Source organism: Gigantopelta aegis, chromosome 7 (assembly GCF_016097555.1).
Source record: "Gigantopelta aegis isolate Gae_Host chromosome 7, Gae_host_genome, whole genome shotgun sequence".
Lineage (NCBI taxonomy): Eukaryota > Metazoa > Mollusca > Gastropoda > Neomphalida > Peltospiridae > Gigantopelta > Gigantopelta aegis.
Window position 1 is genome coordinate 44,080,880 of NC_054705.1, and position 72,089 is coordinate 44,152,968.

At 39.1% G+C, this 72,089-nt stretch overlaps 2 protein-coding genes and 1 long non-coding RNA gene across 4 annotated transcripts in view; all 3 read right to left on the reverse strand.

The window, feature by feature from the left end:
• Window positions 1-3,853: 3,853 nt before the first annotated feature.
• On the reverse strand, window positions 3,854-47,931 carry LOC121377326 (G-protein coupled receptor 84-like). 2 transcript variants are annotated; one of them, XM_041505266.1, is made up of 2 exons: window positions 47,763-47,931; window positions 3,854-5,286 (listed from the first exon to the last, which is right to left on the reverse strand). In XM_041505266.1, the coding sequence occupies exon 2, from the start codon at window positions 5,141-5,143 to the stop codon at window positions 3,905-3,907; it is 1,239 nt and encodes a 412-aa protein (XP_041361200.1). In that variant the 5' UTR covers window positions 5,144-5,286; window positions 47,763-47,931; the 3' UTR covers window positions 3,854-3,904. The 2 variants fall into 2 exon arrangements, with proteins under 2 accessions (XP_041361200.1, XP_041361202.1); XM_041505268.1 differs by lacking the exon at window positions 47,763-47,931 and adding an exon at window positions 25,734-25,877.
• A 15,038-nt stretch (window positions 47,932-62,969) lies between these two features.
• On the reverse strand, window positions 62,970-66,178 carry LOC121378107 (C-type lectin domain family 3 member A homolog). Its single transcript, XM_041506208.1, has 3 exons — window positions 66,145-66,178; window positions 65,123-65,296; window positions 62,970-63,181 (listed from the first exon to the last, which is right to left on the reverse strand). The coding sequence occupies exons 1-3, from the start codon at window positions 66,176-66,178 to the stop codon at window positions 62,970-62,972; spliced, it is 420 nt and encodes a 139-aa protein (XP_041362142.1).
• A 929-nt stretch (window positions 66,179-67,107) lies between these two features.
• Window positions 67,108-72,089, reverse strand: part of LOC121377329 — a 10,531-nt gene continuing 5,549 nt past the window's right edge. Inside the window, exon 3 of the long non-coding RNA XR_005958603.1 lies at window positions 67,108-67,943. This is a non-coding gene — a long non-coding RNA (uncharacterized LOC121377329). The remainder of the gene's footprint in view (window positions 67,944-72,089) is intronic.

Below are 72,089 nucleotides of genomic sequence, written 5' to 3' on the forward strand. Positions count from 1 at the left end.
CCCTCGCCAAAGGCTCGGGTTTACAACATTCATTCACTCGGGACAGATAATTCATAATTCCTCGTAGCTCGTTAGTTATTCTCTAAATATATATATATATATATATATATATATATATATATATATATATATATATATATATATATATATATATAATCATACCTGTGGAATGCAGAATAATTTATATTAATAATTGTGTGAATAATAAAGAAAAGTGTGTAAACAATGTGTATAATAAAGCACGTGGAGTGTAGATTATATGTATTATAATGAATGTGAAGTGTATGACAATGCAACTGACATGTAGATTGTATGCATTATATGGATAGGGTGTACACATTGTATGTACACGTATACTAATGAATGAGGAATGCATATTATAATAATGAATAGTAATGAATGTAGAATGTAGATTATATGCATAACACGCATTCTGAGAGTACTGTTAAAGCAATACATGGCCACAGACCACAATTAATTTTGCTATATATTTATATATAGCCTTAGTGGCTATAACATTTTTATTAATATCAGCAAGCCCGTGGACTTTTGTATGTACCTTTGCCTGCCTGAGGGACACATACCCTGAAAAGGACAACCCCTGTTGTCCAGCTCTTTCTCCCAGGATATTGGTTTAGACAAACACACCCTCTAAAACTGGCCGGAGTACACCCATTTTACACACAAAAAAACACTACTTTGACATGGGCCGGAATTACCACAAACAAGTCTTCAGTGTCAACAAGTTACACATGTTTACAAACTAAATGCTCTCCCCTGTCAACTTCGGTAAAATAGTTGCCACTTCATAGCTGTCTGCCATGAAATAATCACAGTCACACAGCAGACTATTTGCGCGGAGAAATTTCCGGATTTTGGACAACAAAATGTCAAGATAACTGTAATCTGAGGCCACATATCTCCTACGGAGCCCAACACATTTGTGTGTCTCCTAAGATCAAGGACCATAACTCTGTTAAAATGGAAAAATTGCTATGAAAGTTAAACTTGATCTGTAACAGCACATGACAAAGCTATATGCAAAATTTCATCTCAATATCTTCGGAATCGAAAAAATAAGTGAGGCAGTGGGGAAAAAAGTCCGAAAAACCAATTTCCTTATCCCCTAAATTCAAGGGCCATAATTCGGTTAAAATCGGTAAAGCGTCATACAAGTCAAAGCTGATATGTAATTGTATAAAATAAAATTATATACCAAATTTTAACTCTATATTTTGAGGCATTGTGAAAAAAAAAAAAACATCCGGAAAACTATAGGTAGGACAGACGGGCGGACAAACAGACAGACAGATAGACAGAAGGAAAGAGATGAAACATATAGTCATATCTGATTATCACATTATACGTATAATAATGACTGGGGAGTGCAAATCAAATGTTACACAGGTTCTTGATAATTTAATTGGGTGATGTTGCTTTGATATCCCAGTTGTCATCGTGGAGGTGTTAATCTAATGCTAGGCTTAGACTATCAAATGTCACGACGAAGTTGGCCAATTCGACGGTTGCGTTGTAATTTCCCCAACTTAAACGGGTGCGCTCAGATTAACAACTCATGGGTTATACGACGAGAATCGAGTTGTAAAAGCGTTCAGAATAGCAACTAGACAGTCATAGAAGTCCTGACAGCAGAAAGTTGGCCAACTTTGTCGTGGCAGTTGGTAGTCTGGAACTAGCATAACGCTTTTAAATCGATATCGGCATGTGATATTAAATATCGTACATGTGTTTGTTCTTTTCTTTCTTATTTTTCAACGGCTGTATAAGATACGCTATTTCAATACACAACCGAATGAAGAAGTTTGTTTTGTTTAACGACACCACTAAAGCACATTGATAAATTAATCAACGGCTATTGGATGCCAAACATCTGGTAATTCTCGCTCGTAGTCATCAGGGGAAACCGAGGTGGCTCGATCCTGAGACGCAATCACTTCAAGCGAGCACTCAGTCGACTGAGCTAAATCCAGCCCTCTCACTCGGAGGATTCACATCTCAAGTGGAAGGCAAATTCTGAGCGTGTAGCAGTTGCGGCAGGACTCGATCTTAAAGATGGCCTGCAGTGTTTTTGTCTACCGAAATCCACTTCAGTCTATCAGCTTTCCAAGGTCCGCAGTCCGATGACATACTGAATTTTGGTCACAGTACTGTGCTCTGGATCAAAACAATATAATACAGTACAGTACAGTGCAGTGCAATGCAGTGCAGTACAAGACACAGTACAAGATACAGTACGGGACGGTACGATACGGCACGGCACGGTACGGTACGGTACAGTACTGTACAGTACAAAAAAATACAATTTTGTATTGCAAGCATTGTATGAGTTAAGGGGATAAACACACACACACACACACACACACACACACACACACACACACACAAAGAAAGAAAGAAGTGTTTTATTTAACGACGCACTCAACACATTTTATTTACGGTTATATGGCGTTAGATATATGGTTAAGGACCACACAGATTTTGAGAGGAAACCCGCTGTCGGCACTACATGGGCTACTCTTCCGATTAGCAGCAAGGGATCTTTTATTTGCGCTTCCCACAGGCAGGATAGCACAAACCATGGCCTTTGTTGAACCAGTTATGGATCACTGGTCGGTGCAAGTGGTTTACACCTACCCAATGAGCCTTGCGGAGCACTCACTCAGGGTTTGGAGTCGGTATCTGGATTAAAAATCCCATGCCTCGACTGGGATCCGAACCCAGTACCTACCAGCCTGTAGACCGATGGCGTACCCACGACGCCACCGAGGCCGGTGGGCCCTCGTTACTGTCACAGTGATGAGGAATCAACATACCTTATTATTTCTATGCTGTTTTTATCACACTCCAAAACACTGGGATCAAGGGTCCCATTAAAGGGACTTTCATATTGTTTAACGACACCACTAGAGCACATTGTTTTATTAATCATCGGCTACTGAATGTCAAACATTTGGTAATTGTGTCATAGTGAGGAAACCTGATACATTTGTTTCCGTTAGTAGCAAGGGTTCTTTTATATTCACCGTGCCATAGACACAATAACACATACCACCACTTTTGATATGCACTGGCTGGGAAGACAAATAGTCCAATGGGCCCACCAACGGGGATCGATCCGAGACCGACCGTCCATTAAGTGAGTGCTTTAAGACTGGGCTACGTCCCGCCTCTGACCGACACAGACGTGTTAATGACAGTAATTACCTATTAAATAGATATTTCTAACCACAATATTAGTGGATGTATATTAAATGTCTTTCTGATCATCCTGCTGTTTGCTCTAGGCCAAACGTCATTTGACTTCCTAACTTTGTCGTAGGTACGAAATTATTGGGATATCGCCAAATCCAATTTGGGCTACTTGTAAATATTAGAACGGAACGATCAGAAACACGTTGAATGTACAGACACTGATATTCTAAACAACAAAATGTATTTAAAATGCAAGTTTAATCGTAGAAATATTTTACTGATATCTAATACGAGTCGTTAGAATATTAGTTCATCAAAGTGGTGATAGGACCTTTAAATACCTTATGTCAAACATCAACTAACCTTTGTTCAACATGCGATGTGTTTTTAAACAGTTATTGCAATCTCTTCTCGTTACGGGGAATAGGGTGGGGGAGAGATTTACTAATGAAGTTAACACCGTCTGACCAGTAAAATCGAATGAATGCACAAAAATATATATCGGCTATTGGGTGTCAGAAAGGTAAGTATATGAAAATATTATAACAGTAAAATCGAATTTAAAAAACAACAAAAGAATTTTAAAAAATAATTTAAAAAAATAAAAATAATAATTAATAAATAAAAATTTAAAAAATTAAAACATTAAGAAATAGATATAGATTACGTGAATAACCTAAGGTGATTTGTGTTACGGATTATCCTGTTTTCGACAACACACTCTTTTAAAGAGTTGCTTACACTCCTGTCTGAACTGAACGTTACAGAAACCGTAGACGATAGGGTTGGCGCAGTTGTTCACCAAGTACGACCTGAGGAAGATGTTGACGGCCACCTCTTCCCCCTTCGTCAGGGACGAATAAAACGACGCTCCCACGTGCGTCCGGATAATAGTCACGATCAGGAAGGGTAAAAACGTCAACACATACACCACGGTAATAGCGAACAGCATCACAGTTGATCTCCCTGGACGGAATCTTAAACTGTCCCACTTCGTCTTAGATGTGTTTCTACGGCTCCCATTGGAAAACTTCGACAGAGAGTAGTCTGCCGGCATTTGGTGTTCCGCGTCATCATTGGATGTGTACGAACGTATTTTCCAGGTCTCGGGCCCGTCTTTTGGGGTCGCTGTGCTGCCAGCGTCATTGTGGCTGCTGGTTTCGCTTCGAATCCTTTTCAAGGCATCTTCGGAGCGACCCGACAAGCGTAACTTGGACTTCTTCCTCGTGAGTATCGCCCTGTAGATGAGTATATACAGGACAGATATGACCACCCCTATCAGGCTGAAGGCCACCCACAGATAGATGAAGAACGCTAACAGGTACGGCTTGTAGTGCTCCTGAGGATGCACGCCGCAGACTGCACCGGTGACGTTGGTCCTGATGGGCACGTCGATCCTGTCGTACATCACTACGGCCGGCCAGGAAACAGACACACCGGCGAAGAGCGCCACACAACAGGCGACCTTTGAAGCTCTGACGCTCATCGGCTTGGTGTACGGTTTGCAGATCTTGATGTACCTGTCGACGGCTATGACGAGAAAGATGGCGGAGGAGGCGTTGTTCATGACGTAGGTCGTGAATCGCGACATCTTGCAGATCTTGGCGTTGGAGAAGTAGTAGAAGTTCCGCAGCATCGCGATCTCCGTCGGCATGGTGATGACGCAGTTGACGAGGTCGATGATCGCCAGCGACAGTAGGAAGTACTTGAGAGTCGTCTTCTCCCAGCGGAACCCGTAGATGTAGATCGCCAGCGGGTTGCCAATGACTCCGATAACCATCAGTATGACGGTGTAGGTGATGGCCGGTATCAGTAACACAGCCTTGTCGTTGTTCATTCTCCGGATTATTTCCATTTCATCGAATGCTCCGTTTTCGGTTTCTTCTTCAGTTTCGTTTAAGAGACCCGTGGAATCCGAAAGTGTTGTCATGCTGTGATTGAGTTCTCTCTCTCTCCCTCACCCTTTCTCTTCTTGACGTCACTACTGGGTGATGGTTACACCAGCTTGAAATGTATTGGTACTGACGTGTCCATTAAGTGTTTTGTTACAACAGTCGACGTAAATCGTCATTCCTGAAAAAGTCAAACAGATAGTGTGGATAACAACAGCAATACGGCGTAGTTTACTGACAGATGAATTACATGTGTAACTAACTGTAATAGAATTATCACTATGTGCATAGAACAAACACGTTTCACTCTGTCACCCCGCGTAGTTTCGAAAGAAATGTGTCTGTGTTTTAGACAAAGTAATAACAAAATGTTTGTTTTGTTTAGCAACATCACTAGAGAACACTGGTTTATTAATCATCGGGCTATTGGGTGTAAAACATTTGGTAATTTTGGCATAAAATCTTAGAGAGGAAACCCGCTACATTTTTCTATTAGTAGCAAGGGATCTTTTATATGCACCATCCCACCGACAGGATAGCACATACCACAACCCACCTACAAACGAAGATCGATCACACACACACACACACACACACACACACACACACACACACACACACACACACACACACACACACACACACAGACACACACACGATATCAACGACACATTTAAAACAAAACAAAAAAGACATTCACAGCACGAAAGTTACATCGGTCGATTCCTAGAATGATAATCGTTCTTCTTCGTATATCAGTGACATTCATTGAATACTTTTCATGTCACATTCACCACAAACTTGTGCAACTTCGTCTAAAAATAAAGATCCATCAAGTTCTGTTTATCTATATTTTGGAATGTCGGAGGTGGGGATGTGGGTGTGGGCACGAGAATTCACAATACTGTGTTTGCGCCTAACATTAACCATCTCTCACGTCGCTACTTAAGATAGTCTGGGTTTGAAAACAGTTTATCGTTAAAAATAATACAAAATTCTGAAAAGTTTTTTTGAAATTTTCATGATGAAAAGGATGTCGATTTGCATAGTATTTAGATAACCCATTTGTTTGAAGTGACGTGCTATTTCTAGTCCTAACTGATAGCAACGGTACAAGTAGTGTACTGCCACTTGTAGGACAGGAAGATGAGGCGGTGAGGTGACTAATTGAAACTGATGGCGGTCAACCTGTGTCGAGTTTTCACAAGGTAGTTATCAATGTTGAGTTCTCACTAAAACTAGCAGACACGTTGTGTTTTTCACAAGGTAGTTATCAATGTTGAGTTCTCACTAAAACTAGCAGACACGTTGTGTTTTTCACAAGGTAGTTATCAATGTTGAGTTCTCACTAAAACTAGCAGACACGTAGATTTCTTGATCGTTGTGTTTTTCACAAGGTAGTTATCAATGTTGAGTTCTCACTAAAACTAGCAGACACGTTGTGTTTTTCACAAGGTAGTTATCAATGTTGAGTTCTCATTAAACTAGCAGACACGTTGTGTTTTTCACAAGGTAGTTATCAATGTTGAGTTCTCACTAAAACTAGCAGACACGTAGATTTCTTGATCGTTGTGTTTTTCACAAGGTAGTTATCAATGTTGAGTTCTCACTAAAACTAGCAGACACGTTGTGTTTTTCACAAGGTAGTTATTAATGTTGAGTTCTCACTAAAACTAGCAGACACGTTGTGTTTTTCACAAGGTAGTTATCAATGTTGAGTTCTCACTAAAACTAGCAGACACGTTGTGTTTTTCACAGTATATATTCTGACATTGTATTTAAATTGCATGCAGTAATTAATGATGGTGTGTAACCTTAAACTATGAGGGGCAGGACGTAGCCTAGTGGTAAAGCGCTCGCTTGGTGTGCAGTCAGTTTGGGATTGATCCCCGTCGGTGGGCCCATTGGTATATTTCTCGTTCCAGCCATTGCTCCACGACTGGTATATCGAAGGCCGTGGTATATACTAACCTGTCTGAGGGATGGTGCATATAAAAGAACCATTGCTGCTAATCGAAAAAGAGTAGCCCATGAAGTGTGGTCTTTAACCATATGTCTGACGCCATATAACCGAGTGTTGAGTGCGTCGTTAAATAAAATATTTCTTTCGTTTTCTTTCCTTAAAATATGGCACACGTCAAATTTATCCGAGCGCTATAGCCGTCCTGAACGCGCCTCGTGTTTTCGCGAAAAAAAAGAAAAAAAGAATTGAGGTTTTCTGCCAACAAATGAGGACTAGAAAACATCTTCATAATTAAATGCAGTGTGTGGGACGTAGCCCAGTGGTACAGCATTCGCTAGATGCGCAGTCAGTATGGGATCGATCCCCGTTATGGGACTCATTGGGCTATGTCTCGTTCCAGTCAGTTCACCACGACTGGTATACCAAAGGCTGTGGTATGTGCTGCCCTCTCTGTGGGATGGTGCACATAAAATATTTCTTCCTACTAATGGGAAAATGTAGCGGGTTTCCTCTCTAAAACTATATTCCAGAAGTACCAAATCTTTGATACCCAACAGCCGATGATTAATATATCAAGTGGTGTCGTTAAACAAAACAAAGTTTTATTGTTTTACTTGTATATTATTTTCGTGCTTATATCCAATTAAGGTTCAAGCACACTATCATGGACACACACCTCAGCTATCTGGGCTGTCTGTCCAGGACATTGAGTTAGTTGTTAGTTGGTTAGTGGTTAGTGAGAGGAAAGAGGGTGTAGTGGCCTTGCACCTATCTATTGAGCCCTTAAGAACCCGCTCTGGGTTGGAATCGGTACCGGGCTGCGAACCCTGTACCTGCCATACCAGCCTTATGTCTGATGGCTTAAACTCGACACCAGCGAGGCCGGTGTATATTAAATACGAGGTAACACATGATTTACGGCTGAATTGTCTGTGTGCGTTGAAACCCTGAATACATCAGTTTTAGTAACAAATGTTAACATTACGGTCAATGCAAATCGATTTGGTCTGAACGAACCCCCCTGGTATTTCAAAAAGGAATTTGTAAATGCGATGTCAAATAGGTGAATACATTTTTCTTGACGTTCATCACATAACTCGATTTTTAACTCATAAAGTTGATCTTTTTGCCGCGTTGAAGAAACGTAAATGCGTCAAGGGACTCATGATTACGGCGCCTTTAAACCGTTTCGCATTTTGAAGCCACGGTTCCAGACAGTAAATGCATCAACGCAATGAATAGCACGCTTAGTCGCAACACTTGTAGGCAAATGATACAATCGAACGTTTCGCCGATATCATATACCGCAGAGACTCCGAGATATCATTTATGTATCAGCTATATTGGAACATCGCCCACCTGTCTATCGTTTTAAACTAATTAATAACTACATCATTGTAGTAAGAGAATACGCAGCTAAATTTTATCTCATTTCCCTACGCTTCAGTGCATTGTAAAATAGCAAACGTAGCAACAATAGAGTAGCTGTCTGTTATGTGTAAGGAGTTTGCGAAGCTCGTATGCGCATTTTATATTTTAAAACCCTGTACAGAACCATTTTTTTTAATTGGCTGCAAAATAAAGTTTGCGTAATTCTAGAAGTTAAAGATAAAGTGTATTTAGTTTAAAGACACCACGAGAGTACATTGATTTATTAATCGTCGGCTGTTGGATGTCAGATATTTGGTAATTTTGGATGACTCGATTGCTTAGAACATATCATGGTTAGTCCGCAATTTGCGGGCAAATCGGTGCCATAGGTTCGAGTCCCAACAATGGCATGAAACAATTTGTGAGGCCATAAATAATTTAATTATCCCCTGCGCCAGTGCGTTAATATCTATGTATGCAATAGTCAAACCCGACATACATACAATATATAGATATTCATACATCAATACATACATACAGACAGACAGACAGACAGACAGACGGACAGACAGACAGACATACCGACTTTAGTTTGTTCATATTCATACATCAATACATACTAGCTAGGCCATGTTTGCCCACTGTTTCATGTACGTAAGCGGGATCGACCGCGTAGTTTGTAGGCCCGATGCATATGGTTGAGTTACAGAGCATCCTTTATGTGGATGTCTCGATAGCTCAGAAAAGATCGTGGCAAGTATGCAATTTGCGGGAGATTCGGCGTCACAGGTTCGAGTCCTCGCAACGGCATGGGGTAATGTGTGAGGCCAGAAAGGAATTAATTATCACCTGCGCCAGTCCGTTAATATTTATGTATGTAACAGTCAACCTCGACGTACATACAATATATAGATATTCATACATCAATACATGCATACATACGTAACATACATACATACATACATACCTACATACATACATACATACATGCATGCATGCATAGCTACATACATACATACATACATACATACATGCATGCATGCATAGATACATACATATATGCAGACAGACAGACAGACTTACATATACACTATTGTTTGTTTTGTTTAACGACACCACCAGAGCAATTTGATTAATTAATCACCGGCTATTGGATGTCAGTACATACAAACATACATACAGGCAGACACACATATTGACATGCATACATACATGCATACATACAGACAGACGGACATATAATACAGACAGACATACAGACATATTGACATACAGACATGCAGGCAGACATATATACTTGTATATATCTACATTTATTCACCCGTCCGTTCATCTATTGATAGTACTGTATTACTTATTTACGTGTTTATCAGTCCCCTACCAATCCCACTGACGATAACTATATATTTAGTCTTCAACCGTATGTCTGTATGTCTGTCTGTCTGTCTCTCTATCTGGCTGGCTGTTCGTCTGTCTGGCTCAATATATCGTACAGCTAAGATCGCATTAAGTGCATAAGGTAGTAATGCAGTTAAGGTGATCTATCTTAACGTTAAAATCGCTTCGTAAAACGCGCCCTGAATTTTTTGTTTTTGTTTAGCTTTATCGTGTATTGTTACAGACCAACTTTGACTTTGATGACGATTTACCCATTTTGTGACAGAGTTATGATTCTTGAACTTACATCCGAACCACTACGATAAATCACTCTCCTTCCTTTAATTACCGTTACTTTTTGTCCGAAAATAAATTACATTGATATGGATTCTTCATATTAGACTGACACCATATCATCTATATCGACTTTGTTTAAATCAAAACTAGACCAAAACTCTCGCAATTTTTCAACGTCTGCAATTTTGCTTTTTTTTTATAGAATACTCTTCAAGAGGAGTGGAAGCTTCATAAGTATATGGCATAACGAATCTGACGTTTTGATTAGTGCGTTATACCTTAGCGCATGCCATGTCGTGTTAGATTATCTGATATCGATCCATCACTCTTGAAGAGTATTCCATAAACAAGCAAAATGGTAGTCGGCAGATAACTGCATGTATTTTGCCCTAGGTGATCTCGGCGAAGTCGATATCGGTGACATCATTATCATCTAGTATGTGAAACATTTGTGATCGTAATGCGTTTTTCAAGATTTCTGTCTGTACAAAATGTGGGGGAATTATATAAGGTAATTAAAGGCAGAAGAGTAATTTATCGTAGTTGTGAACAATTTGGTGCAGAGTCTAGTACGTAAAAATAAACTTGCACATGCAGACGCCACTTCGATATATATTTTGGGCATGATCGCCATAAATTAAGAAAACTACAAATGTTTTAATTGGCATATGGGTCGTGTGTTGGGGCCCATTTTGTAATAAACTACCCATTTTGTAATAACTACCCATTTTGTAATAAAAAAAGACCCATTTTGTAATAAGTACCCATTTTGTAATAATAAAAGGACCATTTTGTAATAAAACTATGTGACCATTTTGTAATAAAATTGGACCCATTTTAATTGAGACTTTGGAATGGCTTTTGTGTAGCATAACAATCTATATATTTTTCTACATCCCGTTTTGTCTTTAAGAAGTTGTTTTAGCTTGTGGGGGTAGACTGGTTTTTCGCTTGTAATTGACTCGTTTATTTCATCATTATGTTTTCCATATATTCTTATGAAACATTTCGCTGCATTAATTAAAGAAGCATACTCTAGAACGTTTGTTTTTATATTAAATTTTGCAATAAAATCGCAAAAATTTAGAAATCCTCCATCAGTATTAGCTAAATCACTAATGAAACAAACTCCCTTTTCTGCATATTTTTTTTTTTTATAAAAAATAGGCTTCTTATTTTTTAATATTTTACTGTTAAACCAAATGTTTATACCAGCTATATCGTTTTCATTTTCTATTGGTTGTTTACATTGCATGTTTCGCCAGCTATCTAGAATATCTTCCCAAAAAGGGTTAGTCATATTTTTAATTTTTAAATTAATAAAATGATCACCATATATAATTAGTTATTTGATCGATATACCTGTAACTGACGAGAAGAGACATGCCAGTTTTGTGTTGTTTAAAAGTAACCTTCTTATCCACGTTGACTTTAATTGTGTTATAAACGTAGATAATTTAACCATTTTTAACCCGCCGGTTTTATGGTCCTGAATTATAACATCTTTTTTAACTTTGTCAGGTTTATTTTGCCAAATGAATTTGAAAAATCGCTTATTTAACTTTTCAATTAACTGTTCTGACGGGGATGGTAGCGAAATTAACAAATGTGTTATTTTTGGTAATATTAGTGATTTTAACACTGTGAGTCTAATGGTGTAAGTTTACGGGCACTCCATGCATTTAATACAATTTCCAATTCTTCTATTTTTGGCTCAAAATTATCTTTAATAATATCTTGTAAATTTAAAGAGAAATTAATACCTAATAAAGTAAATAGAATTGAACCCCATGCTAACTTCCATCTAGAATGATGAAACACTTCTTTTGAATATTTGTTCCTACCTATCCATATTATCTTTGACTTTGAATAATTTAGCTTCAGACCAGATATTTTTGCAAAGAAATCCAGTGTAGTAAGTGTATTGTACAGGGAATTTGGGGATCCATCCAAGATAAAGGTAGTGTCGTCGGCATATTGAGAAATCAGGAATTCTTCTCCATCAATATTTACACCCTTATTGTCTTTATTATTACGTATTAAAATTGCAAGTATTTCCGCACATATTACAAATATGTAAGGAGATAATGGGTCACCTTGCCTACAACCTCTATTTAATTTAAAACCTTCTGATAAGTGTCCATTTTGTATTACTGCTGAGACAGAATTGTTATAAAATGTTTTTATCCAGTTTTTAATAGAAGTCTTAAAATTAGAAATATCTAAAACTTCTTGAATGAAAGACCATGATGGAGAATCAAAAGCTTTTGCAAAGTCTACTAATAGTAGCTGACCTGGTATATTTTGTGTTTCGGTATATTGCATAATGTCATATATTAAACGTATATTTTCGCCCTTTTATAAATCCAGTTTGATCTTTCTCAATAATTTTATCTAAAATGTTTTTTATCCTGTTTGCAATACAGCCTGATGCTATTTTATAGGTGCAGTTTAAAAGTGTTAACGGTTTCCAATTTTTAAGAAATTGCTTAGATTTATTTGGTTTTGGAATACATGTTATAATACCTAGACATTTCTTCGATACTGTATCTGAAATTAATAGATCTAACTATAAAATATCCTAAGTCTATCCAATTTTTTTTTTTTTAAACTCAGCTGAGAAACCATCTGAACCCGGACTTTTGTAATTTTTCATACTTTTTAGATAAAATAAAATTTCTGAATACGTTAATTCTCCTTCTAATTTATTTGCTTCGTCCTCTGATAATTTATCAAATTTGTATTCCTTAATTTTCTCTGGTATATTTTCATATTCCCCAACTTGTTTGGAATAAAGTTTTTCATAAAACACTTTGGTTTCTTTCAATAATTCTTTTTGCTTTGTAATAACTTTTCCATCTTCGTGTTCTATTTTTGAAATTAATTTATTATAAAAGTTCCTAGATTCCATGTTACAAAAATATTTTGTTGGCTTTTCTCCCTCTTCCACCCATTTAGCTCGAGATCTAATACAATGTCCCTTTAGTCTTTCTTTTCTAATGTCCATCAATTTTTGTTTCATTTCTTCTATTTCAGTGAAATTTAAAGCTAGATTTTCTTCTAATGTTTATATGTCTTTACAAAGTTTTGTTTCTATGTAAGTTGTTTCTCCTTTTCTTAGCTGCTGAATAAGATATAGTTTTTCCTCTAATTTCCATTAAAAGTGTTTTCAAGAACAATTGATCATTAATAGTAAATTGAATTGTATCATTAGGGATTGTGTTTATTTTCTCTGCATTGTATAAAGGGACGGCGTATTGGATTTTTATATTTTCTATAATTTGTTTTACGGTATTAACATAGTTTGTATCGTGTAGTAGAGAATTGTTAAATTTCCATAAACCTTTACCTTTTATAATATTATTTTGTTTTAGACTTAAAATTACTCCGGCATGGTCAGACCTATAATTATTCTCAATTGTTACTTTTTCTACCTGTACCATTAAATTATTGGAAATAAGATAAAAATCTAACCTAGCTTGTTTAAGCGGGTTTTTCTTTCTCCATGTGTATCTCCTTAAAGTTGGATAGAGTTCCCTAAATGGATCTACCAAATCGTATACCTCTAAATTTTCCAATATAAAGGATTTTTTTTTTTAATTTGGATGGTTTACATGCAAATAATTACTAGCATTGATTTAAAACTAGATTAAAGTCTCCACAAATTATGTATTGTTCAATATCAAAGTCATTGATGCATTTCAGTAAATCTGTAAAAAAAAGGGGGAGTTATCATCATTAGGTCCATATATATTTATAAGTGTTATTTTCTTACCCTCATATCTACAGCTATATAATTTCCCGAATCATCTGTTTTTGTTTTGTTTATAATAAATTCAAAATTGTTATTTATCATGATAGCTACACCTCTGGAGTTACTACAGTAAGAATTAAATAAGCATGTATAACCCCACTGTGCTTGTATATATGGTTCAAGTTCCTTAGTAAAATGTGTATCCTGCAAACAATCAATATTAAGATTTTTCTATTTCAAATAATTCAACATATCTTTTCTTTTTTCAGAACCTCCAAGTCCCTGGCAGTTTAGAGTCATAATGTGTAATGTAGTCACTGCAAATTACTTGTAATATTATAATATTTATGCACTAAGTGAATGTTCAAGTCTACATTTATACTCCAAATGTATATTTCCCTTGTGATTTCTTTGCTTATAAAAATGCCAAATGTTATGTTTTGTACCTTAACTGACTCCAGGTATACATAGTGTGTGGTTAGTATGAAAACAAATATTGAGATATAAGTTAACACTGTATACATTCTGAGTGCACGTTCTGTAACAGGGAGTTTGATAGAGAAAGAGACGAACAAATATATTGAAAACAGCAGAACGTGTTCATTAGAAAACATAACAAGATAAAAACAAACCTATTTGTGTGACGTACCTGCAGCCTTGTTTGTGACATCATGAGTACTGTACTTATATAGAATATTCTAAAGGCACCGACTCCAGCTATAGGCAGGATTAGATATTGTCTGTGGTTATGACGTTTTACCGTTCATTTCCAAATTGCTTCTTTTTAAATATACATATACATACATACATATACATATACATACATACATATACATATACATACATACATATACACACACACACATATACATATACATATATATGTTTTTAAAGGTATACCTTTGTAGGTTATATTTTCACCTCTTGTCAGCCTGAGTTAGGATGGGATATTTATGACAACAAAACGAAAAAACAAAAACCCAGTTACCTTTCTAAATTATTTGTTCTTCCATATTAAAGGTTTGGATATAATTAGCCTAACTGAAAGGATAAAGAAAGCATAATTTGTTTACGAAGTTTCCTTCAAAACAATGGTAAAGGGTTGATTCTGAACAGGCAGTTAGAAACCAGGAAACCTGGGTATGGGTGGGGTGGGGGGACAGGCTTCTTCTCTACTCCAGGAGCATATTATTTAGGTTACGTTCTCGTTGATAAGTAAAACGGGACCGCAAGTATTGTTCGGTACATGGAAGTACAAGACAAATCTAATTTTCTGACATTAATGGAGGAGTTAGTAATTGCTGTTGTCATGGGGATCCTATCCTCTGCAAGGATGGAACCAGGACCTGGTGGAAATAAAACTATAAAACAAAAGTAATCAGCACATTTTGGTTTAACCAACGGAGTAGTTGGTGGAGATATACAAATTGGATTCATTCATTCGTTTACCCCTTTCTTCTACCTTCCTAGAAATGCAATAATTGGAACAAAAATGTTGAACTCTGTCCATATACGGCTGCAACAATCATAACTACAAACAAATACACAACTTTCTTTTAATCTTGTAATTGCGAATTATTGCGAGTTGGTATTTTCGTGGTTTTAATGTAAGACGCATGTGCAAGTAGATGAAGGTATATCGTAATAATTACTCGTTAACTATTTAATTCAATTAAAATACGTATTCGTGATCTTTCGAGCTATTTCAGCCATTACTAAATGTTGTATGAAACAAAAGAAGGCTTTAAATCACAACCGATTTATTTATTAATTTAAACGCGAGAAACATGTTGTCAAACTGAAAGTTGTAGGCCGAACTGGCAACTTATCCAAATGCACAGGAAAGGCTCCTTATACCAGAAATTTAGACAATACATAGTAAAGAAAGAAAAGAAACCAATTCAAAGCCTTTCGGAAGAGCCATTGAAAAACGTTGCCATTGTAAAACTGATCAATGAATGTAAAAATAACGTGTATAAGGTTCGATCCTGCGAACGAAGGACATCAGGCGAGCTAAATATCGCCCCAGTATATCAAAAGGGGTATATCATGTCTGTCTATATGTCCACACATAATGGGTATCTATTTTTATTACAAAATGGGTCCCATTTTATTACAAAATGGGTATCTATATTTATTAAAAAATGGGTCCAATTTTATTACAAAATAGGTCTTTTTTATTATTACAAAATGTCGTGTCGTTTTAACCTAGTTTGGTCCCTGTGTAGAAAAAAAAAGGTAAAATGTTACAAAGAATTGGATATACTTAAAGTGTCTTAGCTACTTGACTGCCGACTCATTTTACTGTGATATTTGGAACGTAAACGGTAGGTGGCGTAGAAATCCTAAATGGTGCGACTTAATAAAGACCGCGACTCAATAGAGTACCAGTATAGAGATGCAGGTTCGGGTTTGGGGTTTTTCGGTTTGGTTTTCGGTATTTGGTCCACGGTTCGATTTATTCACGATACTTTCCACAAGTAGTACAAGTACGCCAATTATCATACATACATTATGAACTATTTTAAGACACTTTATTTTTAATGGTCATTTGTAAAAGAATTCTAAATATAAAATTATATCTTGACTAGAAAACAAAAATAGTATTTTTACCATGCCATGTTAGCGTGTTGTGTCTGGAACACTTGGGCAATGTGTCCCCCAGGGTTTGAGTTCAGAGGGTTGGCAAAATAATTTGGGGGCGGATAAACCGTTAAAAAAAAATTAATAATAATAATAATAATAATAATAACAATAATAATTTGGGGGGCGAGAATGCTAGGGGGTCCGGGGATAGTCTCTCCCGTATTTTTTTAAATTTTATTTTATTCAGTTGGGTGCTATGTACACATTATAGAACTATAAAACAAAGATATATGTCAAGACATATTTCTGTAATGTTTATTATTATTTTGATAATGTCAAATATTTGATTTTTTTAAAGTATGGAATAGCTCTAATAAGCACAAACACTCAGTATATAGGTTGATTATTTAACTAAACACAAGTTACAGAAAAGGTGTCACTGATTTAAAAAAGAAAAGAGAAAAAAAAAGATAAGCAAGCACAAGTACATCACATAATATATAATAGTGAATTATTTAACTAGTTATTACTTTTTCTTTTCTGTTTTTTTTCTGTTTTGCTCGTAGTGAAAGTGAAAAAATGTGCAAACAGTTTGCATACATTGTAGTTCTGGAACTGTGGACGATTTGTCCCGATAAAAACTAACGGAAATTAGCAATGTTGAATCGCTTTAATATGACAGAAATTGGGCACCATTTTATAGTTCTCTAAGTTAACAGTTTAACACGTGTTTACTTTTTAAAATTTTGACGACTGGGACGAAATATATTTTAAATATTTATTATCTAGGCGGATTAATCAATGAGGTCAGTCCCTATTTTGGGAGGTTAGAATCTTTACGGGCCCTGCAGGTTGCATAGTACCAAAGAAGAGAGTTCCGTGTCAAAGTTCGATGTGCACCGTCAAATATTTACGGATTAAAAGCAGCTGTGGGTGTGATTGGTAGTAATATGTGACATTGATTATTTGTGCAAATACTATTATCCATTGGCAATAAATAAATAGACTTTTATTTGTTATACAGTTGTTATGCAGTATACACCAGAGGTTGAAACTAATGCAGGGTACCCCCAAAAATGGAACTTCAATGTTCAGCAAAAATGACGTTTACTACTAGAAACATTATTGATTAATTAAATCTCTCAAATGGTATGTGACCACCCCCCCCCCCCCCCCCCCCCCCCCCCATCCCCTTTTCTTGCAGGTTAGTTGTGAGGTGTCACACGTTTTATTGCTCTACTTCCTGGGTGTGTTGATACGCTGCTTATATCAGTTTTATTACTAAACGTTAACATAGGAATTGATTATTAGAACCTGAAAGAAATTCGCGAGTTCTGTGCAGGATCCAACCGGCACCTATCGAGCGCTGTGATTACCATAAAGGTGCGGACACGTTTAAACATGTACCATTTAAAAAAACAAAATAATAATAATAATAACAATAATAATAATAATAATAACCGAAATGAACCGCGGTTCGCAAATTGGGAAACGGTGCACCGAACCCTAAGTCTGACACCGCGATTTTCGGAAACATCGAATAATCGTCCCATCCCTATACCATTATACTCTCAACGTGTGCTAATAACCGTCCCATCCCTATACCAGTATACTCTCAACGTGTGCTAATAACCGTCCCCTCCCTATTCCAGTATACGCTCAACGTGTGATAATAACCGTCCCATCCCTATACCAGTATACGCTCAACGTGTGCTAATAACCGTCCCATCCCTATACCAGTATACGCTCAACGTGTGCTAATAACCGTCCCATCCCTATACCAGTATACTCTCAACGTGTGCTAATAACCGTCCCATCCCTATACCAGTATACTCTCAACGTGTGCTAATAACCGTCCCATCCCTATACCAGTATACTCTCAACGTGTGATAATAACCGTCCCATCCCTATACCAGTATACTCTCAACGTGTGCTAATAACCGTCCCATCCCTATACCAGTATACTCTCAACGTGTGATAATAACCGTCCCATCCCTATACCAGTATACTCTCAACGTGTGCTAATAACCGTCCCATCCCTATACCAGTATACTCTCAACGTGTGATAATAACCGTCCCATGCCTATACCAGTATACTCTCAACGTGTGATAATAACCGTCCCATCCCTATACCAGTATACTCTCAACGTGTGCTAATTATTTATTTATTAGCTAGTAATTAATTAATCAATGTGCTCCAATGGTGTCGTTAAACAAAACTAACTTTAAACACACAGACACGGACACGTATACACAGAGAGAGAGAGAGAGAGAGAGAGAGAGAGAGAGAGAGAGAGAGAGAGAGAGAGAGAGAGAGAGAGAGAGAGACGCGCGCGCACGCACACACACACACACAGACACACACACACACACATACACACACAAACACACACACGCCTGCTCCACATGAGCACGCGCAAGCTGACCTCGTTTCCTGGATAGATGGAATATAGTCCCGTCAATTCAGATGAGGGTTGTGGTAGATTAGCGAAATAATGCGAACTATGTAACTCGGAGAGAGAAATATATCGGCTCTCTCCATTCCCATTGACGTCGCCCCAAATGTGAAAAGTGTTCCACGTATTCTTCGCGCGTTTCGAAAGGTGAACGCACATAACTTATCCACTTTGTGGCTCTGCTTTTCCTCCACAGGTGCAGCATGGGAAAAGAAAGGAAAGTGTGTGTCACGACACCCCAGCACATTGTTTTGTTAATGGCGGTTGGAGAGTCGAAGAAATACATTTGATAAAAATAAACTCATTCTTATTCCCTCTGCATATAATTTGAGAAATCTGATCGAAATTTGGGGAATTCAACAACAGCCTATTTATATATGCACACGCTACTTCTCGTACGTAAACGTAATCCCTATTAACGTGTCTCTATCCAATTAATTTCTCGTTCCAGCCAGTGCACCACGACTGGTACATCAACGGCCGTGGTATCTACTACCCTGTTTGTGGGGTGGTGTATATAAAAGATCCCTTTCTGCTAATGGAAAAGAGCAGCCCATGAAGTGGCGACAGCGCGTTTCCTTAGCCATACGTCTGACGCCATATAACCGTAAATAAACTGAGTTGAGTACGTCGTTAAATAAATCATTTCCTTCCTTCTATTCAATTACGGTTCAGGCACGTCTCTCCACACCCAATCTCCGGCAAGGCCAGTGGTCGAGTGTGGGACAGAAAAATTACTTATTAATGTGTCAATTTTGAATTATTTATAAAAAGGGGATTGGGGAAATTTTTGATGCGTCGTTCAAATAACCTATAGTATTTATATAGAAAATAGTTTTAATTAATTTAGTGTGGCGCTTATTTTTGACTGGGAATTTCCAAGGAAGGTAAATAAAACATTAAAATTACACAATGTATATGCCCTTATAAAACAATAAAAGAGGGCAATTCCAGGTGCCCCAAAAGCCTAATATTTGTTTTAGTACAACTTGTCGCTGTTTAGGTAGACGTATCCTCCAGTAACCGTGATTCAGGCTGTTAAAGGGAAATGATTTCTGCACACACGCATTGTAATGTACGATCGATTTGATAAAATAATGATTTACCTTCTTCAATTTATTGTCAAAATCAACACACAAATGTTGATATCGATGCCATTTTCTGTTGTGAAGAGATCAAATGCATGGCGTAGTCTAATGTTGACATTCTTCAACTACTCCCATAAACCGGGCTTTTGTTTTTTCAAGAAGGGCGCGTGTCACGTGACGTCACCAAAACTCTTATGCAATGAATCTGCGAAGCAGTTGAGACTTTGACAATGACGGCGGTGTAAAACTTTGGTTTATTTAGGTTTATATAATATTACACGCCGTTTAATAGTGTGCGCATGGTGCAAAATGGCGGTCGTGTATTCATTTCCCTATGTATAAAAATAATTTAAATGTCTACTTGGTTACTCCTCATTTGTACATTTTATCTTTTTAAGGTTTTCTGAATTCAACAAAAGTATTTTGATGCCAGGATTCAATCGTATGCAGATTCCGTACAAACAAGTCAAACGCAAATAGATCGGTTTGCTCGCACAGGTTTGTCTAGAACTTATCATCTTGTCATCGGAAGATAGCTGATAACGATTTTCATATTTTATTAACACTATTTTGTAAATATTATATTAGATGAGACGAAATGTCAGTGTACGTGACTGGTATTGGAACAGTGTCAGTTACAAATGTTCCTGATAGCATCACAGTTTTGGCTTCGTACACAATATTCTCTTTCCACGATTTGCACATCAAAGGCTGTGGTATGTGCTTTCCTGTCTGTCTCTCTCTCTCTTTCTCTCTCTCTCTGTCTCTCTCTCTCTCTCTCTCTCTCTCTCTCTCTCTCTCTCTCTCTCTCTCTCTCTCTCTCTCTCTCTCTCTGTATGTGTATGCGTGTGCGTATGCATATGCATATGCGCGTGTGTGTGTGTGTGTGTGTGTGTGTGTGTGTGTGTATATATATATATATATATAATTATATATCACTGCTCCCTTTCCTTTCTCTCCTTTTAAATCAATCTCATTTCTTTCTTATCCTGCAACTCTTCCTATCTTTCAACGGTTTTTGGCTGTCCACCTCCATATCTCAGTCTTTTTCTCTCCATCCGCGTTAGGTGCTTGTCTCTTGTTACTATCCATGCCACATACTTGCCATTTCCCCATCAGCTGTTAGCTGTGGACTTTGTCTAACCATTTCAGAGGAAGGAAGGAAATGCTTTATTTAACGACGCACTCAACACATTTTAATTACGGATATATAGAGAGGAAACCCACTGTCGCCACTTCGTGTGCTACTCTTTTCGATTAGCAGCAAGGGATCTTTTATATGCATTATCCCACAGATAGGATAACACATACCATGACCTTTGATATACAAGTCGTGGTGCACTGTCTGGAGCGAGAGATAGCCCAAAAGGCCCACTGTCGGGGATCGATCTCAAACCGACCGCGCATCAAACGAACGCTTTACCACTGGGCTACGTCTCGCCCCATATTTCAGAGAGTGAGAGTGTTCAGTCGTTATTTTTTCATTGTTAAGTGGCACTTGTAACCACCTACTATACTCCCCTACTACCGTTAGTTAGTGCCGTGGGTCAGACCAACTTTATTCGCGGCAGAGGATGAGGACAGCATGCGGGTGCAGGAAAGTGCACAGAGAGTAGACGTGGAGGACGTTGAGACAGGTAGCCGATGGTGTGGACAACTCAGAAGACAAGAGTCCGAGCAATCTGATTAAAATTAGCTCTACTGGTCTACCAGTAGATCTAACAGCATTGCGTGGACTCCCATGTCCAGGTGACATTTCATCTATAAATAACAATTTAAATATCGACCAATTACACTTCGCCTTTTATAGCATTATTCCAAAGCATACAAATTCTAAAATATCGGGCGAGACTATTTATGCAATAGGCGAACTTGTTGGTCTCTTTCAACATTAAAAAAACAGATGGAAAAGTGCAGTAATACACTCTGGATTGTATACTAATGTAAACAGAGTTTAATGCTATACCATCACGTTTTGGGGGTTTTCGTCTTGAAACGAATTTTATATACAATTTTACATTGAAATTATTTTCCGGCATACTTCGTAATTCGCCCGAACCATTTCGTATACCCTCGACATAATCCCGAATATTTTCAAATTCTTTTCAAATCACTGGCATGAATATGCAAGTAAGGTTTTCATTGGTCGAATGAAAGGTCAACTGGACATGAGCTCCAACGGGGTGCTGTTAGTTCCACATGTAATAGTAATTAACCAGTGCAGCTAATTTTAATTAGATTGAGAGTCCGAGATAACTGACAGCCATGTTCGAAGGAAATTTGACTGGGTTTGAACCACAGTCATCAGTTTTATTGTGCAGTAGTGTATCCACTGGAAGGCTAATTGAATATAATCAGGAAAATAAGTTTAAAATGAAATGGGATCGGACACGGCGAAGCAGGAGATGTGGGCTGGGGGTGGGGACTCTAGCTCTTCCCCACCCTCCCCCAAATATTTCTGAATCAAAAATATTATTAGTAATAAATCTTAAAGCAGAGATGAATTTTATTTGTAGAATGCAGGAAGTTGCATTTCAGGTCATCTAGTTTTCAAAATATTATGGGGGAACATACCCCAGAACCCCTTATAAATTTTGTTTCCGCCCTCGATCTCAGTCAGCCCCCGTCCCCGCCCCCATGTCTACTTGCTTCCGCCCTGCCTGAGAATGGTATAAAATGTCTTTATCACAATGGTAATATTTATATGCCTGTAAGCCACTTGCTTTGGTAAATAAAATGAATGGGAATTATTGAAACTTAATAAATGAATATAAAATCACTTGCTGCTAATCAGCGATACGACTGGGATTTCTTATTCACTTTCTGGGCCATGTTTCTATAATAATTTAATGCCGTATTGAGACATCGTATATATCCCGTCTATTCCCATTCTCATTTGGCTATATTCACATTATCCTCCAACAAACATTGGCTCCTTGTGAAGCCTTGCAAATCAGTTTTGATAACGAACTCAATAATATGACAATATCACCGAGAGGCGAAGACGACGAAAACATGCAGTCTGGAGCAATATTGACGAATCTAATTACACTAATGACGCCATGGCATGTCGACAAAGCAATGGTTTTCAAAATGCTCTGCCTTTCCGTGGCTAGTATATACAATTACCGATCACAGCAGTAACAAGACTTGCCCTTAGAGATGCCATCAAAATGACTGCCATCTATATTAGATTATTTTATTTATTTATAAATATGTTTGACCGGCCTCGGTGGTGTCGTGATTAAGCCATCGGACATAGGGCTGGTAGCTAGAGGGTTCACAGCCCGGTACCGGCCTCGGTGGTGTCGTGGTTAAGCCATCGGACATAAGGCTGGTAGGTACTGGGTTCACAGCCCGGTACCGGCTTCGGTGGCGTCGTGGTTAAGCCATTGGACATAGGGCTGGCAGCTAGAGGGTTCACAGCCCGGTACCGGCCTCGGTGGTGTCGTGGTTAAGCCATCGGACATAAGGCTGGTAGGTAGAGGGTTCACAGCCCGGTACCGGCCTCGGTGGTGTCGTGGTTAAGCCATCGTACATAAGGCTGGTAGGCAGAGGGTTCACAGCCCAGAGCGAGTTTTAACAAGTCAATGGGTAGGTGTTACACCACAACACCATCTTTTCTCTCACTAGCCATTAACTATTAACAGCTAACTCACTGCCCTGAACAGACAGCCCAGGACAGCGTGTTTCAACCTTAATTGGATATAAGCACGGAGATAAGTCAAATAAACATGTATGTTTGTCTAAAACTGTTTTGTGATTTTTTTTTATTATTCTTTTTTTTTTTTCCAGAATAAAACCATTTATGTGAATGTGTTGTGAACTCATAAAAACGTTAAAGTTTGGAACATTCTTGAATTTGCTGCCGTTTAACGACTAAAATTACGTATTAAAAAAAAAAGTGTTCTTATTTAGGATGTCAGTGTCTGTATAAACAAGATGTTTGATATCGATGTCGTTCTAATGTTTGTAGTAGTAGCCAAAACCGGATTTTACCTTCCAATAATTTGGTACGTTTTTGCACCAATATTCTAATTAAGAAAATATATTTAAAGGGACATACCCTAGTTTTTAAACACTAAGGCATATTTTTTACTATTAGAGCCGTTTTTGATATCTGAAATCATACTTTACTTAGATTTTATGGTTTAGATTATCAATTTCCATACATTCGAAGTGTTTTTTGTCATCCTGGTGTTTTTAATATAACAAAATCATTTCTCATATTTTTAAAAACGCACGTACGTCTGAGAAGTAGCAGTTATGGAGTCACGTTTTAGTCTATTTGTAGAGGGTATTTCACCATTTCAAATTCACAGACTCATGTTTCACTCAGTTGTAACTTTATCCAAATGTGTTACATGTTTGTAGATTAACTAAACTTAGTGTTAATTTCCACGGGTTGAAACTAGGGTCTGTCCCTTTAATATGTAACGTTAGTCGCCATAAAGACTGTTAGTGGAAAACAATCTTACAATGGATGCAAGCTCCACACAGTCTCTTCAACGACACCGCTAAGGCACAATGATTTATTAAAGGGACATTCCTGACTTTGCTGCATTGTAAGATGTTTCCGACTAATAAAATATCTCTACGATTAAACTTACATATTAAATACATTTTCTTGTTTAGAATATCAGTGTCTGTATATTCAATGTGTTTCTGGTCGTCTTAATATTTATAAGAAGCCCAATCTGGATTTTATTTTCAAATTATTTCGTACGTACGAAAACAATATATTTCAGAAAATAAAATGAAATTAACCTAGTACAAATATTAAAACGATCAGAAACACGTTTAATATACAGCTACTAATATTTTATGCAGAAAAATATATTTGATATGTAATTACAATCGTTAAAAACTCTCAATTAGTCGATAACATCTTAAAAATTGCAGCAAACTCAGGAATGCACCTTTAATGATGGCGATAAAACGTCTATGCTTATTTTAGATTAGGTCTTAAACGCGGACACAACAAAACAAGTGATAGGTATAAGTAAACGCCTGTGTTTATTTTAGATGAGGTCTTAAACGTGGACACCATAAGACATGAGATGGGTATTAAACGTCTGAATTTATTTTAGATTAGGTCTTAAACCGGATATCATAAAACATGTGATGACTATTAAACGTCTGTTTATTTTAGATTAGGTTTAAAACGCGGGCTCAACAAAACAAGTGATATGTATAATTAAACGTCTGCGTTTAATTTAGATTAGGTCTTAAACGCGGACACATAAATCATGCGATAGGCATTAAACGTCTATATTTATTTTAGATCAGGTTTTAAACGCGGACAGTATTAGACATGTGACGGGTATTAAACGATTGAATTTATTTTAGATTATATCTCAAACACGGACAACACAAAACAAGTGATTGGTATAATTAAACGACTGGTTTTAATTTAGATAAGGTCTTAAACGCGGACACAATACTAGTGAGAAATGTGATGCGATTTAAACGCCTACGTTTGTTTATTTCATTTGATAAACACACGCGGTTTTTTTTAGCGAAGTTTCATCAACAGACGCATGTGTACAATACGTAAACTCGGCACAAAACTGAAACACCATTAATCCACCTGACTTAACAGTAAACTGTGGATTTGGACGGAACTAAAACAGTGTTTTTTCTTCAACGACAATTCGGCACACTTCAAACTTTACAGACAGACAGAGAGATAGACAGATATAAACGCAGAATTTAAAGACAAAGTAACAAACGAACCTAAACGTAGCTCGTCTTTTAACGCCGAAACATCCATCTTGTAATGGCCTCAGTTTGAGAATATTTCCGTTTCCTCCAGTCCGCTCACACCGAGACACGTACACTGCTCGGGTTGATAAAAACAAGCCGGTTTTAGTGGTTGGTACTAATTGAGTGGCATCACGTACCGGGGGCGAGCGAGAATCCGCGGTAATGAAAACGTGTGAGCTTGAATTGCTTCACACTGATATCTGTTAGCGTAGATCATACAGAACACGGATAATTAAAAGAAAGGGGAGGAGAGAAAAAAAGGAGAAAAGATGAAGAAGGGAGGAAGGAAGGAGGAAAAAAGAAAGATAGAAAGAAAGAAAATTAAAGGTGTTTTTGTTTAACTACACCACTAGCGCACATTGATTAATGAATCATCCAGTACTGGACGTAAAGATTTGAGTCATTCTGACATTTAGTCTTGTAAATAATTCACTATGTTTATTTTATTTTCCCCTTTTTCCCCCACATACATGGCAGCATTTATCACGACACTGGGTCCTTTAGGTGGTTCGATCCTAGATCGATTGCGCACCATGTAAGGGTTTCACCATTGGGCTACGTCCCGTTCCTAATAAGCAGAAATAATAATGAATAAAAAAAATACAATTAGGAGGAATAAATAAAAATAGGGAAAGACGAAATAAGAAGGAAAAAGAAGAAGTTAGTTTTGTGTAACGACACCACTGGAGCACATTGATTAATTAATCACCGGCTATTGGATGTCATACATTTGGTAATTAAAAAAAACAAAAAACAAAAACAAAACAAAACAGAAAGATAAACTAGTACTCGCCACATCCACCCTCACCCAAACTCAGCGCTTTGCAAAACACGTATTTTTAACATATGTTATTTACTGTAGAAGAAAAAACAGCTGCACTAGTAAACCTCACATACCTTTTTTTCTTAGTTTGCTACAAGATTGGCTTTCAGGGGCGGATTCAGGGGGAGGTAGTGTGTGTGTGTGTGTGTGTGGGGGGGGGGGGGGTGTAGCAGCCCTCACCAGAACAAAGTATCACTAAACTATGTATATAATGCATATTAGTGTATTTGGAATATCGTAGATGTAATTGTTCGCCTTTGCAAACCCCTCCCTAGAAAAATCGTATAACAGCTTCTGTCACGTTTATACACACAAACACATGCATCAAGTAATGATAAAGTTTGTTTTGTATAACGACACCACTAGAGTATATTGATTTATAAATCATCGGGTACTGGATGTAATTTGTTTTGTTAATTTCGACGTATTGTCTCAGAGAGGAAACCCACTACATTTTCCCCATTAACAGCAAGGGATCTGTTATATGCACCACCCACAGATAGGACAGCACCTACAACAGTCTTTGATATGCCAGTCGTGGTGCATAGGTTGGAATCAGAATAATCCATTGGCGTAATGGCGCCACCCACTGGGATCGATCCTAGACCGACCGCGCATCAAGCTAGCGTTTTACCACTGAGCTACGTCCCGCCCCTAAAATGTAGTAAGTACAACGAACTGTCTAACTGATCAAGCCTGCCGGAAGTTTTATCTGTAAACACGTGATGTTCAACGTTTTGCCTTCCTTTCTTACAGACAGCGCGGAGATAAATCCCACGACATGACACCTCCAAACGGTTTGTGGTTGTTTGTTTATTTTCTAAACTTCTGTACGAATGCTGTATCAAAAACTGTACTATTTGCGGTAATGTTTACGGGAAAGTTTCCTCACGGGGAAATACGATGACTCATATGCAACATTGAAGTATCCGTTCTACAAAGGGGCAGGACGTAGCTCAGTGGTAAAGCGTCCGCCTGATGCGCGGTCGGTCTAGGATCGATTACCGTTAGTGGATCCACTGGGCTATTTCTCATTCCAGTCGTAATATGTGCTATCCTGTCGGTGGGATGGTGTGTATAAAAGATCTCCTGCTACTAATGTAAAAAAGGGGTTTCCTATCTAAGACTATATGTCAAAATTATCAAATGCTTGATATCCAATACTGCAATAGCCGATGATTAAGGAATCAATATACTCTAGTGTGGTGTCGTTAAACAAAAACAACTTTTATGTTATACAAAGTCATTTTAAAATTAAATCAAAACTTTTTGTTTCCCACCATACATTAATTATTTATCTGTTAAATATAAAGCGGTAGGTACTGGGTTCACATCCGGGTACCGACTTCCACCCAGAGCCAGTTTAATGGCTCAATGACTTAGGTGAAAGATCACTACACCGACGTCTCTCTCTCACTAACTACTGACAGCTATTCACTAACCTACGGCGCTGGATAGACAGCCCAGATAGCTGAAGTGTGTGACCAGGAGAGCGTGCTTGAAACTTAACATGATATACAACGTAAGCATGAAAACACATTGAAATGAATGAATGAATTTGTAATAATATGTACTTGTTAAAACATGTACGTTTGTTAACAATTTCGAGACATACGACTGGCTGCTCCTAGGTGATGACTAGGTCACCGATGCCATACATACATTGAAAAAATAGCACGACCGAAATCGATTACACTGTGATCTATAGATTACCTGACAATCCTTTGTCCGTGACACGTATTTTAGCTAAAAACGCATGGGATGTAAATAACTTTTAGTCGAATAAGATGTAAAAATTTGCTTTAAACCTTTTTTTTCAGGATATGTAAGAAATAGAATACTACATTAGTGTCCGTTAGATACCGTTTATCTTACAACTCGTTAAAAACGAATCCATCTCGCTTTCCTTCGTTAGATACACTTTTAAACAACTCGTTGTAAGATAAATGGTATATAACGGCCACTCATGCAATATTCTCTATTTGTACGCCGTCGATGACGTTGTAACAGGACTATGTATTACTAAACGGTCGTGGTCGTATTGTTTTAGCACCTAACTGGTAATGCAGTGGCGGATCCTGAAAATCCGGGGGGGGGGGGGCAATGGCATGACGCAGAATGCCAAGGCACTTTTTGGGGGAGGTTTGGAGGGGGATCGTAATATAATGAAAATTAATATATATAATAAAATTATAACTCGCAAAATTTAGAGGGGGCCAGGCTCCTGCATCCCCCCCCCCCTCGATCCGCCTCTGTAAAGCACAGTTCTTCCACTAATTGGCCGTAGCTCGTGATTGTGTTGGAATGTCAGACTTGTTTCCAAATAATCCTGTATGTGTACCAGTTGTTTTGTTAACCGTGACGTCACACGTAGGCGCCATGGGGACCGGTTCCACGAAACGATCTTAGCACTGTTGTCGCTTTCGAAAACAATCGTTTAGCAACTAAACTGACAAAGTTACTTCATGGATGCCCGATACCAGTGAATACATCCAAGATGTTCCGAAAAGTCGGTAACCAATTTGTTATTTAATAACTAATTTACACTTATTCAAAACAGAAAATGTTAATCATGAAAGGGGCACTTACGACTACCGTAAGGTTGCTTTGTGGAACGGCTGCAAAATGTATGGTGTCAGTTGTAAAACTCACCGTAAGTCACTACAATTAACCTTAGCTACAATTATTTCGTGGAACGGGGCCATGAACATGGATGATTCTTATACTGTTGATAACATCGCAAACACTGTGTGTTTTTTTTATGATAAACATTAATGATCACCGAAACGTCAAGCAACAGCGTTGTGTGCCAATGCAACCTCAAGCATACCCATCGATCAAAGACGTTCATTTCCTGACGAGGGTAACATTACGTTGATGACGATCAGACACCAACAAAACATCCTGACGAGGGTAACATAATGACGATGACGATCAGACACCAATAAAACATCCTGACGAGGGTAACATAACGTTGATGACGATCAGATACCAATAAAACATCCTGACGAGGGTAACATAACGTTGATGACGATCAGACACCAATAAAACATCCTGACGAGGGTAACATAACGTTGATGACGATCAGACACCAATAAAACATCCTGACGAGGGTAACATAACGTTGATGACGATCAGACACCAATAAAACATCCTGACGAGGGTACCATAACGTTGATGACGATCAGACACCAATAAAACATCCTGACGAGGGTAGCATAACGACGATGACGATCAGATACCAATAAAACATCCTGACGAGGGTAACATAACGTTGATGACGATCAGATACCAATAAAATCCTGACGAGGGTAGCATAACGTTGATGACGATCAGATATCAATAAAACAACTGATCGTTGGTAAGAAAAAATAACAATGTCACGTTATCCAAAATGCGCGTAAAGTTTATTTGTTCAACGACACCACTAGAGCACACTGATTTTTTCTTTTCGATTAGCAGCAAGGGATCTTTTTTATCATCCATTAAAGGCCTTTGTAGGAGATATCGCTGGCACTATAATTTGCGATATTTCCGCTTCTTATAATCTTGATTGGTTAAATTTTAATCACAATACAATGTTTTGTTACGTCACTGTGTTTGTTTCAGCGCTAAACCTACCATTAGTGACGTCACTCCACTGCCGTTCTGCTAGTTAACGAGTCTACTGCTGACATTCAACCCACATTACTGACATTGTTTACAACTGTCGCAAATGAAAAGAATGATAATGGATGATAAAAAGAATACCCCCCCCCCCCCCCGAGTGTCTTGTGATATCATAATTTATCAACACGAGTTGATAAAAGTATGAAATCCTCGGCAAGCCTCGGATTTCATACTTTTATCAACTCGTGCTGATAAATTATGATATCACAAGACACTCGGGGAGTATCCTCTATATATGCACCATCCCACAGACAGGACAGTCGTGGTGCACTGGCTTGAACGAGAAATAGCCCAATGGGCCCACCGACGGGGATCGATCCCAGACCGACCGCGTAGCAAGCGAGCGCTGTACCACTGAGCTACGCTCCGCCCTTCCATGAACAGATTTCAGGAAAATGCAAATCTGTATAATATATTGTTTTAGTGCACAGAAACCTTTTTTCGCGAATGAAAAAAATCAAAACTGCAGTTTTGCTTATCGGTAAGATTGTATTACGTATCAGCAGTCGATTCCTCCTTGCACTCGCTAGGCACAGTGTATCAAGTACATTGTGTTAGACACCTAGTAACTCAGAATAAAATAAAATATACTGGATGACGGCAAACATTCAGATCAATTACGCGGTCTTCTCTAACATTAGACCAAGTGCTCCGGGACGGAAACAGAAAACAAAAAAGAAGTAAAAAGATGGCTAAGATAAAGAAGAAGAAGGAGAAGAAGAAGAAGAAGAAGAAGAAGAAGAAGAAGAAGAAGAAGAAGAGGAGGACGAAGAAGAACAAGAAGAAGACAAAACAAAAATAGAAACAGAAACAAAAACAAAACAATTTAAAATGTAAGTAAGCGTTCTAAGAGTACTGCTAAGCAATGCATGCCCCCTACCGGGCCAAATATTTTTGTTTTGTTTGTTTGTTCCTAATATAAGTTCATAACGGTGAAAAACGGGTAAATTGCCATGAAAGTTAAACGTGATCTGTAACGTGATAAAGCTATATATAAAATTCCATCTAAAAACTTCAAGCATTACAAAACATAAGACCAGAAAACAAGTTTGCATATCTCCTAAATTCAAGGTACATCTAAGAATTGAACGTTATATTTCTGACGTTCATGCGATGATAAACACCAAAACCGTTTTTCACACTGCGTAATTCCAAATAAATTAATATTGCCATTATACAAAACTATATTTTTTAAAAAACCCAATCGAACTCTATTCCACAATGATTTACAAATGTATCAATACACAAATAAGGAAATTCCCTTAGAAAGTTACATTCGTTTTTTTACGTCATATCTCCGATTCATTATAATTATTTACATAAGGTTTTATAAATTTTAATTAAAGTTGAATTAGTGAAAACGTGAATGTGAACACTGACTTGAAAGGGATAAAATGGTTTCAGTGTTACTGGGTGTGTGGATTTCAGAGGATGTTTGTGATCGTTTGATATTCTAGGAAAGGACAGGTCGCGTAATTGTGCACGAAGGCGTATGTGTATTCGCGCGTGTAAGTTGTCGATTTGGTGTTCTTGTCAAATGTGACAGAGCTGCGCTCATGTCTCTCGTTTGATTTGTTGAGCATTCTCTGCTATAACTTCTAATAGAAGCTTCATTTGTGTGGCCTGTCATATACATTATGTATCTCAGATCAAACCCCGAGTCGTTTAAAGCCTGGATTGTCACCGTCATTCACAGTGCAGACGATATTGGAATAAAATAGAAACGATGGAATCCCCGGGGATTACGTGGTTGACGTAATTGATAAAAAGTAGTTACGGTAATAACATTCTGTTTTTATTTGTTTACCGAAAAAGTGCAGTTTTTGCCTTCATGGAAGAATGAACGTTGTTTTTTTAGATCACGTGATAGCGTTTTAACCAATCCAGACGCATATTACAAAACAGTAATTATAAAATGGAATTATAACTCTATGCAAAATGGGTAAATCGCCATGAAAGTCAAATTTGATCTGTAAAAATATATCTTATAAAGCTATGTAAAAAATTTCAGCTCAATATATCAAGGCAATGTAAGAAAGAAACATCCGGAAACATCCGGAAAACTAGGACGAAGGGACAAACAGACAGACAAAAGGGAGGAGCTGAAATCTATAGTCCCCTCCAGTTGGATTGGTATGGGACTAAAAACAAAACAACAGCCACTACAGAAACAACAAACAAACAAACAAAAAACAAAACAACAGCCACTACAGAAACAACAAACAAACAAACAAACAAAAACAAAACAACAGCCACTACAGAAACAACAAACAAACAAACAAAAACAAAACAAGAAAGAAAGAAAATGTTTTATTTAACGACGCACTCAACACATTTTATTTACGGTTATATGGCGTCAGACATGGTTAGGGACCACACATATCTTGAGAGGAAACCCTACATGGGCTACTCTTTCCGATTAGCAGCAAGCGATCTTTTATTTGCGCTTCCCACAGGCAGGATAGCACAAACCATGGCCTTTGTTGAACCAGTTATGGATCACTGGTCGGTGCAAGTGGTTTACACCTACCCATTGAGCCTTGCGGAGCACTCACTCAGGGTTTGGAGTGGGTATCTGGATTAAAAATCCCATACCTCGACTGGGATCCGAACCCAGTACCTACCAGCCTGTAGACCGATGGCCTAACCACGACGCCACCGAGGCCGGTCAAAACAAGAAAGTAATATCTCGAGAAAGAAACATTTAAAGGTTGTTTTGTTTAAAACATCCCACCCAAAGTACATTGATTTAGTAATCATCGGCTAATGGACGTCAAAGATTTAGTAATTTTGACATGTACTAATGATATAGTCTTAGAGAGGAAACCTGCTAGATTTTTCCATTAGTAGCATGGGATCTTTTATATGCACGATTTCACAGAAAGGATAGCACATACCAAGAACTTTGATATACCAGTCGTGGTGTACTGGCTGGAACAAGAAATACCCCAATGGGCTACATCCCGCCCATCGAGAAACAATTGACCAAACCAAGAAAGAAGCGAAACGTCAGTTTAAAATAATTTCCCACAATCCATGTTAATGTGACCTTTTGCCAGAATATTAATCTGACTTGTTAAATCAGACACTTTGCGAGAGAACTAACACCATTTACATGTCTGGGGGGCGACGTGGTTAAGCAATCAGAGCGAGTTTTAACGATTCAATGGGTAGGTGTAAACCCACTACACACTCTTCTCTCTCTCTCCCTCCCTCTCTCTCTCTCTCTCTCTCTCTCTCTCTCTCTCTCTCTCTCTCTCTCTCTCTCTCTCTCTCTCTCTCTCTCTCTCTCTCTCATTAACATATAACAACTGACAACTAACCCACTGTCCTGGACAGACAGCCCAGATATGTGAGATGTGTCCCCAGGACAGCGTGTTTGAGCCTTAATTGGATAATAAGTTGTAATGAGAATTAATATACCATTTGTTAAAACAGGTGCCCGCTTGATCTGAGACAGCTATTAGACATTACGCAGTGCTACAAGCGGTACATTATCTTTTGCAAAACGATCAAAGAAACTTGCCGAGTTTCTCCAAGCTGAAACCAAATTAGATGTACGTGTTATCTGTGTGCGAGCCATTTTTATGATCATCCATCACTTTACGAGCGTTACGCAACTGTCAGGTGCGTTGATACGGTGTACGTGTACACATGCAAATATACTTCTGAGAAAAACAACTTTACGAGCAGGACGTAGTCTAGTGGGTATGTGGTCTCATCCCAGCACCGGTTCTAAACCAGAGAGGTGGGTGGGGGGGGGGGGGGGGGTGGGATGGGGGTTCTAAACTTAATTACCACCTCCTCCTAACAGAAAATGGAATTAATACAGATCGCCCTCACCTTCCAACGTCTGTGTTTTGGACGGCTCATTCATTCATTCATTCATTCATTTCATTTCAACATATTTTCGTGCTTATATCCAATTAAGGTTCAAACACGATGTCCTGGGTACACACCTCAGCTATCTGGGCTGTCTATCCAGGACAGTGAGTTAGTTGTTAGTGGTTAGTAAGAGAGAAGATGGTTCAGTAGTCGTACACCAACCTATAGAGTCGTTCAAACCGGGATACGAACCCAGTACCTACCAACTAAACTACGACACAAACGATGCCAGTCTAGACGTTGCAACGAGTTCACGTTATTTACTTGCATTGAGTTTGCAATTCAGCGTAATGCATAACTTCAGTAAACATATATAACTATACATAATGTACTAAACAATGGTCGATATGGTTTAATACAAAAAGAAAAAAAGAAAGAAACGACGCACTCAACACATTTTAGTTACGGTTATATGGCGTCGGACCACACAGATATTGAGAGAGTAAACCCGCTGTCGCCACTTCATAGGCTACTCTTTTCGATTAGCAGCAAGGGATCTTTTATATACACCATCCCACAGACAGGGTAGTACATACCACGGCGTTTGATATACCAGTCGTGGTGCACTGGCTGGAACGAGAAATAGCCCAATGCGCTCGCCAACGGGGATCGATCCCAGACCAACCGCCCCCGGTTTAATACAAATAAACATGTATAAAGTTAAAAGTTAAAGTTCGACAGATAGACAGACAGTTTTGTTTAACGACACCACTAGAGCACATTGATTTATTAATCATCTGCTATTGGATGTCAAACATTTAGTAACTTTGACATGAGTCTTAGATAGGAAACCCGCTACATTGTTTTCCATTGTAGCAAAGGATATATATATGTGTACTATTACACAGACAGGGTAGCACATACCACGGCCTTTTAGTATACTAGTCGTGGTGCACTGGCTACAGCGAGACATAACCTAATGCACCCACCGACGGGGATAGATCCTAGACCGACCGCGTATCAGGCGAGCGCTTTAAGACTAGGCTACTTCCCGCCTAATCAAGTACAAGAAATGGTTATAACAATTATAGATCGGCCTTGGAGGCGTCGTGGTTAGGCCATCGGTCTACAGGCTGCTAGGTACTGGGTTCGGATCCCAATCGAGGCATGGAATTTTAATCCAGATACCGACTCCAAATCCTGAGTAAGTGCTCCGCAACTGGTTCAACAGAGGCCATGGTTTGTGCTATCCTGCCTGTGGGAAGCGCAAATAAAAGATCCCTTGCTGCCTGTCGTAAGAGAGTAGCCTATGTGGCGACAGCGGGTTTCCTCTAAAAAAAAAACAGTGTCAGAATGACCGCATGTTTGACGTCCAATAGCCGATGATAAGATGAACAACCAATGTGCTCTAGTGGCGTCGTTAAATAAAACAAACTTTATATCAATTATATTTTCAAACATTATCTATATTCTTGCAGTTACTAATCTCTGATTATATTCGCCTGCACTAAATACTGTTCTAGGTTACTCGGTTACTTGTTGTTACCTGTCAAAAATGCGAGACTGCTCATAATGTAATTTTAATCAATAACTAATATAAGTACGAAATGGCTTAATACTAGTAGCTGGACAGAAGAGAAAATAGTTTGGATCCGTTATTTGTTTTTCATTAATTTTAGACAATGTAACTACATAATCCTATCTCTATGTGTGCATCTCTCAGTATCTCTCTCTCTCTCTCTCTCTCTCTCTCTCTCTCTCTCTCTCTCTCTCTCTCTATATATATATATATATATATATATATATATATATATATATATATATATATATATATATATCTATCTCTTCCAGTAGTTTAGTACATTGTAGACAGGTTTGTCTTGTCATCGGAAGATAGCTGATAACGATTTTCATATTTTATTAACACTGTTTTGTCAATATTATATTTGATGAGACGAAATGTCATTGTACGTGACTGGTATTGGAACAGTGTCAGTTACAAATGTTCCTGATAGCATCACACAGTTGTTTTGGCTTCGTACACAGTATTCTCATTCCACAATTTCACATCAACGGCCGTGGTATGTGCTTTCCTGTCTGTGGGATGGTGCATATAGAAGATCCCTTGCTACTAATGGAAAAATATACCGTAGCGGGTTTCCTCTCTTAAGAATTTAGCTCAGTCAGTTGAGCGCTCGCCTGAAGTGTTTGCTTCGCAGGATCAAACCACCTCGGTGGAATCCTTCTTGTTTTTTACTCGTTCCAACCAGGGCAACGCAACTGGTCAAAGGCCGTAGTACCGTATGTTCTTTCCTGCCTGTGGTAAAGTGCATGTTAAAGAGACATTCCTGAATTTGCTGCATTGTAAGATGTTTCGGATTAATAAAATATTTCTACGATTAAACTTACATATTAAATCGATTTTCTTGTTTAGAATATCAGTGTTTGTATATTCAATGTGTTTCTGGTCATCTTAATATTTGTAAGAAGCCCAAACTGGATTTCGTCATCAAATAATTTCATACGTACGAAAAAAGATATTTTAGGGGGAAAAATGAAATTTTACCTAGTACAAATATTAGAACTATCAGAAACACGTTTAATATACAGCCACCAATATGTTATGAAGAAAAATATATTTCGTATGTAATTACAATCGTTAAAAATAAATAAATAGATAAATGAACAAGTGTGTGAATGAATGGATGAATTAATTAATGAACAACCGAACGAACGAATTAATTAGTGAGTGAGCGAGTGAATTGCTGAATGATCGAACGAACGAACGAACGAATGAATACATGAATGAATGAATAGATAGATACATGTGAATACATACCCATGAAAAAGTATGTGGCATTTTATATTGAAAAAAATGTGTTAAACAAAAACACAAACACACAAAAAAAGTGTCAGATTGCAGGATTCGAAAATGTTGCGTCAGTTCACATGCCATTTGACAGTGTTATGTGATGTCAGATGCGCAAATGCCAAGAATACACGGCACGATATAAGTGTAAGGAAACGCAGAATCAAAGTCTACTTCAGAAAAAGATGTATTTAATTATACAACAGCAGTTACACGTAAATAGGCGATATAAGTAGCAGACTCTGTGTTAGTCTAACACCGTGTCATAACATCCTGGGGGAAGGGAGAGGTCGTGCAAATATAGAAAACAGAAGCAGAAGACCAAAAACAAGAGGAAGAAAAGTTAAAAGTTTGTTTTGTTTAACGACACCACCAGAGCACAATTATTTATTAATTATCGGCTACTGAATGTGAAACATTTTGTAATTCTGAAATACTGTCTTAGAGAGGAAACCCGCTATATTTTGCCATTAGTAGCAAGGGATATTTTTATGCACCAACCCATATACATGACAGCACATACCACGGCCTTTGCTATACCAGTCGTGGTGCACTGGCTGGAAGGAGAAATAGCCCCAAAAGCCCACGAACTGCGATCAATCCCAGATCGACCGCGCATCAGGCTACATAGAAAAGGAAGAATGATAATAATATGAAGAAAAGGAAAAGAAGAGTATGAAGACAAATAATAATAATAATAATAATGTATGAGACAAATAATAATAATAATAATAATAATAAAAAAAAACAAAGAGGAGGAAATGCAGAAATAAGGAAATGTTTTATTTAACGACGCACTCAACATATTTTATTTACGGTTATATGGCGTCGGAATGCAGAAAGAAGAAAAGAAGAAGAAGAAGAAGGTCGGCTATTGGATGTCAAACATTTGATAATTCTGACTCGTTGTCATCAGAGGAAACCTGCTACACAGACAGGTATCAACAGCAGAAAGTCACGACTAATGAATATTTATTGATACATAATATATGCAGCCTTAGCAGACAAACCTACTGCCATGATATTCTCCTCAGTTTAATGCAGACCTATTACGTCGTTGTATAGTTTATTTGTGTAGCACTGACAGAAAGGGAAATGATCCAATCAGATCACAGAACTGGATTCACGCTACAACCGACAGCACTTCTGGCGGAAGCCACTGCTGACCACATACTATTGGAATTAACACGCACACACATATAAATAAAACAAAGCAGCCAAATACATTCTTTTTGGTATTATTGCTATTTGACACACTCCGGAGATAAATAAAATCAGTTTCCAAGTTTAAGTGCTGTTTGCAAGAAAAATGGTTTATTTATGAGGCAATTACAAGGTTTATTGAGTTTATCTTGAGGTTTTCATTGCAACTACGAGGAACGGAAGTCGTTAACTATCATTAACCACAAGGCGAAATATTCTTGTTAGTGGAAAAGTTGATGGATTAGTAAACCTGCAAATATGTACACATGAATGCATGTATTTTCCATAAAGAGGAGAGGAAAGAAAAATGTTGTTTGTGAGAGAGAGAGAGAGAGAGAGAGAGAGAGAGAGAGAGGAGAGAGAGAGAGAGAGAGAGAGAGAGGGGGGGGGATATATATATAATATTACCTTTTAGATCAATTTCATGCGTTTTGATTGGTCAATAGCCAATGCATACCACAAGTACACCGTCTCATTTGCGGGAAAATACAGGATGTGCGGGAAAATACAGAATTTGCCGGGGTGTACGAAATGTCACGTGACTTGCTCGACTGGTTGTACGAAAATACAAACTAATGACGAGACAGACGAAATTTTCTGCAACATGCCTCACTGATTAAATTTGTTAAAATACTTGAATTCATTATGAAAGGGAATACCAAACTTTCGGTAAATTGTATTTTACTGTTTATTTGAAGATTTCTTGAGCATGTTTGGCCATAAAAATGTGCTAGGTTGTAGTTTTTCGCGTATTAAAATCTAATGCTACAATATAGGATGGCGTAATCAGTTACCGTGTTAGAACTTGCGCTAATTATCACGAACATATTTTAAGTAATAACTAGACATGCTTTTTTTACAGGTTCTATAAGTTAGTACAACACGACAAATATTTTTGTTCGGCTGCGGGTGTTCAATTTTGTTTTTCCGATACGATTACAACATAATCATAAACGTTTAAAACACGCAAGATAATAAGGCGCTATGAGATTGTTTCCCTTTGCGAAACAGGCTTCGAAATATTTTCAGGGTAAAACCACCCGGAATACCTTGCGTAGTTATTTGTTAACAAAAAAATCTTATGTATTTTGAGGAATTGGATGTTATGTTATCTTATTAAACTCAAACTCTAAATGTGTGTGCATTTTGTTTAATAGCTTGAGTGTTAGTGTATGTGTTGTTTACTTATAAAAATAGATAAAAAAGGTAATAAATTTGATACGTGGGTTTTTAACAGGGCGTACGGGATTGCACGCCCCTCCAAAATATGTATTTCTTGAGGCGCAGTCAGTACAATCCCGTGCGCCCTGTCATGTATATATATATATATATATATCTATATATATATATATATATATATATATATAGAGAGAGAGAGAGAGAGAGAGAGAGAGAGAGAGAGAGAGAGAGAGAGAGAGAGAGAGAGAGAGAGAGAAATACGATAGCATCGCAAAGGTTACTGCTATACAGCAGCAAAGTGAATCTTATATGCACATGTTCATAGCAAGCGAAGTACGTTTATTTCGACATTCCGTCGATAGAGACAGAGACGAAACCAACTCATATGGCATAAGCTGTCCCTGCAATACCGCGAAAGAAGTAACGGGGATTTATATGCATTTTTTCCAGAGACTGGACAGTACATACCACAATTGTTTAATGTGTCAGTTCATCAAGGCGATGTGTATAGCACACATAATGTTTGATTGCTTTAGAGGATATTTTTTCATCATTATGCTTACAGATGTTTACAATTGGCTTACTGTGATTGCAACATCAACATGTAGTGACATAAGTAACGCAATTTCGTGCTTTTGGTCGATTTGTTCTATTCGTAATATATAGGCAATAACAGCCGATCATTGTGTACTTTAGAAATTTTTTACAAAAAATAAAAGGATTTACCTTGATTTTCAACGAAAGCTCTTCGCATTAAAAAAAACAATTCTTAACATGTTCGCAACATCATGAGTGTTATTATTTCCTGGAGTAAACATGCAGCGGCACTATCGACAACCTTTTCCCTGTATTTCAGTTCAGCTTAAACAGGGAAAAAATTGTGTTTTCTCAGCCATACATCACCCTGTTTTCAGTGTGATTTATTACGGAGATTACGAAATTTGATCTTGATAATGCTAGGAGATAACAATTACAAATGGGCTTCTTTCCCCAGTCATTACCACTAATAGTCTCCGCATGCGCATTTATGAAGTCTTTACATCTGTATTTGTGGAAGGGCTTTAAAGAGTTTAGTTCCATTTATGATAAATAACTATACATTAATCAATAGCACATATAATATTTACATACATAACGCAAGAATATCACAATTGTAATGTATTGCCACTTGCTGTAAAGAGTACTTTTTCTGAAGAATACTTAGCGAAAAATATAAAGTGCATAGAAAATCTCAGGAATCATTGGCGAAAAATATAAAGTAAATAGGAAATCTGAGGAATTATTGGCGAAAAATAAAATTTACATAGAAAATCTCAGGAACATTGGCGAAAAATATAAAGTACATAAAAAAATTCAGTAATCATTGGCGAAAAATATAAAGTACATACAAAATTTCCATCGTGTGAACAGTTTCTTCAATATTCTTTATCGAAAAATGTAAAGTTTATAGAATACGAAATACACAAAACACGTTCATAGCGTAAATAGAGTTTTTAATAAGAATCATTGGCGATAAATATGACACATAAAACATTTTCATCGTGTATCCAAGATAATGACAGCCTGTTCTGTGTCAAAATGAAGATTCGATTTCAAATGATTCACGTATTTACATCCACAAATCTTGATTGGGATGGGATACAGACAAGATAATAAACGAGGTACTATAAAATTTATGTCCCGAGTAACGAGATATTATCAACTTTATGTCCCGAGTAATATAATTGGACTAGTCACGAGCTTTATATGTTTATAAATGAACACTGTTTTATGAGAGAGAGAGAGAGAGAGAGAGAGAGAGAGAGAGAGAGAGAGAGAGAGAGAGAGAGAGAGAGAGAGAGAGAGAGAGAGAGAGCACACACAACTACTGACCAGGGCACGGTCGTTCGAAGCTATCTTATCGATATGATATCGTGAAACCGTCGTAGGCTGTGGCATGCGTCGTAGTGGCGCACTAACTTACGTCAGTTTTACGATACCGTAGCCATGAGATAGCTTCGCAAATCTCTAACCAGTCTACTGGATATGATTATGAATGCTATGACGATAATCGCAAAGCTGCGTATTGTCGCTCGGAAACTAGTCTAGGTAATCTTCTACTATCTAAGCTCGATATCTTGTGGTCATATCGATGCCATAAATTGCTGCCAACGCACAGGGGAAGTGTGATTTTACCGAGAAACGCTAAATGGCTTCAGTGTAATGAAGACCAGTCAAAACGATTCATAAATAGCCTCGCCGAGGAGAGCGGGTCCTTTGTAGACATTGAAATAATCAAAGTGCGAGGTTGGCACTGAAAAAGTAATATGGTAGCAACATAATTTACAATATCGGTGAGCTTTCATGTTATATTTAGAATGTCGTCAAAACAAGACTTAGTTATCAACGGGTTTTTTTTATTATTATTATTAAGGAAGAAGTCACACAGTGACAGGTTTTTTTAAGGGTTTTTTTTTTCTGTTTTTTTTTTCTTTAAATGTTATGTTTTATGTTTGGTTGTTGTTTTGTTTGGGTTGAGGTTTATTTTTTTCTTCTCTTGTTTTTTTTTGTTTTTTTTCTTCTTTTTTTTTTTGGGGGGGGGGGTGTTGGGTTGGGGGGTTCAGTGGGTTTATTTGTTCTTTCTTATTTTATTGTTATTTTTTATGTATTTGTTTTGGTCGGGAAATGTTGGGTGGGGTCGATTTTTTTCTTCTATTTTCTTGATTCCAGCCAGTGCACCACGACTGGTATATCAAACGACGTTGTATGTGCTATTCTGTCTGTGGGGCGGTGCATATAAAAGATCTCTTGCTACTAATGGAAAAAAATAATGCAGCAGCTTTCCTCTACGTGCCACAATTACCACAAGTTTGACGCCGATAATTAATTAATCAATCAGCTCTAAACAAAAACAAATAAACGTGATAAAAGTTAAAGTTCGTTTTGTGTAACGACACCACTAGAACACATTGATTTATTAACCACCGGTTATTGGATGCCAAACATTTGGTAATTTTGACAACAGACCTTAGAAAGAAACCCGCTATATGTTTTCCATTAGTAGCAAGGGATCTTTTATATGCACCGTCCCACAGACAGGATTTCACATACCACGTCCTTTGATATACCAGTCATGGTGCACTAGCTGGAACGAAAAATTAACTCAATGGTCTCACAGACAGGGATCGATCCTAGACCGACCGCCCATCAAGCGAGCGATTTACCACAGACCAGGTCCCGTCATCTTATAGCTGAAGAACAGGATGCATGCCAGTAATAAACGAATCCATACGGTACGGACGAAACGAGATCTTAACATACTCATACGCATCAGCAGCGATCAAGAACACAGAAAAACTCACACCCCACCTCGCCCCCTCTCTATCAAGGAACCAGAATCGATCTCCAGAATTACTTACAAAATGTCAGGCTACATTCAAAGGACCAATTTATTGATATGCTCTTTATGTATTATGTTGTATAGGAAGACGTCGACACCATCAGCAATAGGAAATGATTTGAGGCATTGTAATGTTAGGAGACGTGAATTGTCTAGAACATGATGCATCTCTTGTAAACAGAACCTGGCCGGATATTGTCATTCCACAGAGGACGCCGGGGAAACACATACTATGTCTGGGACGAATATGTAATCACATCCAATTAGATGCCGTTCGAAATTAGCAGACAGCTTCTTGTGTGGTAAATAGAGAATAATACATTCATGTTCGTTAGATATCATTTATCTGACAACGAGTTGTCTTAAAATGTATGTAACGAGCAAAAGCGAGTTTGATGCGTTTTAAACAACGAATTTCTATTTCTTACATATCCTAAAAAAACACAGGTTTTAAGCGAATTTTAACATCTTTTTCGACTAAAAGATATTTACAACCCTTTGCACCTGTAGCTGACTTATGTGTAACAGACACATAGTCGTCAGGTTCACTATGCGTCACAATGTAATCTATTTCCACTGTGTTGTTTTTCATTGGATATATGGCATTGGTGATCTGGTAATCACCTAAGAGTAGCCAGTCGTATGTCTTGAAATTGTTAACACACGTACGTGAGTAAACAGGGTATGTGTTATCATAAATAACGCCTGGTGTTCTCACAATCGGGTGTGTAAGAAAAATCATTATAGTCTAAAAATGTTACGAAGATATTGGTTGCGTGACAGAACAGATCAGAACAAAACAGACACACCCCCCCCCCCCCCCGGAACAAAACCTTAAATTAAATTATACAGATATTCGGGCAAAATGTGCTGACTTGAGACCTTTTTACCATGTATTTCCATCATTCTACCCGTATAATTAGTTGCACCTATCCATCGAGTCGTGAAAACTCACTCTGGGTGGGAGCCGGTACCGGGCTGCGACCCCTGTACCTACCAGCCTTATGTCCGACGACTTAACCACGACGCCACAAAGGCCGGTGTAACTGTAAACATTGCGCTTGGCCGCATTATTCTCTGGACGACTCCGGGCCACCTGGCGGTAAACAGGCTGACCGCTGTTTCGGCGATTGGCTTTTCAGACTGTTAATCGACAAATAAACGAAAACTGTGGCTACGGCAATTAACTTGTTGTACATGTATAATATACGGCAGAGATAAAACGTCAGAAACAATTATTACACTATTACGGATTGTAAATGCGAGATATACCATGTTCGTGTGCAGGCATTTATGCATGATGTGTGTGTGTGGGGGGGGGGGGGGAAGGGAGGGGGATGTAAACTGTTGCGAGCGACTTTTCAAATAGGGGTCGAGTCATGCTCCCCCAGGAAAATATACAGGAAAACAATCGTTTTGCAGGATGAATTTGATCCCCGAATACCCACTGGATACGCTTACGTATGCGGCGAATCTGAAGGTTCTGAATCGTTTCTAAAAAAATCCTATTTCTTTTATTATTATTATTATTATTATTTTTTTTTTTTTTTTTTTTTTTTTTTTTTTTTTTTTTTTTTTTTTGGGGGGGGGAGGGGTGTGTGTTATTATTTGTTTTAATGTTGTTGTTGTTGTTTTTCTTCTCTTTTTCTTCTGCGTTGTTATTTTTTGTATGTGTGTGTAGGGGGAGGGGGAGGGTCCCACTGACGTAGCCATGATTTTGTAATGCAGGGGGCAACACACATTGTGTGAAACCACACTGCCTATTTGTAATATTGTGGACCGATAGGAAAAATATAACGTGTTTTATTATGATTATGATTATGATGATTATTATTATTATTATTAATATTATTATTATTATAACTACTTGTTTAAAATTCAAAATGAGAATACAATCGATTTGCCGATCTTTTAAACACGACTATGAAAGGTATTGTTTTACACTGACCTCCTTAATCATAATTATGACTGGTTGTTGGTGCTTTACGTGGTGTTCGCTTCTCATTACACAAACCTAGACCCGCCACTGAATTAACACGTAAAGAGTTGTTGATGTACTACGCTAGGAAACGAAATCTGAGGTTAGAATAACAAACGAAGAAAATAGCAGAATGATGTCACTTTTGTTTTTCGAAACTATCAACAAAATGAAACACACGCAATCGTTTACCAAATGTGACATATTAGTGACATACAGAAACTAAATACATTTTAAAAAAGCCCTGAACTTTATTCGCCCACATGATGAAATAATTGCTGAGTCATTTTGACATATTTGCGCAGAGATCTGAAATTATGCTGAAATCCCATTTAGACCCGTAGGAATGAAATCTGGAGTAGTGGGTTGGCAGAATCTCTAGTGGCGGTTCAGACACTCTAGTGGCTGTTCAGACTCTCTAGTGGCGGTTCATAATCTCTAGTGGGGGTTCATGGTCTCTAGTGGCGGTTCAGGGTCTCTAGTGGCGGTTCTAAGTATCTAGTGGCGGTTCAGAGTCTCTAGTGACGGTTCAGAATCTCTATTGGCGGTTTAGAGTCTCTAGTGGCGGTTCAGAGTCTCTAGTGACGGTTCAGAATCTCTATTGGCGATTTAGAGTCTCTAGTACCGGTTCAGGGTCTCTAGTGGCGATTCAGAGTCTCTATTGGCGGTTCAGAGTCTCTAGTGGCGGTTCGGGGTCTCTAGTGGCGGTTCGGGGTCTCTAGTGGCGGTTCAGAGTCTCTAGTGGCAGTTCATAATCTCTAGTGGCGGTTCATAATCTCTAGTGGCGGTTCATGGTCTCTAGTGGCGGTTCAGGGTCTCTAGTGGCAGTTCTAAGTATCTAGTGGCGGTTCAGAGTCTCTATTGGCGGTTCAGTGTCTCTAGTGGCGGTTCAGGGTCTCTAGTGGCGGTTGAGAGTCTCTAGTGGCGGTTCATAATCTCTAGTGGCGGTTTAGAGTCTCTAGTGGCGGTTCAGGGTCTCTTGTGGCGGTTCTGAGTCTCTAGTGGCGGTTCATGGTCTCTAGTGGCGGCTCAGACTCTCTGGTGGCGGTTCAGGGTCTCTAGTGGCGGTTGAGAGTCTCTAGTGGCGGTTGAGAGTCTCTAGTGGCGGTTCAGTGTCTGTAGTGGCGGTTGGAAGTTTCTAGTGGCGGTTGAGTGTCTCTAGTGGCGTTTGAGAGTCTCCAGTGGCGGTTGAAAGTCTCTAGTGGCGGTTCAGGATCTCTAGTGGCGGTTCAGAGTCTCTAGTGGCGGTTGAGAGTCTTTAGTGGCGGTTCAGACTCTCTAGTGGCGGTTCAGAGTCTCTAGTGGCGGTTCAGAGTCTCTAGTAACGGTTCAGGGTCTCTAGTGGCGGTTCGGGGTCTCTAGTGGCGGTTCAGAGTCTCTAGTGGCAGTTCATAATCTCTAGTGGCGGTTCATAATCTCTAGTGGCGGTTCATGGTCTCTAGTGGCGGTTCAGGGTCTCTAGTGGCAGTTCTAAGTATCTAGTGGCGGTTCAGAGTCTCTATTGGCGGTTCAGTGTCTCTAGTGGCGGTTCAGGGTCTCTAGTGGCGGTTGAGAGTCTCTAGTGGCGGTTCATAATCTCTAGTGGCGGTTCATAATCTCTAGTGGCGGTTTAGAGTCTCTAGTGGCGGTTCAGGGTCTCTTGTGGCGGTTCTGAGTCTCTAGTGGCGGTTCATGGTCTCTAGTGGCGGCTCAGACTCTCTGGTGGCGGTTCAGGGTCTCTAGTGGCGGTTGAGAGTCTCTAGTGGCGGTTGAGAGTCTCTAGTGGCGGTTGAGAGTCTCTAGTGGCGGTTCAGTGTCTGTAGTGGCGGTTGGAAGTTTCTAGTGGCGGTTGAGTGTCTCTAGTGGCGTTTGAGAGTCTCCAGTGGCGGTTGAAAGTCTCTAGTGGCGGTTCAGGATCTCTAGTGGCGGTTCAGAGTCTCTAGTGGCGGTTGAGAGTCTTTAGTGGCGGTTCAGACTCTCTAGTGGCGGTTCAGAGTCTCTAGTGGCGGTTCAGAGTCTCTAGTAACGGTTCAGGGTCTCTAGTGGCGGCTCAGAGTCTCTAGTGGCGGTTTAGAGACTTTAGTGGCCGTTCATGACCTCTAATGGTGATTCAGAATGTATAGTGGCGTATAGGAGCCTCTAATGGGGGGGGGGGGGGTGCACACGTTATATTTTTTACGTTTATTTATATAAAGTAGGAAAAAAAACCCCAACATTTTCATCCTCGAGTTGGCGGACAAAGCCTCCTCCCCATCCCCACGGGCCTGCCATTACTATCTATAGTATCACAATGCAAGGAAGGGTCACAGAATTAATGTTTTCCAACATTCATGTCTGTGTTACAACGATACGGACAATTAAAGGGTTGTTTTTTTTTTTGGGGGGGGGGGGGGTTCCTTAATGACACCACTGGTTAAAGTTAAAATTGAAATTTCGTTTTGTTTAACTACATCACTAGAGCTCACTGATCTATTGATCATCGGTTATTGGATGTGAAACATTTGATTATTCTGACATATAGTCTTAGTGGAAAATCTCTATATACTTTTATTCATTAGCCGTAAGGGATTTTTACAATAATACTTTCCAACACACAACACAACACATACCAAGGCCTTTGATACACCAGTTGTGGTCCACCAAAGGGGTTTGAATCCTTCAAAATGTCACCACAGGCATACGCTCTCCCGACTGAAGTAGATCCCGTCCCATTGAGAAACACAATAAAAATACACATTGTATCTAAATAGCATAAATATAGATAGAGAGCTAGACAGACAGACAGACAAACAGATACATAGACAGATAGATAGATAGATAGATAGATAGATATATAGATAGATAGATAGCTAGATAGATAGGCAGACAGGCAGGCAGGCAGGCAGGCAGGCAGATAGATAGATAGACAGATAGACAAGCATATACATAGATAGATAGATATACAGACAGACATATAGATATATAGATAGATAGATAGATAGACAGATAGATAGATATAAAGACAGAGAGACAGACACAGACAGACAGACAGACAGACAGACCGATAGATATAGCGTATCACTGCTAACAGAAATGACTGAGACAAACATACTCACAATTTTGATCAACATGAAATGTATCCTCGAAATACAGTATATCTATTTATTTTTATATTTCTTCCTGTTCATCAATTCCACAGCGATGAGTTTTTTAGCACCTTCACCAGGCTTGGCGAAGCAAAACGCACAGAGGTAAAAACCATCACCGCAGGTGCGATGAAAAGCATTTTCCGATATCCACCGATATACAAATAACAGATTGTGCCCCCAACAGTCGTAGGCGTTACGGCGAGCGAGCGGCAACGACGGAAGAGAGAAGTGCTCTCATTGGATGAAGAATTATCGGATTGCATCTAAAGTATGGAACGGACATGAACGACATATGGCGTAAAGAATCTGTATATGAAAATAGCACTCGCTAAACAAGAGGTATCGGGTGTCCATCTTTTATGCTTAGTTTCGTACGGAATATGTGTTTGTATATATGCATATATATATATATATATATATATATATATATATATATATATATATATATATATATATATATATAATTAATGAAATCAAATTAAATAAAAAAATAATCATAATCATAATTAAGAAATAGTATTAATAATAAAACATAATAATAATAATAATAGTTCTGTAATTAAACAAATTAAACAAATAAATAAATAAAATTAAACAAAAACGACAAAGGCTAAGGTATGTGATATCCTGTTATTGTGGAGGTGCATTTAAAAGATTAATGTAAAAATGTAGCGGGTTTTCTCTCTAAGATTATATACCAATATTACCAAATGTTCGACATCCAATGGCCGATGATTAATAAATCAACGTGCTCTAGTAGTGTCGTTAAACAAAACAAAGTTCTTTTTTTATGTATTCGTGATGCTTCTGTCTGTATGTCGACAGTCATAGCGAAGGATTTTCGATGTGGTTTTCGTAAATCTGCAGTGGTAGTGGGAAAGTGTATGTGTTGGAGGAGGGGTGGGGGTGGGGGGTTGGGGGGTTGCCAAGCGGAACACCGTTCACCTGTTGCGTTTGTCTAGGATCAATCCCCGTCATTCGGTTACTTCTCCTTCCAGCCGGTGCTCCACAACTGATGTAACAAACACCGTGGTCTGTAATACCCTGCCTGTGGGATGCTACATATAAAAGGTATATTGCTGCTAATCAGAAAAAAAAGCCCATGACATGGCGACAGCGGGTTTCTTCTCTCATTATATGTGTGGTCCTTAAGGATATGTCGCACGTCATATAATCGTAAATAAAATGTGTTCAGTGCGTCGTTAAATAAAATATTCCTTCCTCCCTTCCGTTGATAATGGGAAAAAAAGAAAGAAAGCAATGTTTTATTTAACGACGCACTCAGCACATTTTGTTTACGGTTATTTGGCGTCAGACATATGGTTAAGGACCACACAGATGTTTTGAGAGGAAAGCCGCTGTCGCCACTACATGGGCTAGTCTTTCCGATTAGCAGCAAGGGATCTTTTATTTGCGCTTCCTACAGGCAGGATAGCACAAACCATGGCCTTTGTTGAACCAGTTATGGATCACTGGTCGGTGCAAGTGGTTTACACCTACCCATTGAGCCTTGCGGAGCACTCATTCAGGGTTTGGAGTCGGAATCTGGATTAAAAATCCCATGCCTCGACAGGGATCCGAACCCATTACCTACCAGCCTGTAGACCGATGGCCTAACCATGACGCCACCGAGGCCGGTTTTGATAATAGGGAAATGCTCCTTCTTACACACCCGTTGTTTACAGATGTTCGTGTGTTAGCTACCTCTAGGTGGTGACCAGGTTACCACTGCCATGCATCTAATGAAAAACTACACGATGGAAATCGATTACATTGTGACGTATAATTAACCTGACATTCATGAGTGTAGTTACAAGTTAGCTGCAAGTGCAACGGCTTTAAATAACCTTTACTAAAAAAAGATGTCAAAATTTGCTTAAAACCTGGTTTTCTTTTTGATATGTAAGAAATAGAATAATGCATTCCTACCCGTTAGATACCATTTATCTCACAACTCGTTGTTTATAAACGTATCAAACTCGCTTTCGCTCGTTGTGAGATAAATGGTATGTGACGGCCACTCATGTATTATTCTCTATATAAACAACTCGTTGTGAGATAAATGGTATCTAACGGCCACTCATGTATCATTCTCTATATAAATAACTCGTAAGATAAATGGTATCTAACGGCCACTCATTTATTATTCTCTATTTCTTACAGGTATGTGCCCCCCCCCCCCTCCCCGCATACACACCCAACGCCTCACCTGAACACTTGGGTACGACAATGTACGTTTCGTATCCTACTCTATATCAATATATGTACAAATATGGCTTGTTTCTCCTCTAGAGACTGTGCCCACTCTACAAGATATTGCCCAGCCCGCTTCCCACTCTAAGGGCCCCTCTTACCCTCCTTCAGGTGTTTGGGAAGTTGTTAACGTAGGTGAATTGCTTCCTGTCAAACTTGTGCTCGACAGAATCGTTTGCCTCCACCAATGTCAAACTTGTGCTCAACAGAATCGTTTGCCTCCACCAATGTCAAACTTGTGCTCAACAGAATCGTTTGCCTCCACCAATGTCAAACTTGTGCTCAACAGAATCGTTTGCCTCCACCATTGTCAAACTTGTGCTCAACAGAATCGTTTGCCTCCACCAATGTCAAACTTGTGCTCAACAGAATCGTTTGCCTCCACCAATGTCAAACTTGTGCTCAACAGAATCGTTTGCCTCCACCAATGTCAAACTTGTGCTCAACAGAATCGTTTGCCTCCACCAATGTCAAACTTGTGCTCAACAGAATCGTTTGCCTCCACCAATGTCAAACTTGTGCTCAACAGAATCGTTTGCCTCCACCAATGTGGAAAGCTATAGTGTATAGTGCACAGTTTGATCCAGGAGTCGAACGTAGCTCTGCGGCAAAGCACTCAACGAGTGCGCGATCAGTTCTAGGATCGATTCCCGGCTGTGTGTCCATTGGGCTATACCACATTCCAGCCAGTACACAACGACCTGCATATCAAAAACCGTGATGTGCGCCATCTTGTCTGTGGAATGGCGCATGGAAAAGATCCCTTTCTAGTAAAGTAAAACATCTAGCGGCTTTCCCGATCGGATTATAATCAGCTCCAATAGGTCTTTAATTACCACAGGCTATAATATATACATCTGATTTTATCAGACTGCAGGTTTCCTATCTAAATCTATATGCTAGAATGTTTAACATTCAATAGCCGATGAAAAATAATTCAATGTGCTCTAGTCGTGTCGTTAAACAAAACAACCTTATTCTCCTTGTTGACTCCACACGTTGTAAATCCTGGGAGAGATGGTGGCGAGACGTAGCCCAGTGGTACTGCGCTCGCTTGAAGCGCAGTCGGTTTGGGATCGATCCCCATCAGTGAGCCCATTGGGCTATTTCTCGCTCCAGCCAGTGCACCACGACAGGTACATCAAAGGCCGTGGTATGTGCTATCCTGTCTATGGTATGGTGCATATAAAAAATCATTTGCTGTTAATCGAAAAGAGTAGCCCATGAAGTGGCGACAGCGGGTTTCCTCCCCCAATATCTCTGTGGTCCTTAACCATATGTCCGATGCCATATAAACGTAAACCGTAAATGTGTTGAGTGCATCGTTAAATAAAACATTTCTTTCCTGGGAGAGGTGGTGGCGAGGGACACATCATTAATATATAACTGTCGGGTATGGACGGTCGCAGCCATCGCCAGATGCCTATGCAGAATTGAGATAACTCCCAGTTATTATCGTGAATTCGTCGATTGTCGTTTCGAAAGTAAACTGATTTCATTTCATGTCAACTTATTTCCGTGGTTATGTCCAATTAAGGTTCAAGCTCGCTGTCCTGGGCACACACCTCACATATCTGGACTGTCTCTCCAGGACAGTGGGTTAGTTGATAGTTGTTAGTGGTTACAGAGATAAAAGAGGGTGTAGTGGCCTTACACTCGCTCTGGGTGGGAGCCGGTACCGGGATGCGAACACAGTACCCGCCAGGATTATATCCGATGGCTTAACCACGACACCACCGAGGCCGGTACCAGGTTGCGAACCCTGTACCTACCAACCTTATATCCGATGGCTTAACCAAGACCCCACCAGGGTGCGAAACCTGTACCTACCAGCCTTATGTCTAGTGGCTTAACCACGATACCACCGAGGCAGGTACCGGGCTGCGAACCCTGTACCTACCAGTCTTATATCTGATGGCTTAACCACGACACCATCGAGGCCGGCACCGGGTTGCGATCCCTGTACCTACCAGCCTTATGTCTGATAGCTTAACCACGACACCACCAAGGCCAGTGTCGCAGCCATCGTCATTTGCCTATGCAAATGGCAGATAACTCCAAATTATTATCGTGCACACAGGGGTTGTCGTTTCGAAAGTAAACTGGTGAAGGTTCTAATATACTAAATCAATTCCAATCGCCGCTAATATTAACGCTTATTAATAGAACTAATATCAGCAGCGTATCAACACACTCAGAATGCACAGCAATAAAAAGTGTGGCACCTCACATCTAATCTACCTCCAAAAAACTGGGGGATCACATACCATTTAAGAGATTATATTAATGTTGTTATTAGCATCCGTAATTTTTGCTGAAAATTGCAGTTCCATTTGTCGATGTACCCCGCATTAGTTTAAACCTCCGGTAAATAATGCATAACGACTATATAACAAATAAAAGTGTATTTATTTATTGTCAATGGATAATAATATTTGCACGAATAAGCAATGTCACATATCACACCCACAGCTGTTTTTACTCCGTAAATATATGATGGTGCAACACGAACTTTGAAACGAAACTCTTCTTTGGCACCATGCAACCTTAAAACTCGCTCTGGATGGGAGTCGGTACCGGTCTGCCAACCCAGTACCTAACAGTGTTATGTCCAATGGCCTAACCATGACACCACCGATGCCGGTGTAAACACTGAACTTTGACACGGAACTCTCTTCTTTTGTACCACGCAACCTGAAGTGCCTTGCGAATTTTCTATACACAGATATTCAAACTAGAAGTAATGCATCTGGGTTCGACATCGTGTTATCCTTTTAAGCAACATCACATCGTCCTTGCCAGTAGAGCATTCGCGAAGTAACGGGGCCGGGTCTGGCTCATTCGGTAGAGCATTCGCGAAGTAACGGAGCCGGGTTTGGCTCAGTCGGTAGATCATTCGCGAAGTAACGGGGCCGGGTCTGGCTCAGTCGGTAGAGCGCTCGCAAAGTAACGGGGCCGGGTCTGGTTCAGTCGGTAGAGCATTCGCGAAGTAACGGGGCCGGGTCTGGCTCAGACGGTAGAACATTCGCAAAGTAACGGGACCGGGTCTGGCTCAGTCGGTAGAGCGCTCGCCCGGGGTGTTTGCGTCGTAGGATCGAACCACCTCAGTGGACCCATTTTCTGATAAGGTTTTTCACGTCCCAACCAGTACCCCATGACTGGTTTTACAAACGCTGTGGTGTGTACTGTCAATATAAATGCATTGCAATAAACAGAATGATTGAATGAATGAATGAGTGAGTGAGTGAGTGAGTGAGTGAATGAATGAATGAATGAATGAATGAATGTTAAACGACACTCCATCCCCACAAAAATCTCCACCAAAAATCAAAAAAAGCGAACAAAACAACAAAAACGACAACAAAAACAACATCAGCTGATATGGAAATATCTACAATGTAGAGACATCAAATTACTAGTAACTGTTTAACTGGTTGTAAAACTGAGCGATGCAAACAAAATAACAAATGACCCTTGTTTAACAAGCGGCAAGACGTAGCCCAGTGGTAAAGCTCTCGCTTTAGGCGCGGTACGCCTAGGATCGCGCCCCGTCGGTGCTACTAAAGGTAGTGTTTTTTCGAATACGACTTTTACGTCAACTCGTGATGTGTGAAAACCATATTTTAATTCATAGCTTCGCAATTCGTGAAAATTCGGTTTTCACACATCACTCGTTAACAAAAATCGTATTAGAAAACCCCCATGCAATTTTATATATACATATATGATTTGCCACGAGTATTTTTTTAATATGGAAAGTATACAGTCGAGTCAATGTTAATCGGTAAATACTGATTAACTAGACAAGGTATCAGTGGTGGATTTTTACCATTGCAGTGTGATACAGAAGGCCAGTCGTCTATACTGCTGGCATCAGTAGTGGATTCTTACCATTGCAGTGTGATACAGAAGGCCAGTCGTCTATACTGCTGGTATCAGTAGGGGATTCTTACCATTGCAGTGTGATACAGAAGGCCAGTCGTCTATACTGCTGGTATCAGTAGTGGATTCCTACCACTGCAGTGTGATACAGAAGGCCAGTCGTCTATACTGCTGGTATCAGTAGTGGATTCTTACCACTGCAGTGTGATACAGAAGGCCAGTCGTCTATACTGCTGGTATCAGTAGTGGATTCTTACCATTGTAGTGTGATACAGAAGGCCAGTCGTCTATACTGCTGGTATCAGTAGGGGATTCTTACCATTGTAGTGTGATACAGAAGGCCAGTCGTATACTGCCGGTATCAGTAGTGGATTTTTACCATTTCAGTGTCATACCGAGGGCCAGTCGTCTATACTGCTGGCATCAGTAGTGGATTCTTACCATTGTAGTGTCATACAGAAGGCCAGTCGTCTATACTGCTGGTATCAGTAGTGGATTCTTACCATTGCAGTGTGATACAGAAGGTCAGTCGTCTATACTGCTGGTATCAGTAGTGGATTCTTACCATTGCTGTGAGATACAGAAGGTCAGTCGTCTATACTGCTGGTATTAGTGGTGAATTCTTACCATTGTAGTGTGACACAGAAGGTCAGTCGTCTATATTGCTGGTATCAGTAGTGGATTCTTACCATTGCAGTGTGATACAGAATGTCAGTCGTCTATATTGCTGGTATCAGTGGTGAATTCTTACCATTGCAGTGTGATACTTACAGAAGACCAGTCGTCTATATTGCTGGCATCAGTGGTGAATTTTTACCATTGTAGAGTGATACTTACAGAAGGCCAGTCGTCTATATTGCTGGCATCAGTGGTGAATTCTTACCATTGTAGAGTGATACTTACAGAAGGCCAGTCGTCTATGTTGCTGGTATCAGTGGTGAATTCTTACCATTGTAGAGTGATACTTACAGAAGGCCAGTCGTCTATGTTGCTGGTATCAGTGGTGAATTTTTACCATTGTAGAGTGATACTTACAGAAGGCCAGTCATCTATGTTGCTGGTATCAGTGGTGAATTCTTACTATTGTAGAGTGATACTTACAGAAGTCCAGTCATCTCTGTTGCTGGTATCAGTGGTGAATTCTTACCATTGTAGAGTGATACTTACAGAAGGCCAGTCGTCTGTATTGCTGGTATCAGTGGGGAATTCTTACAAGTGTAGTGTGATACTTACAGAAGGCCAGTCGTCTGTATTGCTGGTATCACTGGTGAATTCGTACCCTTGTAGCCTTGTACTTACAGAAGGCCAGTCGTCTATACTGCTGGTATCAGTAGTGGATTCTTACCATTGTAGTGTGATACTTACGGAAGGCCAGTCGTCTATATTGCTGGTATTAGTAGTGGATTCTTACCATTGTAGTGTGATACAGAAGGCCAGTTGTCTATACTTCTGGTATCAGTGGTGAATTCTTACCACTGCAGTGTGATACAGAAGGTCAGTCGTCTATACTGCTGGTATTAATGGTGAATGCTTACCATTGCAGTGTGATACTTACAGAAGGCCAGTCGTCTATATTGCAGGTATCAGTGGTGAATTCTTACCATTGTAGTGTGATACTTACAGAAGGCCAGTCGTCTGTATAGTTGGTATCAGTGGTGAATTCTTACCATTGTAGTGTGATACTTACAGAAGGCCTGTCGTCTATATTGCTGGTATCAGTGGTGGATTCTTCCCATTGCAGTGTGATACAGAAGGCCAGTCGTCTATATTGCTGGTATCAGTGGTGGATTCTTACCATTGCAGTGTGATACACAAGGCCAGTCGTCTATATTGCTGGTATCAGTGGTGGATTCTTACCATTGTAGTGTGATACTTACAGAAGGCCAGTCGTCTATATTGCTGGTATCAGTGGTGGATTCTTACCATTGTAGTGTGATACATACAGAAGGCCAGTCGTCTATATTGCTGGTATCAGTGGTGGATTCTTACCATTGTAGTGTGGTACTTACAGAAGGTCAGTCGTCTATATTGCTGGTATCAGTAGTGGATTCTTACCATTGCAGTGTGATACTTACAGAAGGTCAGTCGTCTATATTGCTGGTATCAGTGGTGGATTTTTACCACTGCAGTGTGATACAGTAGGCGAGTCGTCTATATTGCTGGTATCAGTGGTTGATTCTTACCATTGTAGTGTGATACAGAAGGCCAGTCGTCTATATTGCTGGTATTAGTGGTGAATTCTTACCATTGTAGTGTGGTACTTACAGAAGGCCAGTCGTCTATATTGCTGGCATCAAGTGGTGGATTCTCACCATTGTAGTGTGATACGTACAGAAGGCCAGTCGTCTATATTGCTGGTATCAGTGGTGAATTCTTACCATTGTAGTGTGATACTTACAGAAGGCCAGTCGTCTATATTGCTGGTATCAGTGGTGAATTTTTACCATTGTAGAGTGATACTTACAGAAGGCCAGTCGTCTATATTGCTGGTATCAGTGGTGACTTCTTACCATTGTAGAGTGATACTTACAAACGACCAGTCGTCTATATTGCTGGTATCAGTGGTGACTTCTTACCATTGTAGAGTGATACTTACAGAAGGCCAGTCGTCTATATTGCTGGTGTCAGTGGTGAATTTTTACCATTGTAGAGTGATACTTACAGAAGGCCAGTCGTCTATATTGCTGGTATCAGTGGGGAATTCTTACAAGTGTAGTGTGATACTTACAGAAGGGCAGTCGTCTGTATTGCTGGTATCACTGGTGAATTCTTACCATTGTAGCGTTGTACTTACAGAAGGCCAGTCGTCTATATTGCTTGTATCAGTGCTGAATTCTTACCACTTGTAGAGTGACACAGAAGGCCAGTCGTCTATGTTGCTTGTATCAATGTTGAATTCTTACCATTATAGTCTGATACTTACAGAAGGTCATTCGTCTATATTGCTGGCATCAAATGGTGGATTCTTACTATTGTAGTGTTATACTTACGGAAGGTCAGCCGTCTATATTGCTGGTATCAGTGGGGAATCCTTACCATCGTAGTGTGATACTCACAGATGGCCAGTCGTCTATATTGCTGGTATTACTGGTGAATTCTTACCATTGTAGAGTTGTACTTACAGAAGGCCAGTCGTCTATATTGCTTGTATCAGTGCTGAATTCTTACCATTGTAGAGTGATAGTTACAGAAGGCCAGTCGTCTATGTTGCGTGTATCAATGGTGAATTCTTACCGTGATAGTGTGATACTTACAGAAGGTCATTCGTCTATATTGCTGGCGTCAAATGGTGGATTCTTACTATTGTAGTGTGATACTTACGGAAGGTCAGTCGTCTATATTGCGTGTATCAGTGGTGAATTCCTACCATTGTAGTGTGATACTTACGGAAGGCCAGTCGTCTATATTGCTGGTATCAGTGGTGAAGTGTTACGATTGTAGTCATACTTGGGTCATTCTACACAAAGTGACACTTTTAAGTCCCTGCAAAATTTATTTTTTATTTATTTTTAGAAAACTAAATTTGTTGTCTTTAACAATACCTTATTAATGATATCATCCTGTCATAGCATTTGTTTTCTTTTTGGTAATCAGCTTTGATAGATATTTTATTCAGGATTAGTGTAAGATACCATTGGTGTTACCTGTCCCTAGCACAACACTATACATAACATGCACTGTTAAAATATATAACAGAAGACATAACACGGAATACCTTTACTGTAATATGTACTGATGGCTGACTTACTCACTAAAGAAGGAATCTTGTAAATATTTTCCGTATTAAAAAGATGGTTGGCAATATAAACTTGTTCTTGGAGTTTTATGTCACTGGTGTTACTGTATATACTTATGAGAAAACAAAAGAAACTAAATGCTCTCTGGTTGAAACATTCCACAGGTAGATATCGGCCATCTAACGTATTTGTCAAAAACAGCAGTCATATGAACAGTTGTGAATGGTTTTCTTTAAATGTCATGAATGTGTTGTCAAGATATAAAAGTATATTTATTCACTGTCATTGGTGTTACAATCGTATTTGTGTAATGGTTAATAATTTTAACATACTTTTTGTATGTTATTATAGACATCGTATGTTTGCTACAACATGCACTTTTTTAGTTTTCTCAACTGTTTCTTTAGAGAGCATGGATTAATTATACACGTATTTGTCATTGGTGTTACCTGTCATTGTGTTATCAGGTACTGAGTAACACCAATGACCATTAGTAACACCAATGACAATGCCATCTTTGTTCAAAAGTGGGTTTTTTTTGTTAATAATTTCAGTTTGGTTTGACGTAAGAAGACAAGTAAAAGCGTTTTGGAAATAAAAAGTAAATACTATTTTGTGTCCAATTTACAAAACATCGGCAAAAAATAAATAACATGTAGTAAATTCATAATATGAAATAAGGCATTCTCTGTGGAACCGACTAAGAGTCGTCTTTGTTTATTCCTTACAATAATGATATAGGACACACTTGCCTGGTAGCTTTTTTTTATATTATTTTATTTTGTTTATCCCACTGCCCCCTTTCCTTTCTCTCCTTTGAATTCCATCTCATTTCTTCCCGATCTGATAACTCCTCCTATCGTTCAACTTCTTTCGCTGTCCACCTCCACGTCTCAGTCCTTGTCTCCCCAACCGCAGCAGGTGATTGTCTCGTGTGACTATCTGTGTCACGGACCTGCCATTCCCCATCAGCTTTTAGCTGTGGGCTTAGTCTAACCACTTCGGGGAGTATTCAGTAGTTACTTCTGACATTGTTAAGAGGCACTTGTAACCACCTACTATGCACCCCTACTATCGGCGGTCGTTAGTTAGTGCCGTGGGTCAGACCATCTTTTTTAGCGGCAGAGGACGAGGATGCCTGACTGGTAGAAACTGACTTAAAATGGAAGATGATTAACATTCGGTGCGTGTCACATGACCTCACACGTGCCAGATCAACAAGGCCAAATCATTTAATGTTTATGACCTTTATGCCCTCTAGTGTTAGAATTTGTTTTCAGTTATTATATACTCGATCTGCTAAAGGTATGCTACGATATGTTACGATGGGTCGAACACTTTCTCGAGCACCGACGGGGTCCGAGCCAACGGGTTTTAGCTGTAGTTTCAAAAGCATATTTTGTCTGATTGTTGACGTGGTTGAAACTAAAAATAAATTACATCATATACCTTTAAACTCTTCAGCCATAAAGATTACTTTTCGAAACTGATATAGTTCATAAAAAATATCTTCGATTGAAGCTAAAAGTATTTCAAAACCAGAATGGTGCCTCCACTGGTACTCGTTTCTACCGTGTTAACAAGTTGCAAATGGCAGTTATATTAACCCAATGCCCAGAATCGAATAAACAGAGCAAAATCAATTAGCTATATGGTTTTGCACTGAATTATTAAGCGCACATTTACACACAAAGTCCGTGATATATGCTTTCTTGTGTGTGGGAAATTGTATATAAAATATAATTAATCAATGTGCTCTAGTGGTGTCGCTAAACAAAACAAATTCTTCCTCTCTTATGGATCAGTAACAGTATATGATAAAGGTATATACAAAATTTCATTTAAATATCTTCAGTAATTGCAAAAAAACCCACCCCAAAACAAACGAAACACAAAAAATACCCTTCTGAAAACAAATGTTCAAGGTCCATATCTCTGTCAAAATTGATAAATCCACAACGTGATCTGAGAGGAATTGTGAAACACAGACATTCGAAGAATTATAAGTGGAACCGACGGACGGAGAGACACACAGACAGAAAGACAGACAGACAAACAGAGGGGTGGAGAGTAAACCTAGTGTCCCCCTTGGTTGGACCGGGTTGATTGTTGTTTTTTTTCCTCGTTCCAACCAGTGCACCATAACTGGTCAAAGGCCGTGATGTGTCCTTTCCTGTCTGTGAGGAAAGTGCATATACAAATCACTTGCTACATTAGGACAAATGTAGCGGGTTTCTTCTGTTGACTAAGTGTTAGAATTGCCAACTGTTTGACATCCAAGAGCCGATGCATGTTTCGTGCTGGGGTGTTGTTAAACAAAACAAACTTTACTTTGATATACTTTATTGTAGGACTATGTAAGCATGTCTTATAGTGAACAACAAAAGAAGCGCCTCTGTCTTAGTACATATATATATATATATATACTGACACACAATGAAAACGCAAAAACAACTTTTCATTGCAAATAACGACAAACTATTAATGAATTGATAATTGATGTAATTTGACATTAATGACTGGTATTCAGAAGATACATTGACATGGAAACATGGCCAGTTATCATCAGTAATCGAGTTGCATTCGTAATCGAAAAGTTCAACCCCCTCCCCCCCATATCAAGGTCAGTATCTGGTGTGTCCACCATTGGCCCGTGAGCATGCGTGAAGACGACGGGGAAAGGATTGGCACAAACATCTCAAATAAGCCACAGGAATGTTCCTCCACTCCTTGCAACGCCTGTGCAAGCTCAGTGACGTTACGCGGTGGTGGCTGGCGGTGACGTACACGACGTCCTAACTCATCCCGCACGTGTTCAATTGGGATCAAATCCGGTGAAACGGCGGGCCAGTTCATAACGGTGATACCGGCTTGTTGCAGGAATGCCTGGGTAATTCTTGCAGTATGTGGACGGGCATTGTCCTGTTGAAACAGAAGGGGACCTCCTGGTCTTCGGTGACGGCGCAAAAGTGGCTGGAGAACTGGTCTTAGAATAACGTCAACATAACGCTGGGCTGTAAGGGCATCGTCGACAGTGATGAGATCACTCCTGAAATCACAGATGATTGCCCCCATACCACCATACAACCGCCGCCAAACCGACCATGTAGTCGCCTGTACACACGTGCTCTTCCATCGGCAAAGGAGACAGAGAAACGGGACTCATCTGAGAAAACAATGGCTGGTGGATGATTACCATTTTGAAGAGCAAACTGTAGTCTCGCAGCACGATGTCGCGGTGTCATGACGTTACCGTTGTACGGGCGTCTGCATCTGAGTCCAGCCGTTCTGAGTCGACAGATGACCGTCATCGGATGGATATGTCTTCCATGACGTCCTATCGTGTTGCTTGCTGTCATCATCGCAGTTCTGAACCGGTCACGGAGTGGTGTCGTCGAATCTGCCGATCTTGGCGTGGGGTCGTAACGGGACGTTGACCAGGTCGAGATCGATCACGGACACTTCCGGTCTGTTGATGACGTTCAACAAGTCTTCCAATAGTTAATGGATGGACTCTGTAGGTCCTAGCAACTTGGCTTTGCGAAGTCCCCCCTTGAACCATGCCAAACGCTCGCTCCCTTTGTTCTTCTCTGAGTCGTGGTAGCCTTAATGTGACGAGGAATATGACACCGTTACGTGACTTTTATGTGTCCACATACTGGCATTTCACGTGCATTGCACGCAGCATGATTGAGCATGTAGTGAACGCATTTCACACCATTCTGTGTGTTTCTGCTATTGTATGTGTCACGAGAACAAAACCAGGATTAAAACCCAGACAAAAGTACCAATCAATGGCTTACTCTCATAAATTGTTATTTTAAGTCCAATAAATATTGAAAAATATCTGTTTTTGCGTTTTCATTGTGTGTCAGTATATATTTCACAAGTCATTGTAGTAGTCACACAATCTAATAGCATATGACTTGCGGGGGGGGGGGGGGGGGGTAGCACAGTTGTTAAGCACTCGCCTGGTGCGTGGTCGGTCTGGGATCGATTCCCTTCAGTGGGCCCATTAGGCTATTTTTAGTATAATATTAAACTATAATATCTTACATTTTCAGTGCAATATATTTTTTCAGATCACATACTTTAAGAATTTGATAACTTTGGAAATTAGATGTAAATTAATCGATATTATGGCACTAGATTTATTGATATTTAAACAAATGTACTTGAGTGACACTCCATAATTGACGTATGCATCCATGGTCATCAAATAAAAACATTTCAATAGCAAGTTTACACTCAAAGCTGTCCAGCGTTCAGAAAACAAAAACTGTTAAGCCCTAGTTTATTTTGATGTAAGATATCACTACACAGATCATTTCCGGGTGAGAGCTCATTCATCCACTATAGTTCCTAATTCTGACACAAGTTATTGCTCATATATTCACTTCCAGGAAATGGTGAAGAATTAAAACAATATGTATGTTTAATGGTAAGCCTTCTGGTTGTATTTTGTTCATGTTATTTTGTAATATTGTGCATTGACCTTTTGGGACATGGGTGTATAGCGCAGCCGGAGTGAATCGGTTAATGAACTACCTGTTGGGACCGGTACTACAGCCAGATGTGGTGATATAGCAAAAAACTAAAACGAAAATGTTCTCAATTTTGGAGTGAAAATTAATGCGTATATAATGTATTTTCGAAATGGTGTATGTTGTTAGTGCCAACGAGAACCCGTTTTATTGGCAATCTTCCTTTGAACTTGGGCAATTTAACATGGGTTTCAATCACAGATGACATCTGTGTAGTGAGACCTAAGGATACCAAAAATGACGCCATTCTAATTTGACGTCATTGCCATTGAAAAATACACAGCCACACATATTCTTACGTCATTTGATTATCTTGTAATGGTGGACTGGAATTAAAGTTGCGTGTACAGTTTACACAAACACGTTGTATTAAACTTGAGGTTATATGATAAAAATATCATTACCCTCGTGTGTTTCGGTATCGTCAGTAATCATATATTATGAATACAAATAATGTATTATGGTCTCCACAGGCTCACATAGTACAGTTGTTATTCCTAATATATGATATTGACGATACCGCAATACACTTTGATAATTATTTCTATTTGTGTGTGTGTGTGTGCGTGCGTGCGTGCGTGCGTGCGTGCGTGTGTGTACATATATAAACATGTCAAGTTTAGTTTTAGTCTTCGACAAAGAACACAGAGCATGTAAAAGAAAGAACGAAATAATGAAACTTAGAACGGGGCAAGAACCCCTGAAAAAAAAGAGTAGTGTGTAGCCGAACAGGGGGCAAGTTCTTCATACTATGGCTGTTATGTGCAGAGTTGTTTTTCACAAATGTAACGGAATCTGAATGAACAGACGAAGTCGTACCACAACGCGTTGTGGGTGTACAGCACCACACAGTCCCTGTTGGCGCCACGTGGCAGCCCACTGTCCCAGTGGGTGACAGTAGCCTCGTTTCCGTTTTCCCAGACAAACCTGTTCTGTTTGTGTGTCAAGCCAATGAGAAACGTATTTGAACCTGAAGGACATCGAAAGAAAAGACAAGCACATTAATTTAATGTACGTTGAACCAGGCCCGTAAGTAGGATTTATAATGGGGGGGGGGGGGGGGGGGGTAGGGGTTGGGTGGGGGGGGGGTAGGGGTTGGGTGGGGGGGGGGAGTAATACACACACACACCTTTAACCAAAAAACTCCAAAACAAAACCACCCACCACTTATGACAAGAATGATAACGATTTTTTGCTGTACTGGTGGAATACATTTTAAAGAACTATTTTTGAACAACAGCATTTTTTTTAATTGCCCCATACCCCATAAAATGGAAATGTTTCATTAACGGGAAATGTTTTTTAAATTTTAGCCTTATTTTGGGGTTTTAATACCTTTATTAGCATTTACCCTATAAATATTTCCACTAAATTGTCATTAAAATAGTCCCAAATATTTTTTCAATGCCAAGAAAGGACAATTTACTTGCTTCAAGTATATGGCACATGAATTCTGTTTCAGTATATCCCTTTATTGGGTTTTCTAAATTAATTAAATCAAAGTATTTTGACATTACATAGCATAATACATATATAATAATCAACCACGGATCCAAGGTCACATGAAAGTAGGTCAAGGTCACGGAAAGTAGACATAAATGTTTTATACCCAAGTTGATGGAACATGTGTTTCTCAAAAATAGCATACGGCAATGATGCAACGGAAGTTGGTGGCGATACCAGTCTTCCGGTGCGTGCTCTACTTTTACGTAATGTTATCTACATTTGATAGAGAAAATGTGGACCTTTGGTTATTTTCTGGGTTGCTACGCAGGTACGCAACTGTCGAATCCCCCCCCCCCCCCCCCCACGCGTTCTTATCTTGATAAAATGGGGGGGGGGGTTGTCGAGTAGAACAAACTAACTAGCTAACTAACTCACTAACTAAATGAGTAAACAGCAAATAATAAATAGATCAACAGACAGAAAAACAAATTAAATTAAAATAGGTAGGTTAGTAGATAGGTAGGTTGGTAGGTTAGTAGGTATATAGGTAGGTAGGATAGATAGGTAGGTTGGTAGGTTAGTAGGTATATAGGTAGGTAGGATAGATAGATAATGCATTATTTACGGTGATTTGATGTGATGATAGATATGTATTTCATGTAAACATGCTACATTGGGGGGGGGGGGGGGGGGAGCCTAGTGGTAAAGCGTTCGTTCTAGGGTCGATCCCCGTCGGTAGAGCCATTGGACAATTTTTTGTTCCAGCGATAGCACCACTGTGATATATCAAAGGCCGTGGTATGTGCTATCCTATATGTGGGATATGTGGGATATAAAAGATCCATTGCTACTAATGGAAAAATGTAGCGGTTTCCATTCTAAGACTATATGTTAAAATGGCCAAATGTTTCACATTCAATAGCCGATGATTAATAAATCAATGTGCTCTAGTGGTGTCGTTAAAAAAGACAAACTTTAACTTTAACATACCACATTGTAAACAACATGAACATAATGACATGAAGTTTGGAACACATGATATATATATATATATATTATGTACCAAGCCAAACCAAGCGAAAGTCATCGACCATAGAATTATAAAAGACATGGTTATAAACCAAGTCATGGGCAAGAGTCTGTAAAGAAGAGAAAACTAATGCTAAGTTCAGACTATGAACTATCACGACGGTGATAGCCAACTCGACAACTATTTTGTAATATCACCCCCCCCCCCCTCTCTCTCTCTCTCTCTCTCTCTCTCTCTCTCACACACACACACACACACACACACACACACACACACATACGCACGCACGCACGTAACACTATCAACGTACGACAGGTGCGCTAACATTAGCAACTAATATGTCGTAGCAATTGGACAGTCATAGCAGTCGTCATATCGGCCAACTGGCCAACTTTGTCGTGACGGTTAGTAGTGTGTGACTAGCATTAAAATTACCTAGTTTTGACTTGACGTATTCACTGACAGCCGTATTTTTCTCCTCCGTGTCTACAACGATTAACTTGGCCCCAAGTCGGTTGCAGGTGTTACGTGCTTCATAAGGGGTTTTCACTTCCTCGAAAACCTTAAAGCACAATTGTGAGTTCTCCAGCAACACGAACCCGTCTCCAACTGGGCATGGATCAACAAATATAAATAATTAATTAGATAATAATTGCAGCACTGTGACCACAAATCTTCATTCACAGTAAAACAATAATAGTAATAATAATAATAATAATAATAATAATAATAGTAAACAATTTTTTACATCGTTTTATATGAAGTGACAGACTTGACAGCTGTCATGCCATACTCATGACCGTTGTCACCGGTGGGGCAGGATATGTTCATCTTTCGCGAACATCTGGTATCATCACTGTTATCACAGTGATTTAAGTAGTCTGGGATTGCTTGTCCTGGGCCCGTGCTTATAAAACGTTTAGGAAAGAAAATATTTTATTTAACGACGCACTCAACACATTTTATTTACGGCTATATGGGTTTCCTCTCCCAATATCTGTGTGGTGCTTAATCATATGTCTGACGCCATATAACCGTAAATAAAATGTGTTGAGTGCGTCGTTAAATAAAACATTTCTTTCTTTCGAAATTTTACAGAATATGAAAATGGAACATCCGTCAATTAGGATATTGATACGAAAGTGTGTCGTTTTATCCATAGTGAATACTATAAAGACATTGAATTATGTTGGGTTCCCAGCCACACTGGCATCTGCTGCCAAGTCTGTTTTGGATTTGCCTCACTCCATGGTTGGTGTGCCTTACACTGATCTTAAACATGATTGTATTCAATTTGGCAAGATGATTGGAACGGTGCGGTTGCGAACAAGCTTCATTCTGTCAAGCCAGTCCCAGAAGAGTGGCAGTCCTCCTAGAGGCGCTACAGGGAGGATGAAATAGTCTTGTGTGGTGTTCGCATCGGTCAGACATATCTCTCACATTAATTTATTCAGAACAAGGATCCTCCGCTTCTGGGCGAGCACGGTCCATGTTTTAAACCGACAAGGAAATATATATTTGAAAGACAAAATGTGATGGAATTTATTTTGCAAATCTTACGACATGCTGGCTTTTATTTTTTTTTAAAGAATGAAATATATATATATATATATATATATATATATATATATATATATATATATATATATATATATATATATATATTCGAAATGTTAATATACCTGTGATATTTATACTTCCACAGTCACGTATACTGTGTTTTAATATAATAATGATGTTTTGATCATCGATTCATTCATATGTCTACTATTGTTCAACATTTGTTCGTTCGTTCATTTATTCACTGGTTCATTCATTCATTTATTCATTCATTCATGCATTAACATGTAATACAGTCTCATAAGAAAACATATTTTATATCACATGAAAATTAACGGACTACCTCATAAATGAACACGGGATTTTCAATTATTTCAAGTTCTGTTTTATTTAACGACACCAATAGACCACGTTGAATTATTAATCATCGGCTGTTGGGTGTCAAACATAAAGTAAATTTGACACATGATTTTACACAGGGAACCCACTACATTTTTCCATTAGTAGCAAGGGTTTTTTCTTTTGCACCATCCCACAGATAGGATAGCACATACCACGGCTTTTTATATATCAGTCGTGGCGTACTGGATGGGGAGGGATTTAGCTCTGTCCGTTAATTGCTCGCCTGAAGGGCTTGCGTTGCACAGTCGAACCACCTCTGTGAATCCATTCAGGTGATTGAGGTTTTTTCTCGGTACAAGCAGTGCACCACGACTGGTAAAAGGCCGTGGTATGTGTTGTTCTGTTTGTAGGAAGGTGCATATAAAATATACCTTACTACTAATGATAAACATGTAGCGGGTTTCCTCTCCAAGTCCGAGTTACCAAATGTTTGACATCCAATAGCCGATAATTAATTCATCAATGTGCTCTAGTGGTGTCGTTAAACAAAACAAACTTTGATGCATTTGCTAGAACGTGAAATAGCCTATTGGACCCACCGACGGCGATCGATCCCAGACCGACCGCGCATCAAGCGAGCGCTTTACCACTGGGCTACGTCGCACCACGTTTGTGTTTGTGTATGCAGGAAGTATGATGGCGGTCAAACTAACCCGGTTCACATGTGAAGTCGGACCACGTTCCGTCTGGGAGACAGGTTCTGTTTGTGTTTGTGTATGCAGGAAGTATGATGGCGGTCAAACTAACCCGGTTCACATGTGAAGTCGGACCACGTTCCGTCTGGGAGACAGGTTCTGTTTGTGTTTGTGTATGCAGGAAGTATGATGGCGGTCAAACTAACCCGGTTCACATGTGAAGTCGGACCACGTTCCGTCTGGGAGACAGGTTCTGTTTGTGTTTGTGTATGCAGGATGTATGATGGCGGTCAAACTAACCCGGTTCACATGTGAAGTCGGACCACGTTCCGTCTGGGAGACAGGTTCTGTTTGTGTTTGTGAATGCAGGAAGTATAATGGCGGTCAAACTAACCCGGTTCACATGTGAAGTTGGACCACGTTCCGTCTGGGAGACAGGTTCTGTTTGTGTTTGTGTATGCAGGAAGTATGATGGCGGTCAAACTAACCCGGTTCACATGTGAAGTTGGACCACGTTCCGTCTGGGAGACAGGTTCTGTTACCCACTGGGTGGAAGTTGACGTCACACGTGTACGACAGACGACTTCCGACTTTGGTCGTCTCGTGGCTTGTCGTGAAGTTAGCCGTGGCGTTTGTAACAGCTGGAGGAGACGGACAATCTAAAAATAAATAAATAAATACATAAATAAATAAATAAATACAAATAAATAAATAAATAAACAAACAAATAAAATGAAAACAAAAATTAATTAATTAAAACAATAAAAAATAATAATAAATAAAATAAAATAAATTAAAATATAAAATAAATAAATACAGAGGTAAATGAATGAATGAATAAATAGATGCATATGTAAATAAAGTAAGTAAATAAGTAAATTAACAAACACATAAGTAAAGATATGTAGAAAATAAGTAAGTAAATAAATAAATAAATAAATAAATAAACATTTAATAAATAAATAAATAAATAATGAAATGATTCTTTTTTCAATCATTTTTATTTCCGCTTAATCATCTGAACGCATTCGAAATTGAATGAAATATTTCTGCCAGTACGCTTTGAAGGTCATACTGACTAAAAGGAAATTACGTCTACACTGCCCTTCCGCGACCTTGCCCTTGAAAGTCACTAGACATACGACACACATATAATATATTAAATCGAAAACATTTTGGAGGATCAAAAACACATGACATATTCAGACAATGAAATTGAAAAGCAATGTTCGTTTTAAATATTAAATATATACATGCATATTTAGTCATTAAAAAAGCTATAATTCACTTGAAGAGTCCACGGGAAAAACAATGAAAGTCACATTTTTCAGTTTTATAGAAATATTGGTTTTAAAGGATGACGCTGCCCGAATGTGTTCACATTCTCTGCACATAACCAACACTGCAGACTTTACTGATGTAGGATGTTATTGATGTGTTCACATTCACTGCACATAAACAACACTGACGACTTTACTGATGTAGGATGTTATTGATGTGTTCACATTCTCTGCAGATAAACAACACTGCATACTTTACTGATGCAGGATGTTATTGATGTGTTCGCATTCTCTGCACATAAAAAACACTGCAGACTTTACTGATGTAGGATGCTATTGGTGTGTTCACATTATCTGCACATAAACAACACTGCAGACCTTACTGATGTAGGATGTTATTGATGTGTTCACATTCACTACACATAAACAACTCTGCAGACTTTACTGATGTAGGATGCTATTGGTGTGTTCACATTCTCTGCACATAAACAACACTGCAGACTTTACTGATGTAAGATGTTATTGGTGTGTTCACATTCTCTGCACATAAACAACACTGCAGACTTTACTGATGTAGGATGTTATTGATGTGTTCACATTCTCTGCACATAAACAACACTGCAGACTTTACTGATGTAGGATGTTATTGATGTGTTCACATTCTCTGCACATAAACAACACTGCAGACTTTACTGATGTAGGATGTTATTGATGTGTTCACATTCTCAGCACATAAACAACACTGCAGACTTTACTGATGTAGGATGTTATTGATGTGTTCACATTCTCTGCACATAAACAAAACTGCAGACTTCACTGATGTAGGATGTTATTGATCTGTTCACATTCTCTGCACATAAACAACATGGCAGACTTTACTGATGTAGGATGGCATTGATGTGTTCACATTTTCTGCACATAAACAACATGGCAGTCTTTACTGATGTAGGATGTTATTGATGTTATACATCATATTTTAAGGTTTTTGTTGATTTGGTGTTTTTTAAAGATAGGGTGGATTTTTTAGTTTGTTTTGCGGACGTGGATAATAATTTTCTTACAGTGAATTTGCTTTTGAACGATGAAGGCTAGCAGAATGAATTGTTTTACTAATATATCAACATTCATGTCAACTTAGTTTTGTGCTTATATCAAATCAAGGTTAAAGGACGTTGTCCTGAGCATACACACCTCAGCTATCTGGGCTGTCTTCCCAGGACAGTGGCTTAATTGTTAGTGGTTAGTGAGAGTTAAGAGGGTGTAGTGGTCTTACACCTACCCATTGAGTCGTTAACACTCGCTCTTGGTGGGAGCCGGTGCCGGGCTGCGAAACCTGTACCTACCAGCCTTATGTCCGATGGCTTAACCACGACACCAAATAAACAAAGAAACAACACAACGAACACTGAGTCACACTAAGAAACGCATTATGCAGTCATGTATAATGAATGTGGTGTGTACGTATGTGTGTGTTGTTCTGTGACAAATGCGACGAATGCTTTAAAGTCGTGACCTAAAGGACGGATGTCATCGCTCTGTCGTGTACTTGTAGGCTAGTCACTTATTGATAACCAGAGAACACAGTTCACGCAGGGCTTGCCATGAAGAAAGCTTGGTTGTTGTTTTTGTTTCTCGTCGATAAAACTTTCATCTGTCCAATTTTATCCAATGTACCCGGTTGCCATGCGACATACAAACATCGCATTGGTTTTCATCACCTATCCCCACCATATATTGTTTACCATCAGGATACCTGAAAGATCTGCACTGCACCAGTTGCCATCTCACATACAAACAAAATATCGCTAGCCAACATACACAGAATGCATCGCTTACGAACATACCCAGAATGCACTCTACATAGTCGTCCCTGCATCATACACACAGAGATCTCCTTCTAGAGCGCATTGACTTGTTAACAATTGGCTATTGGATGTTAAACATTTGGTAATTTTGACAAATAGTCTTAGAGAGGAAAGCCACTATAATGTTCCATCAGTAGCAAGGGATCTTATACATGCACCATCCCGGAGACAGAATAGCACATATGCCAGAAGTGGTGCACTGATTGGAACGACAGATAGCCAAAATGTACCCACGACGGGGATCGATCCTAGACCGACCGCGCATCAAGCGAGCGCTGTACCACTGGGCTACGTCCCGTCCCGGCTGCCTGCATCGATTACCAACACACACCTAGAATACAATCACTAGATTAGCCTATCTTGCTCCCTCTACACCTAGAATACAATCACTAGATTAGCCTATCTTGCTCCCTCTACACCTAGAATACAATCACTAGATTAGCCTATCTTGCCCCCTCTACACCTAGAATACAATCACTAGATTAGCCTATCTTGCCCCCTCTGCACACAGAATACAATCACTAGATTAGCCTATCTTGCCCCCTCAACACACAGAATACAATCACTAGATTAGCCTATCTTGCCCCCTCTACACCTAGAATACAATCACTAGATTAGCTATCTTGCCCCCTCTACACCTAGAATACAATCACTAGATTAGCCTATCTTGCCCCCTCTACACCTAGAATACAATCACTAGATTAGCCTATCTTGCCCCCTCTACACCTAGAATACAATCACTAGATTAGCTATCTTGCCCCCTCTACACCTAGAATACAATCACTAGATTAGCCTATCTTGCTCCCTCTACACCTAGAATACAATCGCTAGATTAGCCTATCTTGCCCCCTCTACATCTAGAATACAATCACTAGATTAGCCTATCTTACCCCTCTACATCTAGAATACAATCACTAGATTAGCCTATCTTACCCCTCTACACCTAGAATACAATCACTAGATTAGCCTATCTTGCCCCCTCTACACCTAGAATACAATCACTAGATTAGCTATCTTGCCCCCTCTACACCTAGAATACAATCACTAGATTAGCCTATCTTACCCCCTCTACACCTAGAATACAATCACTAGATTAGCTATCTTGCCCCCTCTACACCTAGAATACAATCACTAGATTAGCCTATCTTGCCCCTTCTACACACATAATACAACCACTAGATTAGCCTATCTTACCCCCTCTACCCCTAGAGTACAATCACTAGATTAGCCTATCTTGCCCCCTCTACACACAGAATACAATCACTAGATTAGCCTATCTTGCCCCCTCTGCACCTAGAATACAATCACTAGATTAGCCTATCTTGCCCGCTCTACCCCTAGAGTACAATCACTAGATTAGCCTATCTTGCCCCCTCAACACACAGAATACAATCACTAGATTAGCCTATCTTACCCCTCTACATCTAGAATACAATCACTAGATTAGCCTATCTTACCCCTCTACACCTAGAATACAATCACTAGATTAGCCTATCTTGCCCTCTCTACACCTAGAATACAATCACTAGATTAGCTATCTTACACCCTCTACACCTAGAATACAATCACTAGATTAGCCTATCTTGCCCCTTCTACACCTAGAATACAATCACTAGATTAGCTATCTTACCCCCTCTACACCTAGAATACAATCACTAGA

Coding starts and splice junctions, on each gene's coding strand:
- LOC121378107 (XM_041506208.1), bottom strand. CDS start 66,178: ATGGACCGTGCTCGCCCAGAAGCGGAGGATCCTT. Junction 65,297..66,144: donor CCCAGAAGCGGAGGATCCTT/GTTCTGAATAAA, acceptor ATCCATGCCCAG/TTGGAGACGGGTTCGTGTTG. Junction 63,182..65,122: donor ATACGTCAAGTCAAAACTAG/GTAATTTTAATG, acceptor GATGTCCTTCAG/GTTCAAATACGTTTCTCATT.
- LOC121377326 (XM_041505266.1), bottom strand. CDS start 5,143: ATGACAACACTTTCGGATTCCACGGGTCTCTTAAACGAAACTGAAGAA.